The 72,089-nt window shown below is 35.0% G+C and overlaps 5 protein-coding genes across 6 annotated transcripts; 2 read left to right on the forward strand and 3 right to left on the reverse strand.

The window, feature by feature from the left end:
- Positions 1-896: 896 nt before the first annotated feature.
- Positions 897-3,880, reverse strand: LOC110703444 (DNA-directed RNA polymerases I, II, and III subunit RPABC5). The gene is made up of 4 exons (XM_021881253.1): positions 3,731-3,880; positions 3,526-3,584; positions 2,311-2,405; positions 897-1,167 (listed from the first exon to the last, which is right to left on the reverse strand). The coding sequence occupies exons 1-4, from the start codon at positions 3,764-3,766 to the stop codon at positions 1,142-1,144; spliced, it is 216 nt and encodes a 71-aa protein (XP_021736945.1). The 5' UTR covers positions 3,767-3,880; the 3' UTR covers positions 897-1,141.
- Positions 3,881-4,664: 784 nt separating this feature from the next.
- LOC110703445 (dolichol-phosphate mannose synthase subunit 3-like) lies at positions 4,665-8,786 on the reverse strand. The gene is made up of 4 exons (XM_021881254.1): positions 8,565-8,786; positions 5,748-5,874; positions 5,519-5,626; positions 4,665-5,007 (listed from the first exon to the last, which is right to left on the reverse strand). Exons 2-4 carry the CDS (start codon positions 5,847-5,849, stop codon positions 4,948-4,950), a joined length of 270 nt encoding a protein of 89 aa, XP_021736946.1. The 5' UTR covers positions 5,850-5,874; positions 8,565-8,786; the 3' UTR covers positions 4,665-4,947.
- A 1,359-nt stretch (positions 8,787-10,145) lies between these two features.
- LOC110703446 (FHA domain-containing protein FHA2-like) lies at positions 10,146-21,564 on the reverse strand. 2 transcript variants are annotated; one of them, XM_021881256.1, is made up of 3 exons: positions 20,693-21,564; positions 13,028-13,185; positions 10,146-11,023 (listed from the first exon to the last, which is right to left on the reverse strand). In XM_021881256.1, exons 1-3 carry the CDS (start codon positions 21,378-21,380, stop codon positions 10,814-10,816), a joined length of 1,056 nt encoding a protein of 351 aa, XP_021736948.1. In that variant the 5' UTR covers positions 21,381-21,564; the 3' UTR covers positions 10,146-10,813. The 2 variants fall into 2 exon arrangements, with proteins under 2 accessions (XP_021736948.1, XP_021736947.1); XM_021881255.1 differs by having other exon boundaries at positions 20,672-21,562.
- A 30,389-nt stretch (positions 21,565-51,953) lies between these two features.
- On the forward strand, positions 51,954-53,418 carry LOC110703169 (WAT1-related protein At1g25270-like). Its single transcript, XM_021880911.1, has 3 exons — positions 51,954-52,525; positions 52,648-52,799; positions 52,886-53,418. The coding sequence occupies exons 1-3, from the start codon at positions 52,481-52,483 to the stop codon at positions 53,094-53,096; spliced, it is 408 nt and encodes a 135-aa protein (XP_021736603.1). The 5' UTR covers positions 51,954-52,480; the 3' UTR covers positions 53,097-53,418.
- Positions 53,419-54,552: 1,134 nt separating this feature from the next.
- LOC110703140 (uncharacterized mitochondrial protein AtMg00810-like) lies at positions 54,553-55,014 on the forward strand. Its single transcript, XM_021880888.1, has 2 exons — positions 54,553-54,702; positions 54,775-55,014. Exons 1-2 carry the CDS (start codon positions 54,553-54,555, stop codon positions 55,012-55,014), a joined length of 390 nt encoding a protein of 129 aa, XP_021736580.1.
- Positions 55,015-72,089: the final 17,075 nt, after the last annotated feature.

Genomic DNA, 72,089 nt, shown 5'->3' on the forward strand with positions numbered 1-72,089 from the left:
AAAAATAGTTAGGAATTGATGTGCTTTTATGACGATTTGCTATATTTTATGGGAAACTTTTAACAAAATTATAATTCAATTTGTGCCTCTGAAATATTGGTATTTTATTGAAAATAAAACTCTAAACTAACACTTTTATCCTAAAATAAAATCTAAATAGAATTTTAAATTAACTTTTTAATTGTTTATTTAAATCTATCCAATGTGGCACGACACTTGGCGAAAAGTTGAAAAGCCAAGTGTCGATGCCTCGTGACCTAGCTAAAAGTTTAGCTTTATATATTAGTTATATGATGATATGATGATATTATTTATCGAGACGAATTAAACAAGATACCACATGAATATGTATTTGCTTACATGTAATTCACAAAAGATGGTCAAAGGAAGGATGATAAATAGTGTAAAAGTCGAAGAGGGTCAAGTAAAAAAGAATGAAGGAAGTATATAATTAAGAAATTTGTTAACAAAAATACTTGAGAGAGTATAGCATTAGGGTTTAATGGAGAATTACTTGCCATGAAGTAGAGGGGGAGGGGGAAATGTCTATTGTGAGTTCTACGAACTACACAAGGATAAATAGAGTAGTAGGTGAATTTGCACCACACAATGAGAAATTTGGCTATGACATGTAAGGTACGTTTCTCCATTAACAAGAATTAGCACAAATCTTGACTTAACCTTTCTATTCCAACCATAATTTATCCCAACTAAATAAAAGTTGCTTCTATTACCTGTGTTTATTGTCATCCATATGAAAATTTTACAAAGGTATAAGTGAGCACGAGAACGAAGTCAATTATGGGTGTTATAGCATTGGACTTTAAGGCCATTAACCCAAGCAAATGAATAGAGGAAGATAATGCTATCTGATTGCTACCCAAACAAAGAACAGAAGCATCATCAACTTGGTTAGTCGTTAAAATATACTCCTCGAAAATGGAAATCAATCTTTTAAAGAACACAGAGCATGTCAAGCCTTTCTCAATTTAGACCAGAATAATATTCATAGTCGAGTACCATATCATTACAATTTTCGTAGCTCTACTCTAACCCACCAGATTTCACATCGATACTTATATTTAACAAAAGATGAGATGAATATTCTTCATTTATACTTCCACTGCCTCCTTAAGCTCAATCAACTGGTATCAGACTTGTCAAGAGCTGCAAGAAACAATCCAGGTTAGATAGCATGTAAATGAAAATTACCTATAACAAATTACTGATACTCTTAACAGAAGGAAACCCGTTAAAACGACTTCAGGTTGAGTGACACTAATACTCAGTTGATGACAGGTAGAAACAAAATACGGCATTGTGCCACCATAAATGGGGGCAGTCATATCAAGTAATGGAATAAAAAAAGGATGACATTGCTTCTCCAACACAGCCAAGCCTACACTGTCAACTTGTCAAGTCTATTTTTGCACTCTTGAAGCAAGAATTAAAATATGACAGTACTATCAACTATAGGAGATGGGTTTCTGCCAAGGAAGGAAGTTTACACTTTACCCTACTCTAGCTTCAAACAAGCAGATACCCATCAAGCAAATACCTTGTCTAAGATTCTCTATGGCAGATTGTCAATCAAATTTAACAATTGAATCAGCCAAGGAAGGAAGTTTACACTTTACCCTACTCTAGCTTCAAACAAGCAGATACCCATCAAGCAAACACCTTGTCTAAGATTCTCTATGGCAGATTGTCAATCAAATTTAACAATTGAATCAGCCATGCAAACCAATGAGACGATCGAGGATAAGATGACTCTTAAGGTTCTTATACTGCTCAATACAATCAGCCATGCAAACCAATGAGACGATCGAGGATAAGATGACTCTTAAGGTTCTTATACAGTTATACTGCTCAATACAATAAACCACAAATAGAGGCAATTGTACATATAAACCAAAAGGAGGTTTTCTCTATGCTCTAAGACAATAAGCCAATAAATTATTATTCACCACTTGTCATAGATAAAAGCCTGGATGAGGAGCTGTAGGTTAGGATCAAACAAAAAACACGGTCATTCTTCCTTTACAATTCAATGAGGACAATAACAGCAAGAATAAACCATTAGCATGGACAACTATATATTGGGTGAATGGGTGGTACTGATCCAGAATGCATTTACTCAAAAAAAACTGAACACGTAAAAGTCCAAACAATACAACAAAATTGTCCTCTGTGCATTTTAATTAGCATATAAAACAAGCCCTAAAATGTACATGGTATGCAGATACATGCATGAAAGTGGTTTTAGCGTAAATGTATGTGTGAGCAAGGGAAAATAAGGAAGGAAAGTACTGTTGTAGTTCAAGAGCTTCTCGATCAAGTCAACATGGGTCATGAGCATTCGCCTGCAACAATAGCGGACCAGCCCCAATGCATCAAGGGCATCCCTGCGGAAAAGCAATGCATGTCAGCAAACTCTGTTATTTGAAACCAGTACTCTGTACAAATAAAGAGCTATGAATTTCAACCTCTTTGGGAACTTCCTAATGCGCAGGATTTTGTATAAAAAAATAGGACACCTACAAGACGAACCTTTACTTGGTAAACCTACAAGACTATGCTAAAGTACTCTAAACAAAAATTGCATTATCAAGCCTCACGATGTGTTTGGATTGAAGGAAATGGAGGGATAGGGTATCTTTCATTTGGATAACAAATAAGGAAGGAAGGGAATTGGAGGGGAGAGAAATGGAGGGATTAATCTGTAGGAAATTGATCCCTCCAACAATGAAGAGATTTGGAAGGAAAACTCACCATTCTTCCCCACCCTCCCTTTCCCTCGGATCCCTCCCCTAGTCCCCTCCTCTTCTCCTCCCTCCCCTTCTTTTCCTTCCCCTTTCTTTATCCAACCACAATGTCAGTCTCTCCATTCTCCAAAACATATAATACATGCACATTGGGAGAGGAGGGATGTCGACAGAAGAATTTAGGAAAGAATGAACGGAAAGAGTAAAATCACAAACATCAAAAAAAAAAAAAAACAAACCCTAAATGAACATGCAAGCAGAAATTAGAAAGTCAAATAATAGTGGATAACTAGATATATTAGCTTATTAAAAGCAAGAAAACTTCTTGACTTCTTGGTTATTCGCTTATTCTACTGTGAAATTTAAAATCCTAAAAGTACTAGAATTCCACCCCAAAACCCAGTTATTATCCACTAAAACTGGAATCAGCTTCACTAAAATCATACTTTATTAGGTCAATCTAATTCAATCATCCTAACCATTTACCATACGGTTGCATAGCAAAACCCAATACGATTTTGAGAGCCATGAAAACAAGCTAAAAGTATAGTTTACACGCATAATTCAATCAACAAAAGCTCAATTAGTCGAGCAAGTAATCTGAGCTACATTCGACAAAACGCAAAATATGAATAAGTAATTTCAAAACCATTAATAAATACAAAAACCCATTCCAAGCTATAGACAAATTTGCATTAAAAACTCAAAATTAACACAAAATAACATTTTAAGTATTAATCAATCAAAAGTAGAAAGATACCCTTCAGTGTAATCAGCTTGAAGAAGGTCAAGGTAGGTGTCCCATTTATTTCCGATCACCTGAAAAACATTCACATTCAGCCCCAAAAGTAACAAAAAAAATAAAAAAAATTAGGGTTTAAGAAAAACCCTAAATAAAAAATTGATCATCAATGAAAACCCTAGAAAAAGAAGAAGGCGCAAAGATAGGAAGAGAAAGACGTAACCTTGCCGCAAGTGAAGCAACGAACAGGAATAATCATGTTTCTCTCTCTTCTTTCTTCTTTCGCTGCTTCGCCTGTCCCTTCACTCTACGAGTAACTCCTTAAGCTTTATGTTGAGGGAGGCAATAAATTGCGGCTTCTTCGGTATATAAACTTTCTCAAGTAAACCAACCACGGTTAATTGTCAATAATAATACTCGTACGATTTTTAGACGGTCTTTCAAAGTTCCTAAAGTAAAACAAGTTTTTTGATTATTCTAAAATAAAACGATTTTTGTAAATATTTGTTCGAAAAAGAATAAAAAAATCGATGACACATTGCGTGTCACATTGTGATTGGTTAGTATTGAATTATTGGTATTGGTTTTACTTGATAAAGTGCTAATTCAATTACTAAATGCGTGTCACGTTCAGATTTACTAATTACTAGATGCATGTCATGTTGTGATTGGTTAGAATTAAACTCAATAATTACTAATTCAATTGGCAATTTTATCTTGAACATGTTGAAAACATTGAAACCAACCTAATTCAAACCGAGCTAAACAAAACACGATTTAAATTTAAATTCGATATACTGAGTATATATATATATATATATATATATATATATATATATATATATATATATATATATATATATATATATATATATATATATAAACAACACAGTTACTTGCACCTCTACTTGCAAATGTTGACATAGAAAAAGAAAGCAGAGTTATGAAGGAATTTTGAAAGTTTTGCCCATATCTGTGGAATTGCTCAAAAATAGTGAAAAAATTAATACTAGTAGAACTAAAGAATTCGTTCAGTATCATTATCAAGTTTTAGTTAGTTTTTAAAAGCTATATATACACATTCTTCGTATTTGTTTCAAAATTAATGTCGCTACTGATTGACAAATTTGTTAACACACAAACCCAATTCAAAAGGGTTTCAAAAGACAACAAAAAATGAATCGGTATATAACTGAGAGGCTATAAAAAAATACAAAAAGCCCTAAAGTATGTCTAATTAACAAATCAGATATGAGAGGCTATAAAAATTACAAACAGCCCTAAAGTAAGGTTAATTAGCAAATCAGATTTCTCTGCATTTCTCATCAAGCTTGTGTCTAATTATAGTTAGTAATCCGTATTGATTTTGCTACTAGACCCTTTTTCAAAACACACTTTCTTTTTGTTCCCTTCCCAATTGCCGGAATTTGCGCAAACAGATCAATCAGAACCAATGTCAACTCCTTTTTGCCTCAAAAAGTCCTTCGCTTCAATGACATCCTGGAAGAAAAAAAAAGGGAGCAACGTAATTTACAATAACCGCAAGAACAAAATTAAATTTAGATAGGGACTTGACACTTTGGCAGATGCAATACTTAAATACAGACTTAAATTTTCATGGTGAGGTCTACACTACAATTTCAAAGCTGTACAACAGTATGCAGCATTTAGATGTTTTGGAAGAGACGAATTTTGATGTTAAGGTTGGGAGAAGGGAAGAACTGTTAACTAAAAACCATCCCTCCTATCTTGCTATCCAATCAAATTGTTAATTTCCTCCTTAAATAAAAGTAACCATTTCATGTCCAACAAAAAAAACAAATATCTTTTCTCATAAAACGCTATCTAGAAAAATGAGGTACTGCTCAGCAATTTTCAGTTTAGAAACCCATCCCATGTCGTTATTAGATGCATATCGTGTGCCTGAACCAATGAAATAAGGAACGAAAAGCCTTGCTCACTTCTAGGCCCGAATAAAAAAACAAAAAATGAAAGAGGGATTTAAAGATACCTGTTGTAGCAATACTGCTTCTTGGGGGCAGGTTGGAAAGCGCATCAAACCGATGCCAACCATCAATAGGCCATAGCATGCCAGTGATATAATCAAGTATAAAGGCAGCTGCAAAGCAGAAAAAAATGATAATTGAGACAAGTAAACCCTGTAAAAGTGCAAACAGCGAAGGGCAGTCATATAAAAGACAAAAAGTCCACACATAGAACAGGTAAATGTAGAGACGCACCAGCCAAGTCTGGCTTTGTGGAACTATTGATGTATGAAGGAGACCAATCCAGAATGCAGCAATGGCCACCAGTATAGACAAAATCTTCACAATATGCTTCATTTATTTAGAAAGAAAATCCCGAGTCCTGAAGAAATGAATCACCATGCAGGGCTAATTCCACTCAGTAGATGAAACCATTATAATATATCCTTTTTTTAAAAAGGAGGGGGGGGGGGGGGGGGGGAGGGAGGGAGGAGTCAAATGGTTAGCTGATTTCACTCAGTAGATGATAAACCAGTAAAGAAAAAATCCCGAGTCCTGAAGAAATGAATCACCATGCAGGGCTAATTCCACTCAGTAGATGAAACCATTATAATATATCCTTTTTTAAAAAAGGAGGGGGGGGGGGGAGGGAGGAGTCAAATGGTTAGCTGATTTCACTCAGTAGATGATAAACCAGTAAAGAATCATTAATCTGGAATTTCGGCAATGGCCATACAGACAAAACCTTTAAAATACGCTTCATTCAATAGGGAAAAAAAATTTAAAAATTAAAAAAAACCAAGTATTGAACCAAAGAATCACCCACATAAATAAAAACAATCATAAATTCATATTACATATTTTGAGAGAGAGGAGGGCAGTCAAATTAGTAGTTGATCCCCACTCATTAGATTAAGGAATTTGTAAGTCAGATTGATATAGAAGGATATAAGATAAAAAAAGGCATTTAGTCATTCAGATAAGCAAGCCACAGTGCATAAGACAAACAAAGGGATACAGTAAGTGATAAAACACTTGGTGCTTAATATGGACGCAACTTAATGAACTGCTGCCATCAGATCCTAACAAATTTTCACGGTCATTTTAAAAAACTGAACTCAAAGCCCTTGCGCAAATGTTCAGATATCATCATTCGGCAGCTCAAATTGTGTTAAGTTCTAAGAAAAATCAAAGTAGCTTGGACTCCATCCATGAAGGAGAGCAACCCTCTTACAAATTACAATCCCAAATGAGATTCCATCCCAAAGAAAAAGTGCTGATTCTAATCAGTAAATATAGGGTTTCACAAGTTACAGGATGACTAATATAGGACAGAGGGGAAAAGGCATTTAGTCATTAAAATAAGCAAGCCAAAATACATAAGACAAGCAAAGGGATATAGTCGGAAATAAACCACATAATGGCTTGATGCTAATTATTGCCAAAATTCAAATAAACTGCTGCCATCAGATTCTAACAAATTTTCATGCCATTTTAATAAATGAACTCAAAGCCCATGCGCAATGTTCAGATATCATCATTTGGCAGCTCATGATGTTTAAATTATAAAGGGGCCTGGGCTGCATCCATGAAGTAGGAGAGTCAAGCCACCTACAATCCCATATTAGGTCCCATTCCAACACCAATTAGCAAGGGGAGAAGTAACTCTAAGGAAACATCACAATGATCTATACTATTATGCTCAGCCTCGAAGCCTTGCAGCCTGAACTTCAGTATCAAAACTTCAAATTTAGACCAACACAAATCCGAACTCGTGTTATATGAACTCTTCGTGGCAATCATGAATTCAAAGTGGACGATCATTTACTATGCAACAACCGAAACACTTCAAAACTCAAATTAAATCAAATGATCAAGCATATAAATCCATGCAAAATTTTCAAGCAATACAAATTCCAAACCATGCTTTTTATATTCTTCATTTTAACCATATTGTTGATGTCTTGTGCTCAGGTGATGAAATATAATAAAGGTTTTTGTTTTTTTGTTAAGCCCTCATTTGAAATAAATTTATTTGCACAAAAATCCATATTTAAAGGGTTCCAATTAGCCAATTTCAGATATTATCTTAATATTCTTTAAACAGCGATACAGTTATTATTCTCCCGAATCACCCATCAAGTTTCTAGTCTAAACCTTAACAAAGAAAAAAAAAATAGTAGCTTAAATGAAATAAATCCACATGAATCAATAAAGAACACACAATTATAAGTTCATACTGATCAACTTCTTATCACCGTCATTTTGACATAAAATCAGGAAATTTTGTCACTGCCATCAGATAATATAGTCATTTTTCTTTACATAGCCTCATCAATAGACGAGTTCAAAGCCCTTGCGCAGTATGTATATTTCATCATTTGGCAGGTTCTAACAATTGCTCAACGAACATATCATAAAAAAAAAAAATCTCAGACAGGCCGAAAACAAATCAATAGGTGGTCGAGAAGCAAGGACTACAATTATTCATAGAATTAAAAACTTTAAGAAGTAGAATGCAAGACACTGTTGGCCAAGGAATAAGATAACATCAAACCTCCATCGTACCATTAAAAATCGGCAACAAACTTTCGTTCATACGAGTGATACGACCACACACAGATTTGATTCAAAGTCCATAGCAGATCTAGATTATAATATGATCGATAAAACAAAAATCATTGAAAATCAACCAAATCAATCATAAATTTAACATAGAAGTTAATTCAACCATAATGCATCCATTGTTCGATGAACCACTGCACTAAGTATCCTCATACTAAACATAATCAATGCAAGAAATTCTGCATAACACATAAAAATACGGCTAAAGATCCTTGTATATACAACCCATTAACTAGAATAATCACAAATCACTCAAAACAAACATATTAATCATAAGTAAGATTCAAAAATCAAATTGATTCTTGTAGCCTAAGAGTATGAATCAAAAAAATTATAGCATTTCAGTAATCCACCTTAGAAGAACCCTAAATTGAAATTAAATTAACGAGACAAAACCTAGATTGCGAAATTGATGTTAGACGAATAAAAGCAAAAGAAACATCTTACCTTAGAAGATGCAGAGGGTAGAGAATATATGTTAGATTGAAGAAAACAATGAACTGAATGAAGAGAAAACGTTGTTCTGTAATTTTCAGTGTTTATTGCCAAACGGCTTGGCTTGTAAAGGAACGAGGCTGTTCAGTTTTAGGTTAAAGCCGGACTAAAGTTATACCCAACTTTACAACACTGACCGATTAAAGATAATTGGAGATAATTTTATTTGGAGACGAAGAAGTAGAAAGATTAGATCTTACGAGTAGGTGAGTTAAACAAAATAAGTTCCTATGATTTTGGGTGCACTAAGGGTCTGTTTGACTGTTCTCATACGTTGAAATTCAATTCAGTTCAGCTTTTAATTTCCTTCTCTTATAAAATATTTATTTCAGGTTCAGTTCAGCTGAGTTCAGTCAATGAGAATATGCCCTAAGTTTAAATAATTTAAGATAAGATTAGTTTTTTTTCTTGGAAAAATGTAATCTAACCTTTAGTCGATGTTTCATAAACAATCCCATTTTTTGAAATTCCAGAAACAATCCCACCTTTGATATAGTTCTTCCACTAACGATCTCATTGACCTACAACCTGTTAAACAAGTTCAATTTTTCTTTTCTTTTTTAACTACAATTCTTCTCAAGCCACCAGTCCACTACCATGGCCACCCCAACACTCACCCCTCACCAGTGGCGGAGCTATTAAGGGAGCCTGGGTGGCATCGGCCCCTCCATTTTTTTTTTATTAATTTTTTAAGTTAAAGTTGTAAATTAATAGGTTAAATACAAATTTAATGCAATAAATAACATCAAATTAGCTTTGTCATAGTGGTAATTCATTGAGTTTGGTGAAAATTTTAGGGTTCAAGTCTTTATAAAAGCATTTTATTTATTTATTTTTATTTAGTGCCCCTCCCCATCACGTGGTTAGGTTGTTTCCGGGGCTTGGGGGAAGGGAAGAAGTGGTAATCGGGGTTTGGGAAAAGGGAAGGGGGTGGATTTTAAGGGTTGGGGCAATGGAAAGGGGGATAATTGCGGTGGGAGAGCGGGAGAGGATAGGTTTCGTGATGGATGACCAAGAGGGGATTGAAGGTGGGGGAGTTGCCGGAGGTAGTAAAGGGGAGTTGCCGGAGGTGGTGCTAGATTTATATAATTAATTAAGGTTTTTAAAGCTACTAATTACAATTTCATCAAATAATTATGTCATTAAAATCTTAAGTGGCTAATTAGGGAAAAGATAATAGTTACTAAAATTAATCGGTTTTATAGGTAGTAGTTAACAACTTTTTTAAGGGGTAGTAATTCACAAATGCCCTCTGTTTGAGGTAGTAATTCACAAAAATATCGTAAAAATTTGACACCGCCCTTCAATTCTTAAGCAATTACAATTAGAATAATTGGCATGGTCAATTTGAGTAACTTTTGTTTTCGCTTTGCAGCTCCTTCACTAAACACAACAGTTATCTTGTGTTGGACTCGGTAGTTCTTACACCTTCAATCCTCACAAAGTTAAAATCCCCCCACCCACCATTCTGATGTTTATCAAATTGAAGGGGTTTTCCTGCAAATTAGTGAGAATTTCATGATGGCAATCAAGCAAATCAAAGTCGCTAAAGCTGAAATTAATCTTTAAAAAGGTAAACATTCCTTCGCTCATTGTCAAAGAGTATTTTACACACTTACGAGAAGACAGTATGTTTCAACCTTTCAATGAAGCTTCGGACTTTCGATGGATGCTAAAAGAATAATGATAGATGAACTACATCTGTTTTTGAGCAGGATTATACTAGTCCAAATCTAAATGAAGGAAATACAGTGGGATGGATGCTAGAATCAAAATAAGAATGACCGTTTCTTCAAAAATTTAAAAAAAAAAAGAAAAAAAATGTAATTTAGGCCCCCGACCCAAGGGCATTGCTGTACTTCAACACAACCTACAAGTTTACATCATGATAAATTAGCAATCTTAACTGATTAATAGATTAGAGCCAACTGGTAACTTTCAAACTGTATCCCACCATAAGCAGTTGCTTCTGTCAATCAACATTTCCTGCTGAAACTTCTTTATACACTAAGCAAAGTATCTTGGCGGTCATGCTGCAGGTGATGAAAGGCTAGATTCTCAGTTCTCAAACATAGCCAAAGCAGCGAAAGCAGTTTAAACACAAACACTATCAACTTTCGCGTATGGGGTTTATGTATGAGCCAACCAGCTAATTAGGATCTAACTAGGATACACATGGGTTTGCCTAATGCTAAACAATCTCAGGAAAGAAGAGACACGAGAGAAACAAACTCCAATGTTACACGGTTCTTGGATCGCGTATTGATGACAAAATGTTCTGGATATTTTCTCAGCAATGCCAGCAAGCCATCCCATGGTTTTCCTTTAGAATCTTGACTTGAAAAGTCCTCAGATGAGAGATACCTCCTTACACGGGTATGATGCCAAACACTACCATATTGCTCCATTAGCTGCATAGAATAGTACACAACATAAATTTGACAAACAAACAACATATGCCATACGCCCATAACCTACTTCAAAACAAACATATTATATAGGATGGAAATCATATTTACTACACAGTAGTAGATAACTGATACTCCATCCAGCACAACTGTAAAACACTAATTCCTATCATTAGGAAAAGACTGAGGTGGGAGGGAAAGATCATCTGAGTAGAAGACAATATGAGAAGAATCAGATGATGATCAGCAACCCAAAAAAAAAAAAAAAAAAAAAAAAAAACAAATTGCTTGAAACCTAAGTATAGTTGTGCAAATATCCTCCAAAATGTCTAATTGCTGCTTATACACAGATTAAACCTCCCCAAAAGCCCCTCTCTATGCACACCCGCACACAAACACTTGATTCTTTGCTTGCAATGCTTATCAAAGCTGCCAAGTCCCATGTATTATGAGCCATTGAGAATTGTCAAATCCAGCTATGATGCTTATACACAGATTAAACCTCCCCCAAAGACCCTCTCTATGCACACCCGCAAACAAACACTTTATTCTTCTAATCCTTTTTTGCTCCTCTTGTTTGCAAGACTTAAGAATTCTGCAGGCTAATGTTTACTCATACAGTCATAATAATAAAGTAATAAGCCTCACTATGCTTATTTTAGAATTTATGAAGGGTAAAAACATTGTAGAGATTATTATCTTGGTCATAATTGAAACCCTGATGAGACCCATGTCAAAACTAAACAACTGAAGTCAATAGTAGACTTAGTAGTGCTTCAACCAGGGGTGCAACAAGGACAGTCAATGGAAAGACACTGACTTAATTCGTACAGAAATACCCCGTATGAAAATAGATAAATTCTGCCAAGTGCACAGACAAAATAGCTCATCCAAATGACATCAAAAGAAAGAGAGAGAAAGAACTACAAAAATTAGAAAATCAATCAGTATTTAGATAAACTAGTGTTTTTTTTTTTTTTTTTTTTTTTGAGCAATGCACAAGTTCTTTGTAGACTTTTTTTGACTGGTGGTGGCAATTGGCAAATGAAAAAATACTGGATGGTGAGTGGGTTTACTGATCATGAGGTTGAAGGTTAATAAGAATTTATAAAATAAATGTGATATAAGATTGTAACTTAAAATATAGAAATTCATTTTTTTTATTATTGAAGAGAAAGAGGCAAAAAAAGATAGTAATGTTTATGGTTTGTTTTAAAAGTATTAGTGTAAAAACTGCATAATAACAACTCCCCAAAAAAAAAAGGTTTACTGGATTGTGAAAAATAAGATTGGCTCTACCACTTACGAAATACATACTAGCTCAAGTAATCGAATAGACCATATACACACATCTAGACTTGTACACTGCTGACATATGACATCCAAAAAAGTTAATTAGGATGTGATTGCACCATTTACAATTCTGCAGAAATGCACAAACCAAAATGCAAGTAAAGAAAATCATTTATTATCTTAGGCTCCGTTTGTTTTGATGGAAAACATTTTAAAGAGATATTCTAAGGAAAACAGTTTTCAAAGGAAAGCATGATTGTGAAAAAGTTTTTCCTTTTGTATGTTTGATTGTAGGAAAACTATAGAAAAATAAAGAAAATGGAAGTAAAAGGGAGGGGAAGGATAGAGGAGAGAAAATAGTGAAGGGGAGTAAAAGAGGAAAATCTAGCATGCCTTCTTAACAAAATGAAAATGGTTTTCCTATTTTAATAAGCAACTTTCTACCTATGAGAAAATTGTTTTTCACCCTATAACAAAACAAACAAAGGAAAATGGAGATATCATTTTCTAGGAAAAGGTTTTCCGCCAAAACAAACAGAGCCTTAAAATTCTGAATTCCTACATTGGCACATCATATTACTGTGTTGAGTACAAAGCAAGTAAAGAAAAACATTTATCATAAAAGAATCCAATAAGTCCTAAGAATATAAAACACATTCAAACTTAATTATTAATCAAACAATGAGGTATTTCAATATTTGTACAAGAACTGACCTCCGTATGAAGTTTCTCCATGGGCATCCATTCACCTGGACCACACAGATCAGACAACACTGTAGCTACAGATGATACTACATCTTTCTCTTCCAATTGCATTAGTTGTTGATTGTCAGCTTCAGGATTAACTCTTGATCTTCCATCAGATTTCTTTTCTGCATATGAAGACCATCAGTAATAAAACAAACACGTCAAGGAGATAAATAATAGAAACAACATATGGAAGAGAAATCAAATGGAACAATGCCTATGTCCAATAGGTGAAATCAGTTACATATATTTAACACTGAGGATCCATACAATAAGTAACACAAAGTTTCACATGGAATACTAGCTTCCTAAAAAGCAAAGATTCATTGATTGGATGGTAAATGACTTACTAGATATGAAAAAATGGATAGAGTGCAGTGCTGCACAGTAGTGAAACAAGTAAATGTACAACACTCGTATCAGGGAGTCACTCAAAAATGGAAAGTTCAACAAAAAGATACTGCATCCTACTTGCATACGAGATTTATTACAGCCCATCCCACAGCTCATATTAATTTTACATGACCATGGTTTCAGGGTATCCATAGAATAATAACATAAGCATCTTAAGGTTCTTATAAAAAAGACATTATCCAATATATTTTCAGGGACACAACAGCAACATGTATGGTACCAAATTCTGTTGAGTCCAAAGTAGCCTCCTAAGACAAAAGCCTATTTTTATTCATAATCATTTGACAGAACTTATAATATACCAACTAATATGGTAGAGATAACAATGAAACGGTCCTCATTTCAAACTAGGCTCTCTCCTGTTGCTCTGACAGTCTATATGTTACTTTAACATGGGGATAAGGATCCTGTCCAGGTGCTATCCGAGAATCCAATCTTTGGAACAAAAAAGTTCAAGATATAGGGACCCTGTTCTAGACACAACGACACAAGTCCCAGACAGTCTTCCCATATCCATAATCTTTCTCTTTTGGAAGTATGCTTGTTATTTCCTTGTGTGTGGATCCTACAAGAATCTTATTAAGTATGGATTCCAAGTAGGTTAAATACATATTTAAAGGTTAAGCAAGTTTTATTTTCCAAAAGCTGCATCGCAGATCACAATTACTAAACGGATCATATTCACTTCTGTTATTTAAGCTATAACATTTAGGAAGATAAAAACATAATAGGTCAAGTTTTTATTTAAAACATACAATTTGAAGCTGTTTTACCTAAATTGCCCCTACCCCTTGTGAAGTGTGAAACCGGATAAGGTGGATTATGCGTATTGGTAATATTTGGCCCAACTTACCAAAATACGTAGGAAATTGCAATCCAACACTAATTCAGATATTTGTAGGTCAAATTTCAATAGTATAGACTATACTTTCAGTAATATATACTTAAAGAGAGGGGAGGGGGGGGTTATCGTGTGGGATCTTATTAGATATGTTTCAATGTATTTTAATATTTATTGTATTGATAATAACTATCTAATACTTGTTTGATTTTATGACATGAATACTATGAGGTAAAAATACAAAAGATACTATATTAGATTAAAATAATTCGTAAATATGAAAGGGTGAAGGTAGGTAGTTGAGCTTGGTATCCTAACTAACAATATGGTAGTGAGTGATCATGGTTAATATTTTTTGTGCTGATGTATATGAACCTCAATATTAATACTACTTTCTTTATTTAGTTGACATGTTTTGACTATAGCATTATTCACACACTTACCATTTTTTTTTTATTTATACGTAATGAAAAATATATTCAAGTTGGATCTTGTTAGAATTATCACAATATATATTTTCAAAATATCAACTCTTTTTAATTTTTGTTTATTTGTAATTAAAGATATTAATGGTAAAAGTGTCAACGAAAAAGAAACGAAGGAAGTATAAAACAATACCATAACTATTAATATATTGGATAATCATAACTTTAGATAATAGTTTTTGGAAAGAAGACATCATCTTCCTCTTTCCTATATTAGCTATTGAAATCAAATGAGATGATCTTGATTGTATAAATAATAATTGATTAATTGAAAATAAGTATCTTTACATTTATTTATTGATTAATTTTACTAACTTACATAGATTAATAATGTAATTTTTTTTATTTTTGGATTTAATTCAAATAATTAATTTGTTAATTTTCTTTTCTATGATTCTTTGTTGATTAATCAATCTTTCCATTTTTACTTTGTAACTTGATTGACTTAATTAAATTATCACTATTATGTATTTAAAGCAAGTCGGCAGTTTGGTCTTGACAGGGGGACACCACAACCCTATGTCTTGGCTTATATAATAGAGATAAAAAGGGTGGAAGTGGAAGTGGGAGTGGGAGTGGGAGGGGGGGGGGGGGGGGGGGGGATCCTAATAGCCAAATGCTCATGCTCATGCTCCTCTCCTACATTATCCAAAAAGTGCCTGCCATTTGATTGTACAAGCTAATGATCCACAATGTAGTTTCCAACTTCCCATCTTTCCCAAGGCAATCCTTGAAATTTTTTCAATTGCTTATTCTGATTAAAAAATAAGAGTTTTATTTTTTGAAGATAACAATTCTGATCGTACATCTAAACTCTCTTTTAAGGGTCATCAAGCACAGGTGGCCATGATTCATGGTTTAGAGTCATTCTTATAGCTCACATAATCAATTAAACATGTTCACCAGGTTGTACCCAAAATTGGAATAAGTGTGAGATTTTAGACCATTTGTGTTTAATATGACAAGCCAAAAGTCCAACACAGTAAGTGGAGGCCAAAGACATGAGGTGAGTTTCAGGTTTAGGTTGTGAAAGACATTGACCAATAAAAAGCACATTACAGGCTGCACATCCGTGCACTCTTGTACATGTCCATAAAGATAGGAGGTAGAAGCCTGCAGGAAGCTACTAGGAGCATGCTAGCCGATATGCACATATTTGCCTAGTTGTTTCCATATCATCGTAACCCTGGGGCATTAAAGTTCCTGATTAATTATAGCTAGACTGAGATAATATTTAGTTTTCTATTATCCCTATGTTTTCTATATCTACTTTAGAATTTATTTATTTATTATTATTATTATTATTTTATTTTATTTTTTTAATGGAGAAGGGATAGGACTACAAGTGTAGTTTCCTATTATCCTATAGTGTTTCATTTTTGCTAATCCTAACACTTTGAACTTTTGAAGCCAAGCAAAAATATCAAAATCAATAAAAGCATTTGATGAAATAGGTATGGGATTCAGACCTTTAAAGTTAAGTAGGACAGTAGGAGTATCCCAAAAAATATATATATAAAGAATAGACTAGAAAAAAATTGCTGATTCCAATGTCCAAATTTGCTAACAAGAAATCAACTTGAAAATTTTAGATCTTTACATGTAAATGGACTTTAATTCTGCAAACCTATCTCCCCTAGCGTCTTATCCTGAAATGTTTTACAAGTAAGGATGAAGGAGTGTAAGCAATGTTGCTCCACCACATACCTCAGATTGCTTTGGCTCTTTTAAGTATATTCATCTATAATAACGACCACCTAGTGCACTACAGGGTCAAGAACTTGAAGAAATAACTGTAATCAGCATGCTACCCCAGCATGTCTTCTGATCCCCGAAGAGTATATTATGGCATATTTTTGGTACCTATGACACATTGACATGTTAATGCATCATTCTGCATTTCATTTCCAATAAAAATCTATGTTTAAAAACTCAATTAATCAATGATGCAAGTTCATATATTCCCTCTGTGTTTTTTAGTTGCATCACTTTGCAAATTCAACTTTTGGAGATGAGAGAGATAGAGAGAATAAAAAATAGACTCGTGTGATAGCAGAGAAATAGAGAGAGTTTATTAACTAAAACGGAAAGTGATGCATCTATTTTAAGAAAGTGATGCAAATAAAAAGAAACGGAGGAAGTATAGAGTATTGAACTTTTGACATACAAAAAAGTGGATACTTTTGATTTTGTGAAAAAGAAAGAAAAAAAAATAGGTTATATAAATACTTCCTCCATATTTTTTTACTTGCAAAATACCCTCTTGACACATAGTTTATGTAAGGAATTATAGAAGGTCAACGGAAAACTTAATCAATCTAACTTAAAAAGTTAGTGATCCAACCCTTTTTTTTTAATGTGATTTTATAAATTTGTTCATTTTATCACCTCTAATATCTTCATTTAAATATATGCCAAACTGCCAAAGACATATGTTGCAAGTAAAACATCAGAGGAAGTAATGGATTTGTGAAAAAAAAAAAGATTACAAGTAACAGCTGGAACAAATTCATTGTTTAGAAGGACTGTAATTCATGGACCTGAGCAAATCAGTTCAGTATGTTCACTTGTACTTGTTAACAGATACTCTGTGGCTTCTACATAGGTGTGGGCCAAATTATTTGTGCCAATTTCATTTAAAGCTTGTTCTTTCAATTATTTTAAAACCATTTTACAATTTTTTTGCCAAAACCAGATTTGACTAGAACTAAATCTCTGATCACTTATCAAGTTATCAGAGGATATATCTTTTATTGGACCTTCTAATTACTAGTTTCAACCTAAACCAGCAAGTCAAAGTGCAGCTTTTAATCTTCATTATATCACACATCTTCGTGTACGTCAGATTTTTTAGTTCAAGGTTAGGGTAATATTCATTTCCTATACACATAAATGTTAATTAATTTATCCTATACAACAATATAGAGCTAAAAAAATTCCAGCTTATTGTCCATGTTGTAAGAAAATTGTTTAATGTATAAAAGTCGTAAAGATTTAGGCCCTTTTTTGTTCACAATTAATTATTTCAAATCTCATTAGTTCAGTAGGAAAAATAAGTTCTAATAGGGTTGATAAGGGCTACCATTTAACCAAGAACAAATTAAATTCAAATAAGTATCAATAAGGTCTAATACGTTAAACTAAGTTCAAAGTTAATATAATATAAATTAATTTCAGATATATGAAGGCTAAGAAAAATAGGGAAGGACAATAACTTTTTAGACTTTATATCAGGTATAATAAATGATTTTTCTCGAAAACTCAACTCAAAAGCAAAAGTGCACTAGTCAAACAATACCACCCCATTAGTGGTCCATTTAGATTGCAAACTCATAAAGATAAATTCAAACATTTTTTATTTAAAATCCTGAATAATTTGGTAATCATTGACATGAAACTACATAGAACTTTCCAACACACAAGGGTTCAGGTGAAACCAGATTAAGGTTGAATGTTCTAGTTAATAAGCAAAAGATTTCAAGATGTCTAGGTCAACTCAAACCTCAACTTTATATAAAAAGAGTACACCTATAAAAACTTCATAAGCTCTCATAATCAAGCATCACCAATTCACCACTACCTCCTACTGCAGGCAAAGTACATAGCGGGTCTTATATACACTAGAGTCCAGATATACACTTTTTAAAAGGGATAAGAAAAGGATTGACATAAAAAGTCAATGAACCTAGGTGGAGGCATTCCACAGTATGTCTTCTTCAAAAACAAAAGATTGGATAGACTTTAATAAAGAAAAAAGGCGCAGCGCAGTGCCACTGCAATAGATAAGAAATGCAGCTTAAGGGGAAACAAAAATTGTCAATGTCAATGTTTAAAGCAATTTAAACAATGTCGTGGTTCTATGAGAATATACATGATCAGGGAATCAAAAAATGTCAGGATACTAGCTCTGAAAATAAAAATCAAGATACAATGGTTGGGAACACCTAGCCAAACACTCTACAATTTCTTATCTCTAATCTAGTATCAGATGGAATTACAGCCGGAATACACAAAGTCCCATAGACACAAGCTATAACTGGCTGAGGCAATTTCGAGACATGACAAAAGATGCTAAAAACACGGGTGTCATCCGCAATGACAATAAAATACTATAGCAGATTGTTGGTCAAAAAATTACATTGCTTACATCTTATATACCTCATGACTAAATCAGTAAAGCTAGGCAAGTAGGCAACAAGTCAGTCAATCAATCAATCAAAGCCTTAATCCTATAAGCGGGGTTGGCTCATGAACCAAAAGTGATTATTCCGTATAGTCATCCACAAAATTTTTCCTCCTCCCTCCCTTACGATCAAATACTTCATTCTAATGCAAGTCCATGTGCTTCATATCCTTCCTAACTCCTTCCAACCAAGTCATTTTCGGTCTCCCTCTACCTCGTCAACCTCTTTATGATCCCACTCTTCCACTCTTTGTACCAGTGCACCCTAACTCCTTCCAACCAAGTAGGCAACAAATAAATGAAGTCAAATAGCTGACCGAAATTCAGTGGGAAACTGGGAGTCTAAGACACAACTTTAACTACCTAAAATTTGGTGTTTTAATGAGGAATCATGAAAAGGGTTGTCCTAAACCATGATAATAATCCCCACTTTAATAATCAATTCTCCTCTGATTGGACAGGTTGACCCCTAAAGGATTCCTTTTCCACAAGTGTAGACAAGGTTTAAAACTTTTAAATCAAGTCATCTCCATAGTCATATGCCACAATCTAACCCCAAGCACAAACTCTCACATCTAAAGCAAGCACTAGACTTTTATTGATAACCTCAACATGGAAGATGGAGTATAGATCCAATGCTACCAGCCAAAGAAAGAAGAAAGGAGAGAAAAAACTCAAAGAAGCATATGCTACCTAAGAGAGACCAAGAACAGAGGAAAGGGGATAAAAGAACCTAAATAAGAAGCGGGAAACAGTTGAAACACAATTGACACAAAAGGAATACAGGAGAGAGATGCTGCTTGAAGATTTGTCAACAGTATACAACGAAAGAGAATGAGAAGGGAAGGGCGAAAGAGAGAAAATAGTCAGACATGGTGACAAGGTAGAGCTTAACAAAGTCAACCATAACACAAGGTAGAGAAAATGAGAAGTGATTCTAGGCACAATTGGCACATAATTAATGAGCCACACAGCAAAATTAAATCCAAGGAATTCTAAATCTAGTGATCATCAACAAATTGTACACAACCGAAGATATGAAATGTGGTCAATTACTAGACACAATGCCTCCTACATACATAAAAGAGAAACATAGATCTCTCAAATATATACCATCACAGCAGCATAAGACCCAACATCCACGACTTAGACCAGCCTTAAAACAAATAAGACACAAGATGACTTGTATAGGGATTACTAAATCATTCCATTCAATGCCTTCATCATTACTTCTTCTCCACTTAGTAACTCTGACCCACCAACCCAATATCCAGTTAAATAAACTCCTACTCTTGTTTGCAAGAGACACTCCATACCCTTCCTAGTCAAAGCCCAATACAACACTTAATTAGACCCTTCCTCGACTTCCTAGACTCACAAGTCACAACCTTTACACTCTCACACTGCAACGAAACCCATTCATCCTTAAATTATCAGTAATTCAGCATACATTCTCCATAGAAGAAACCTTAGCAACTACATAAACATAATCATTCAACTAAAAATTAAATTAAATCATACAACACCAATAACATCCCATCATTAGCAATTCCATCAATTTCAATTTCATAAAATCACATACAAAATAACCAATTGTTTAAACAATCAAGTCCAATAAACCTTGCAATCAATTTGCACAATCAATCATTCATAATCAAATACAAAGGAAAGGGGAACAAATTACTGACCAAGGGTTCCAGAAAGCCCACCTTTGCCACCACTACCACCACCATACCCATAATTATCATGCCCACCCCCGCCCCCGCCCCCGCCTCCGCTACCATCACCATACCTCCTCATCTTCTTCGACAACCCAACAGCCTCCTCTCTCCCTCCACCATCTTCCTCCTCATACTCATCCGCCGCCGCGCCCGCTGCAAAATACTCCTTCATCCTCCCCTTCCTACTTCCCCCACCTCCACCACCAGCAGCACCAAACCCAGAATTCCTCGCCGGAACAGCCGGTGGCGGAAGAGGGCTGTTATACACATGATGACGTGGAGCAGCGGACCCACCAAGAATATTCCTAACAGGCAACAAAAAGTAGAATTCCTTATCACCGATCTGAAGAAGATCCTGCGAGTCAAGCTTCACCGGAGCATTACCAGGAAGATGAAGCACCCCTTCAACAAGACACCCATTTTTGCCGAGAACTTCTAGGGCAAAACGACGTCGTTGGAAGTCATAGAAGATTCTGGCGTGGTGGCGAGAGATGTTCATTCCGCCGCCTAAGGAGGCTAAATCGACGTCGACGGTGGATTTCTTCGAGTTTCTGCCGAGGATGATGGAGTAGGTTTGCATATAGTACTCGAAATCTTCGCCTTGGAGCTTTGCGAAGCCTGCTTCGACGTCGCTTCCTCCGCCGCCGCCGGCGGTGGCTACGGCGGTGTGCGCCATTGATGAGATGAGTGAGGTGTCTGGGAGTGATGGGGGAAAGAGAGAATTAGGATCGATTAATGGAAATTTTTTGACAAAGGTATCTCAATTGATTTACTTTCACTTTTATAACATCGGAAAAAATAAATAAATAAAAAAATTAAAAATTAAAAATCATAAACTCTCAGAATTGATCACTACGGGGCGTTTGGCAAAAGGGACTAGGAATTTGGGGAATAATCACTTTTTTAGATTGCTTTAAAAAAATCACTTTTTTTAGTTGATATAATTATCTTTTTGTGAGTCATATTTTGAATTATATAATCTCATATTGAACCATTTAATGAGATTATATAATTATCTTTAGGATGATAAAATTTAAAAATCATGGTTTGAATGATGTAATTTACTATTTGATACTTTTTATAATGATAAATTTACTTTTTGAGTTATACATTTACATAACAGTTTCAAAATGATATAATCACTTTTGTAGTAATATAATCACATCTCGTATGATATAATCACATTCGTATGGTATACAAGAAAGTTGGGTCTACAATAAGTTATTGTAGACCGGGTCTAATCTAGTCTTATAGGGTGGGAGTGGGAATTCGAATTAATAGGTGGGAATTCATGAAATAATCTCAATCCCTTGTTTGGCATATTTTGGAAATAAGATTGAGAAATTTTAAATCCTATTTTTGGTATGTGGGAATAATGGAGGGATTAAAAGCAAAATTTACAAAATTGCCCTTTTATTATCATATGCCACAAATATATATGCCACAAAACAAGGGTAGTATTGCCTTTTTAACAATTTAGTGAATTCCCCCCAAAATATTACTTGCCACCCCCAAGTAATAAAATGTAGGGAATACAAGCTAATTATTCCCAAGCACATTCCCATTTTATGTTATAATTCCCACCAACCAAACATGGGTTTACAAAGACTAGGGATTATTATTCTTATTCCCAACCCATAATCCCACTTACCAAACAGCCCGTACGAGTAATAATTTTGGCCTTTTGGGTTCAATTAATCGGTCGGTTTTAAGTTGGGTTAATTATGGGTTCGATTATTCTAGTGCTTAAACATTAACCAGAATGTTGGATTATAAGTGAGTTGACAGCCATGTAAATTTTCCCATCAAAAAATAATTAAAAAAAAAAAAACAATGTAAATTTTTTATTTTATTTAAGGAAAATTTGTCAAACAAATCTTTTAAAAGCTAGTTTTTACGAGAAACAATTTTGTAAAAATTTTCTGGCAAATTCAAACCTTAAACAATTTTTTTCCCTTGCGAGATGAAACCTTAACTTGTATTTTGGGCTTTGACCAACAACGTGTTTCAACTTTGATTATAACATGCAAATTCCATGCTTCTTCTTTATGCTTTGTACACAACCTCTTATCTGTATTTACATGTTCTTCTTTCCTAATTTAATTAACAAATTCAATCAACAATGAACTTTAAAGAAGAAATGAAATAAAGCAAAGAAGAAATAAGAGAAACAAGAAGAAGCATATGACCCGCACATTTCAATCAACGGCAGAAAATTGGTTAATGGTCAGAATACAAGTTAAGGATTCATCTCGCAAAAAAAAAAAAAAAAAAAAAGTTCAATGTATGAATTTGCCGCCAGAAAAATTTAAAAGGTTGTTTCCTACAAAAACCGACTGAAGGTATATTTAACAAATTTTCCTTTCTTTAATTTCCTTAAACAAGTTTGTAATTACTAAATCTTATTAAAAAGGGGTTTGGGGGTGATGGGGAAAAAGAGAATTAGGATCGATCAAGGGGAAATTTTGTCAAAGATATCTCAATTGATTTATTACTTTCAATTTTATAACACCACCAAAAAATTAATAAATAATTCATAAAGTCTTTGAATTGACATTTGATCATTAGTTTTAAGTTATGTTAATTTCAGGTTTCAATAACACCACAAAAAAAAAACATTCATAAAGTCTTCGAATCTATATATTATTATAAAGTAAGGGTCTGTTCACATTTACTGAACTGAACTGGACTGATTGGAGCTGAATTGAACTGAACTGAGCTGAAATAAATATTTTATGAGAGATGAAATTAGGAGCTGAACTGAACTGAACTGAACTGAAATTAAGTAAATGTGAACAGGCCATAATCCCCAGAAATATTCTTAGATTACACATATCAACACCACATAAAAAAATTTCCCGCGTAAAACTTTTTTTTTTTTTGGTTTTTTCATTAAAAAATAAATAATTTCAAGTTAGTTATAAAGCTTGAAATTTAAAAGCAATCAATAATTAACGTTAATTTTATTAGGGTAAAAGATAGGCTAGAAATTTTCACTTTTAACATATATAATCCTATGTTAAATTTGACCGAATAAAACAAAAGAACTAAGTAAATCAACATACAAAATGTATTTACCATATTATGCATAAAAATAATCCAACTATGTATTTTGAAAAATTGCATTAATAAGTTGATCACTAATTTTAAGTTGGGTTAGTTTCGGACTTTCGAGTTTGAATATTCATAATCATAAAGTCTAATTGATCACTATATATATATATATATATATATATATATATATATATATATATATATATATATATATATATATTTTGAGGTAAGTTAGGCTAGTTTCGATTTTGAGTATTTAGTTTTGGGTTTGTCAAAAAAAAAAAAAAAATCATAAAGTCTCCGCATTGAGTATTAGTTTTAAAGGGAAGTTTTGACAAAGATATCTCAACTGATAGCTATTTTTAAGTTTGGTTAGTTTCAGGTTTGAGTATAACACCACCAAAAAAAAAAAAAAAAAACATTCATAAAATCTCCGGTCGATTTTAAGTTGGGTTGGTTTCGAATTTGAGTATTTAAGTGCTTGACCATTAGCCCGAATGTTGGGTTGTGATGTGAGTGAGTCGATGGCTAGGTGCAGGTCACCTATGTTTTTACTATTTCAAAATTTGGCAAATTTATGGTGCTCTAATTAATGTAAATTTTAATTTTTATTTAAGGTAAATTTGGTAAAATTAGTTTGTAGGAGAAACAATCTTGTAAAAATTTCTAGCAAATTTAAACCTTAAACAATTTTTTTTTAAAAGATGAAACCTTAAATTAACTTGTATTTTGGCCTTTGACCAACGCGTTTCGGCGTTGACTTTAGCGTGCAATTCACATGCTTCTTTTTTTTATTATTTTGCTCTATACACACCTTCTTTATTTATTTAAATATTTTTCGTCCCTTATCTGATTCGCAAATTCAATAATCAACAATGAAATTCAAAGAAGAAATGGAAGAAAGCAAAGAAGAAATAGGAGAAACAAGAAGAAGCATGTGACCTGCACATTCCAATCACGCCGGAAAATTTGTTAATGGTCGGAACACAAGTTAAGGATTCATCTCGCAAAATAAAATTACTAGTTAAAGGTATGAATTTGACTGAAATTTTTTAAAAGATTGTTTCTTACAAAAATGGAGTTATAAAATGCCTAATAGGTCAGTTCCCGTGCCATGCACAGTAATTTTAATAGCCATTAATAAATCATCATTATAATTAGTTTTTATAAACAAAAAAAAATATCTAAAAATATTATTGACAAATTTTGAGCATAATAATAATGGATTACAAAAGATTTGTTAGATATAAAATGTTGTAAGTATATAATGATCGATGTGTTATGAACATATGATAATTGTAAAATAATACTGTATTTAAAGATTGAAATGTATGGGAAATAAATTTTATTAATTTGTGTAAGACAAATTTGTAGTATTAGTTAATAAGGAAGATTTGTAAAATTATATTTTGAAGATTTTTTTCCCTGTAAGGCCCTGTTCTTTTTACCTTAAAAAAATAATATTAAGTAAAAATGAGTTCAGTTCAGTAAAAATAAGTTCAGTTTTGCAAAATTAATTTCAGTTCAGTAAAAATAAGTTCAGTTCAGTAAAATTCAGTTTTCTTAAAGCAGAATTATAATAGAAAATCGGTAAAAATAATTTCAGTTCAGTAAAAAATAAGTTCAGTTCAGTAAAAATAAGTTCAGTTCAGTAAAAATAATTTCAGTTCAGCAAAATTAAGGTGAATCAAACAGGGCCTAAGAAACATTAGAAGAAAAGAAAAATATTAATAATTTCGAATTGTTAAATTTTACAAAATAGTGATTTGTTATTTTGATAGTTTTGCATTTATATGTTTGGAGCTATGTCCATTCTCATTTGTAACATAATAATATTTTAGTATTTTAATAGTTTTGAATATAATAAATTTAAATGTAATATTAGGAATAGAGAAGAAGTGATAATATTTTATTGACATATGTGACCAATATATATACTATTACAATGCTAGTGATTAGCAACTAAGAAAGGTAATAAAAGATTACAAGGCTAGGAATAGGGAGGAAATTAAGAGAGAATAATGTGGAAATTATATACCGCAATAATCATGGATAGAATCAAGGAGCTAGTTAGTAGGAGATCATAGTCCATCCTTATCATGCCCCCTCAAAATGGTCGGCCATATAATGAGAGACCAATTTTGTTAACCAAGGCATTGAATTGCGTACGTGGTAGAGGCTTTGTAAGAACATCTGCTAGCTGATCTTGGGTTGAAATGTATGAAACTCGTAGCTTTCCGGCTTGAACATTTTCTCGCACAAAATGGTAGTCTAAGGCAAGATGTTTCATTTTGGAATGGAAAACGGGATTCGCACTATCATAAGTTGCTCCGGCATTATCACAATAAATTACTGGAGTTGTAGTAGTTGAAAGGCCTAAGTTTTGTAGCCATAAGTTTTGTAGTAGAATAATTATGGATTCTTTTTGTATAATGTATTGCAAATTATGTAAAGAATGTTTTTTTTTTTTTTTTTTTTTTTTTGCCCGTTTTTTATCCTAATTTTTTTTTAAAATCAACCTAACTTAGCCAAGTGCAATTAGATTCGAAGGGTTTAGTAAAGCAAATGCACTTTAGTAAAGTTACCCAAATAAAATAAGATTGGAAGGGTTTAATAATACACTACTTTGTGAATTGTGATCAAGTTACCAGCCAATTTCAAGATTATTGAAGTTTTATCAGCATGCATATATAATTACTAACAACTCGTGAAGGGATTTTTACGACATGGGAAAGGAGCATCTAATTCCTCAAACTAGAAAAATAGAAATGAATGTTTAGGCTTTAAAATCATGATCGATGATCCAGCAGCATACATGGATCAAATATGAGCTCAGTAACTTAATCAGCGACATTGTCTTTCTTGTGTTGGAGGGATTGGTCACCAAACATAGTTCTAACCTCTACCCCCAACGTACTGATTGTAATCCCCCGTATTTTTAAATATTTTATAAATGAAAATATATTTTTTTATAATATTTATTTGTTATTTTTCATAATTTAATTTCAAAAGTTTCAAATTATTAATCTGGGTCGAAAATTATTTGAACAAATTATTTTATTCACCTTTAATCTACAATTTATGTCCAATCACACAAGCCTAACCCATTTGTTTACTTAATTGACCCATTATTTTTATGAGGCCCAATCTTCCTATTTACCCTACAATTCTCTCCTATAAATACCCCATAAATCCCCGAAAATTTCCCACACAAAAAGGTTAGTCTTATTTTCTTTCTCCTTTGTTTTATTAATTTGTATAATTATATATTGATTTATGGGTTTTGATTTTATTGTTTGAAATTAGTATCAAATTGTATTTTGATGAATAAAATTTATAATTTCAGATTTTATAAGTGTCATAATTTTCAAATTTTGTAAATTTTATAACCTAGGGTTTTTAATTATTGATCATGATTTTAGGGTTTTTATGAACAATTGATTTAGGGCTTTTATAGTAATGATGTTTTGAAATTTTGGTGATTATAACTAATGATTAGTTTAACTTAATTCCAGATTATTTTGAACACGTAAATTCGTGTTTTAATTTTCAGATTTCCGTTCGTTAATATTAATCCCGTTTTAATCCCGATCAGGTTCTGAACTCATCCGATTTGACAAAAAAGTAGTGTTTTTCATGTGAAAACAACGTTTTAAGAAAGATTCACTATTGACTTTGGCCTCATTATTGAAGATATTTATGGTTTATGTAATGGTTTTGATAGTGTTAGTTGGTCTTTCGTTAAAAGGGGAGGGAATAAGCTAGCTCTTTTTATTGCTCACTTTCAGCCTTGAGAGGTGGGGCAACGTTTGTGGTCAGACGGTATCCCGTCGTTTGTTCTTGATGTAGCTTTGGCTGATTTATCTAATTGAGTTCCCCTTAGTGGGCTTCTCAAAAAAAAAAAAAAAAAAAAAAAAAAAAAAAAGGATTCACTACCTATGGTAGTGAGCACCACCCTCTCATGGCCAAATTTAGCCTCTAAATATGATTTTCGGGCAGTTTTTTATTTTAACGAAGTTTTTTTATACTTAAAATATTATCCTTGAGTTTGATCAATAAAATTAATTATGTTTAAAGTTAATTAAGCATAAATATATGTTTTTATTGAAGTTTTAAGTGTTGGAAATAGTTTCTAAGTACTACTTTTGATGTTTTATAAAGAGGGTTTAATCACCCATTAAAAAGGGAGATTATTAGGGGTTTTTAAATAATTTTCATATTTTTATTAGACTTTGAACTTGCTGTAATTTCATGTATAAGAGTGTATTTTAAGGTTTTTATGAAGAAAATTTAAAGAACTATATATAAGTCTTTAATTTTAACTAAAAGGAAGGTTTTAAAGTGTTGTTTGATTTGGATTTTGAAGGTTTTAAAAGTAAGTTAGTATTGGTGTAACTTTGATTGATTGAGTATTGATTGAGATGTTATTATTTGGTTTAGGAGAGGAGTTTATTGAAGGTGATTTCTAGTTAGTAAAGTGACATACTGATGAGTCTATTTTATATATATATTTATTCCCTATCCCAAGGTCATATTTGTGCTTATTTGAGCTCTATAGAGCTATTTTTATTACTAATATACGTTTTCTAGTGTTTTTGTAGAGTTGGTATTATTTTGTAGGAATTTGCAGATTTATGATAATTCCGGATCTTATTGAGCTACTATAAAGATATTAGAGTAAGATCGTATTTTATGACCGAAATATTCAAAGCCCAATAACAAATTGAAGAAATTTAGTTCGGTGATTAAGGGCTCGATAAATGAGAAAGTCAAAGATTATACAAGTTATACTTGTATATTATTATTACAAACCAACAAACACAAGGAAGGAACGAAGCTTGGGCCCAGGAGAAAATAGCCCGGCATCTCAACTGGAAATAAAGAACTACCCGGGCCCGATCAAGCAAAGACGTCTTCAGCTAAAACTACAGTTGTCGGCGTTTAGTTTAGAGCTTAGATATATCTGGGCTTTTAAGGAGGAGTTAGGCGGTGATTAAGTTTGTTAGAATTAGGATTTCTAAGATATGTTGTCAGACTTTTTTGGTAGGAATCTTAGGATTTGCTTTATGCTTAGTTATCTTTTGTTAGGATTTTATTATTATAATTTTATCTTAGTTTATAGTAGTTTGAGTCTTAGTGGGAAAGTCTTCCTTAATGATAAAAAGGAGATAGTAGTAGTACGTGAGGTTAGGCAAGTTTTTCTTAGTTTTAGTTTTTAGATTAATTTAGTTTCTTTTAGTTTTTCTTTCTATCTCTACTCTCTATATCAATTTTATTATTTTGTTTCCTTGTTACTTAATACTACTATTCTCTTTCTCTTAATTCTTGCTCTTTATCATGTCTCCTTTAATTGCTTAGTTTAGTTTCTATTATGTGTGAGTAGTTTTATTTCTAGGATTTTTGGGGATCCATTAATAATAATATGAAGGGGTAATTTATTGTTGTTAATTATCAATGCTAGATTAATTTCCTATTGATTGATTTAATGCTCTGTGACTAGATTAGGCCTGATCTTTTATGCATGAGTTTGAAAATATTGATTCGAGATTCGACAGATGAGAATTGATGTTTAGGACTAGTTTCAATAGGCAGGTTAATTTATAAATGGTTAAGTCGAGATTCGAAAGATGAGATTTAATACCGGTAAATTAATTCTGTGATTATAATACGTAGCGAAAGTCCTTTATGATCTGATTAATTTATGCATTGATGATTGATTATTATGTTTTACCCTGAAATATTATTTATTGGTGAACCTATGCCCTAGGCCTTTTATTCATTGTTTCTCCTCCTACTTTTATTCTTTCCCACTTTTACTCTTAGTAGTTTAGTTTCCTTCGATTATTATATTTTGGTTACTTTATAATCTAGATTATATTAATTAATTAGGAATAGAAATACTCGTTTCTCTGTGGATTCGACCCTACTTCCCTATCTACATTAGTTAGAGGATTTAGGAATTACTTTTGATTAGGGGATACGACTTTACCCTGTCAAAATTTGGGCCCGTTGCCGGGGAAACAGTTTTATTTTTATTTCTAGTTATTATTAGAGTCTAGATTATTTTTATTTTTATTTTTAATTTTTAATTTTATTTTTTTTATGAGTTGAAAATATCCATGGTTACGTCACTACAAGAATTATATAATTTTTATGCAGCACCTAACTACTATAGTTGTCAACGTCTTTGTCATGAAAATCCTGAATGCCCTTATAGTGAGTTTTTTGTGCGTGCTCCGGATGATTTTAGAGTCTTTCCATATACATATGATCATATTCGGAAACGATTAGTCGCTAATGAAAGTTATTGGAAGGCTCTTGATGAAAAAGTCTATGGACACTATAATAATATGAATGCTATTGAGGATGAAGAACCACCCGTTATAGAATTTGTGGTTGAAAAATCATTGGTTGACGAATTGGTGATTGAAAAATCATTAGTTGTAGAAACGGTGGTTGAAAATTCCTTTGTTGATGATGAGGTTATTCGTAAGGGTGAAATTTTCAAGTCATTACACTACTAGAAAACATGTTAATTGCGACGGAAAATTTTCGTCGGAAACACCTTGTTTTCCGTCGGAAAACCCATTTACGACGGAATTCCATCGTAACCGGTTGTCGGAAAAGTTGTTGTCGGAAAAAACACCCTTTTCAGACGGAATTTCCGTCGTAAATGGGTTTTCCGACGGAATTTCCGACGGATTTTAGTCCGCCGAGAGTATTTTCAAGCCCGGCAAAGTCCCTCGGAAAATTTCGACGGAATTGAATTCCGTCGTAAATTCTCGACGGAATTTCCGTCGGAAAATGCTTTAAAAAAACAAAAAAAAAGGCCACCGCCACGCTGTACCACCGCAAGCCGTCACCCCACACCACCTCACACAACCAGCCAACCACACCAGAACCTTACCCACCAACCACCTACACCAGATCCACCACCCCACTACCCACCTACAACCTAGCCCTAGCAAACCACCACCGTCATCCATAACCACCACATCTACCACCGATAACCACCAGATCAACCACCCACCGACAACCTCCAACCACCCAAAACACCCCTGTCAACCCCAACCACACCCACTTCCTAACCCTAACCTATCCACAACACCACCCCCACCCGTACCCAGATCCACAGCACCACCACCACAACCACCCTAACCTATCCACAACACCACCACCACTTTACCCTCACCCTGACCGAACTCTAACCAAAACACCCATACCCCACCCTCACTCATACCCAGATCCACCCACCTAAACACCCAAACCCTAACCCGGACCCGACCGAACCCGACCCTTCCTAAGCCAAGATCTCACAGCCACCACAAACCACTGCAAATGCTAAACGCACGCACATCAGCCACACCCACCACCACCACCGAAATCCATATTTAAAAAAAAAATAAACGGAAACAAAAATCGAAAAATTAAAACAAGTTGGTTGATGCCGTTTGTGTGTTGGTCATTGATGACGGTGGTGTTTGATGACGGTGGTTGTGTTGTTGTTGATGCCGTGGTGTTTGATGACGGTGGTTGTGTTGTTGTTGATGCCGTGGTGTGGTGGTCGAAAGGAGAACGAGAGGAGGGAGAACGAGAGGAGAGAGAACAGAGAAAAACAGAGGAAAGGAGAACGAGAGGAGAGAGAAGAAGATAAGAGGGAGAAGTAGAGAGGAGAACGAGAGGAGAGAGAAGCAGAGGAATGGAGAAGAGACAGAGTGGAGAGGAGAAGAGAAAAGAGGCGCTTCTTGAAGTTTGTTTAGGGTTTTGTAGCGGAAATGGTTTTTTTTTTAAAAAATAAATTATGTTCCGACGGAATATTCCGTCGGAAACTTACGACGGACTATAAATCCGTCGGAAAAGGTAATTTCCGACGGAAAATTCCGTTGGAACATACAAAAATTACGACGGACTTTTATTCCGTCGGAATTCGACGAAATCGATATATTCGTCAGAAATTTCCGACGAAAAAAAAATCCGTCGTAAATTTCCCTTTTTCCGACGGAATATTGGGTTCGTCGGAAGCAGTCCGTCGGAATTAAGCTATTTTCTAGTAGTGTTATTGGATGATAAAGACAATGACTACCTCCATGTTCGTTCTATTAATTCTAAATTTTTAACGGAGGAAGTAGAAGGTTGTAGTGTATTTTCATCTCCCTCTTTTGATTTTTCCTTCTATCTTGAGTTCTCTTTATGCGCTCCTAACCTTTCTTTGTAGGGATTAATGTGCTTGCAATTAAGCCCTATATAGTGTTTAATGAAATGTTTGCAGGAGCGTTTGATAAGTTACTCAAGGCGTTGAATTCTTCCGATTGAGTGAAGGAGTATGGTCGAGCGGGACCTTGATAAACTAGCGCTTTGCGGGAGGCAACCCGTACTTTAATTTTCTTTTTAGTTTAGTTTTTTCTTATTTTGTGTGTGTGTTTTATTTTATTTTATTTTTTTTTCTTTTAGAGAGATAAGGAGATTGTAACTTATGCTTGTGGGAGTTTGTTTTTGTGCAGATTTTGAGCTAGAGAAGGCTTCATTCACGCTAGAACTGTACTCGTATTCGATCGGGCAGAGCTCGCCCGATCGGGCGTGAGTAGCGTCAGCAAACTATGTCAACTTCGACAGGCCATAACTTTTGCGTTTCTTATCAAATTTTTGCGTGTGACTGTCGTTGGGAAACTCTTAAAGTCTAGTTTCCAATGCAATTGGAATCACTGTATTATCATTTATATATAAAAAGTTATGATCAGAATAGTGCACCTGACTCAAATTTGAACTTTTTCCCACTAACACTTTGTTTCTTTCTTGCCCAATTTTGTTCCAAAGAGATGCATTGCAATCCTCGAGGCTTTAGTGACATTGATGTGGTGATGATGAAGAGTGTCACCTTGAATACTAGCTTCCCTTTAAGACAATGAGGACATTGTCTGATTTAGCTTGGGGGGAGGTTTTCGTGTTCATATGGTACATCTTTCACTCTCTCTCTTCTCTTTTTACTTTTATTTTTCTTAGTATAGATTTTATTGCTTTCTTAGGTTAGTTTTATTCCAATGAATTATGAATCATGCTTCCATGTGCCCTTTTTTTTGAAATTTTTCGAAATTTGTTTTGATTCTTGGTATATGATGATAAATATTGTGGATTTGTTGATCATGATTTGATGTTTGATTGCCTTGAAACCTTAACATGCGTCAATTTTGTCCAACTACTTGTGAATATAGTGCTTGACTAGTTGATTTGGTTAGTTTTATTCCAATGAATTATGAATCATGCTTCCATGCGTTTATTCAAGGTACATACAAGTTACGAAACCTTGCTTGTAGATGCATGTTTAAGGACGGATCGAGAACTTAGTATCATGTATAGGATTGATTGGGTTAAATTGTCTGGTTATACATTGTGAATTTCAAATGATGTGCACTAGTTTATAATGCAAGTATTATTTGTGCTCTAATTATGCAATGTGGGCTTAAAGACAAAGGTATGTGATTGGTGTACAGATTAAATTATTACTCATTCATGATTGTGCAAACAGGATGAGTAAGGGAGGAGTTCAAGTCTTATAAGACGAGGTTAAGGTTTTGGGGTGCCTTATTGTCACGGTCCGGGAGTTTGGACCCCGAAACGTGCGGCGCGCTCTAGCCTTTTGGCGGCAAGAACGCTAGCCTTGAGCGGAAGAGGGGCTTGTGAGCACAAAGCAACACAAGCGGGCAATAGAATCTCAGGAGCACTCACGTCTATCTGGGCGACGGAGTGCGGGTGGTCGGGGCTTGTGACGGCCGATACTTCAAAGCGGGCACAAGCGGGTCCGAACCACGAGTCCTTAGCGCATCAAGTTGGATTGGAGGGGAGCTAATATGCAAGTAAGACACAATATCTATAAAGGTCTAACAACAAACAAGCATAAAAGCAAGGCAACACTTGGTAGAAGGCTTTAAGATTTCATTAATCATTCGCCCTCTAAAGAGCTTTAAATGACATACAAGGAGAATCCCTAGTGAACACTGATCTGACAGTAACACAATAATGGGACCTTAAGCTAAGAAAACATAACCTAAACTCTAGGAAAGCACTTAAATGGAATCTAATACATCAAAAGGAGTTGGATTCTAACATCCTCCCCCACTTAAGTTGTCGACGACCTCGTCGACTTACAAAAGTTACAATCAAAATTAGAAAACCCTAAACTATCTCAAGTTTCGGATGCGCCGTTGGTGCGGCTATCTTCTGGAATCTTATCTGACTCTTGAGCTGGATCTTCTTTGTTGACGAGGAGCTTGTCTCTGGAGTCGCTCAGCTCGAACATCTTGTTGAGAGCTTCATCTCTAAATTTCCTCCTGGGAGTGGAATCTGTTGAATTAAGGGGGACAGCTGCTTCCACCATCATCTGTTGGGGAGCTGCTTCCTTGAGACTGTGGTGGAGAGCTTCAAGTTGTGGCTGGTGCCTCTTGGGTGACCATTTTCTTTGTAATCCCTTGCACGCGCCCTGCGTTGTTTGCTCAACCACTGTTTTTCCTCCCTCTTGGGAGGTTCTTCTTTGGTGTCTCTTTGGTGTCTCTGGGCTCGTCGCTCTTTGCTTCAAACCTTGTGACTGATTTTGGTTTTGGCGGGTGTGTATCTGGGATGTTGCCAACTCCATGGGCTTCATCTCCCGCTTCTCTAAGTTTCTGGTGCGAGCTTGTTTCTTCGATGTTGCCTTCTTCTCAGGCTCCATCACTCGCATTGCCGAAAGATATCGAACTTCTGGTTCTTCTTGAGGTGCTATCATTCTCATAGCACTCAGGCGTCGTATGGAACCCATCCTATATGTGGGCTCCTCATCGTTGCTAGTCTCTTTTGTGGCCTCCTGAACGGACATGGATGACAATCTCTTTTGGATCTTGTCAAGTTCTTCTTTATGCTCGCAATCCCACCATTTGTGTGGACCTCGACAAAGTATGCAGTTTATTGCCCTTGTGTTTGCCGAGGATGCGCCGGCCCTCGAGTTTCCTGAGTTGTGGGAGGGGGTAGATGTTTGTCTCTGGGCATCACCTCCTCCACTTCTTCTATGATATGTATTAATGGTGTTGGACGATACTCGTGAGCCGTTCTCTGTACCCTTTGGAGAGCTTGGAGACGGACTGTTAGAGCGTGTTGACGTCCCACTTGAATCCTTCTCGGATTGACGACCCTTCTCGACTGAGTAGTCCATCAATCTCTCAGCAGCACACATAGCAGCAGCGAGGGTATCAATATTCTGCCTCAAAATCTCTCGCTGTGCCCATTCCTTTAGCCCGTTGACAAAGTTGAACACACGATCTTTCTCATTCATGTCTGTGATGTCCAACATTATCGCCGAGTATTCCTTAACATAGTTGCGAAGAGAACCCTTCTGGCGGCACTCTTGCAACTTCATCCGTGCAACAAACGCTGTGTTGACGGGGTAGAATTGTTCTTTGAGTTCCTCTTTGAACTCCGCCCATGTATCAATCTTGATCCTTCCTGCTTCGATGTCTGCGTGCTTGGTGCGCCACCACAGCTTAGCATCTTCGGACAAGTACATGATGGCAGTATCCACCTTCTGATCGTCACTTAGTTGACATATTCAGAAGTACTGCTCCATGTCGAAGAGGAAGTTATCAACTTCTTTCGCATCTCTAGCGCCACTGTAGTCGCGAGGTTTGGGCGGCTTTATCTTTGCCGCACCAACACCCAGTGCGTCTCTGCCCACAACGCGCGTTAAGGTAGCACATTTCTCAAGTGCTTCGTCGGCTATTCCTTGAAAAAATTGCAATTGTTCGCGGAGGGCATCTCTGTCAGCCATCAATTTCACAATTTGCTCGGCTTGCTCGTGTACAATGACTTGGAGCTCGGCCCATTTGTCCGCCTTCTCCTCGAGCCAAGCGAGCCTTTCTTCTACGAATTCCATCTTCGTGTAGCCCTCCTTGGTGCCTACACGGGTTGCTTGCGACGAGGTTTGAGCCTCGGCTCTGATACCAACTGTCACGGTCCCGGAGTTTGGACCCCGAAACGTGCGGCGCGCTCTAGCCTTTTGGCGGCAAGAACGCTAGCCTTGAGCGGAAGAGGGGCTTGTGAGCACAAAGCAACACAAGCGGGCAATAGAATCTCAGGAGCACTCACGTCTATCTGGGCGACGGAGTGCGGGTGGTCGGGGCTTGTGACGGCCGATACTTCAAAGCGGGCACAAGCGGGTCCGAACCACGAGTCCTTAGCGCATCAAGTTGGGTTGGAGGGGAGCTAATATGCAAGTAAGACACAATATCTATAAAGGTCTAACAACAAACAAGCATAAAAGCAAGGCAACACTTGGTAGAAGGCTTTAAGATTTCATTAATCATTCGCCCTCTAAAGAGCTTTAAATGACATACAAGGAGAATCCCTAGTGAACACTGATCTGACAGTAACACAATAATGGGACCTTAAGCTAAGAAAACATAACCTAAACTCTAGGAAAGCACTTAAATGGAATCTAATACATCAAAAGGAGTTGGATTCTAACACTTATGCACTCAAGGTGTTTGTACACCGAGGTAGTAAAGGAATAATTAATAAATGTTGGTTGTCACTAATAAATCAAGAATTTAAATTGGGAATTTGCCATGTTTGATTGAATTGCGTTTGGAATGGTTGTATTGTAATGTATATGAGTCATCACCAAATCTAAACCTGTAAATCACGTAAAGTGCAAGATGGATGAGCAATAAAACTCTGGATTGGTGCACATCTGGAGTAATGACAATCAGGGGTTGGGGTACATGGGGTTTTAGCCGTGTACTTTTATCGAGGCTGTCTGATCTACGAGTCTCCTATTTCAAATATTATTTTTTTTAAAACTAGGAGTTAGGTGAGATCTCATACTAACTACGGTCATGGAGTCGTGCCCGTGGTCGTTGGATGTTTATTGATGTTTCCGAAAGGAGGCATGGGGTTTTTCTTTTATTGATGTTCCAAATGGAGTATGGGTTGGACAACCTTGTCTATTGCGTAATCCAATGAATAAAAATAATGATTTACCTATTATTAATTAATGGAGTCTTAGTAATATAAATAGTTGAGTCGTGTGTTGAGTCTATAACTTAATGATGCATGATGATTGATTATTAGTAGCATGTTATGGATTTCTTATTTGTTTCGCAGCTTGTATGTACTCAGCTTTGCTGATTGCGTGCTTTTGTATGTGTCTTTCTTTGGTCATGGCCTTCTCCTTTCAATGACCCTGTGACGATCTAATTTTTACACTTGTAATATTGGGGAGCAGATTAACCACAGGTTCTTACACATGCAGCTTTCATCAGGGTTGTGGGATCTTGAGTAGAGAGTTGGTTGTTTGCAGTTTATTTCTTTTGCAAGTTTGAATTTATTTTAATTCGATTTTATTCGACACTTTTTCTTTTGGTTTGAATTTATTTGAACTTTGAATTTAATCACTTACTACTTTTATTGGGTTTTGAATAAGGGCCTTAATGGTTCCAACTTGTAACACTTATTTTGATTTAATCCTTTTGTTTTGAAGTTTATTTATACTTGAGTTAGTTTTTCCGCTGCTATTTTTTGATAAAGCCTTAACGTTTGAACACGTGACGGTAGCACGCCAGTAATTCTCTTGAATATTGTTCAGGGTCCTCACAGGTTTAAAAAGAGAATTATTGGGGTGTTACACTGATTTTAAAGAAATCTACACCAAGGATCAACATTGCTCGGAAGACTGCAATGTTCTGATATCCTGTACATTAGCCTAGCTACCCTAGTAGCTTAGAACCATCAATCACTTACAACATAATAATTCAAATTACAATATGAAATTAATATACTATATAGTATATAATACACAATGGTGGATCTTAAACTAAATGGTAAGGGGGCTAAGTTTCGAAAATAAACAAGCTAAAATATTAACTTAAAAGGCAATATATCCATTTCAAACGTATCTAAGATACTATCCTTTTTAAAGTAATACTTTTAAGCTTTAGATTTAGAAACTCTTTAAAATATCCTAGAAAATTTATCATTTAAACCAAGATCTATCTTTCGTGAAATAATAGTACTCATACATTATAACATTAGTAGATTTTAATAAACATGTACACAATTATAATATGTAGTAGTGCATTTTAAGATTGTTATTTAAGCCATATATGTTGGACACATAGAATTATCATTAGTATCAACTACAATTATTATACACAATAGTCTACACATGAAAATTATTAAAACCTTTAAATTTATTCTAGCTAGTAAACTTACCCAAGCCAAATGCAATTTGATTCGAGGGAAAACTTAATGTTAAAGCAATCGAACTTGTATGTATCACCCCCTACCAAGCTCGAGATATCAGGGAAAAAATGACGGCCCAAGGTGCTTCAAATTAAGGTGACCAGTGGTAATTACATGCCACGGTGATGAATTTATTATAAACAGTATACATTATAATGAAAGGTTAAGAACCAAACAATGACAAATTTATTATTTTTTAAAACAAAAAAAAATTATATTAAAATTATTTATAAATTAACAAATTACGTGAAATATATATTATATTGTATATAAAAAAAATTATGTGAATTGATATACATAAAAATATAATATATATTGTATACATAAATCAAATTAATTATAACATAATTATTGATTTAATGACATTTTACATCTTGTGTGAAATGATGAGCTTGTCTATGATTTTGCTCGTGTGGGTATGTAGAAGGGAAAATGAGGTGGTTCATTCTTTAGCTCATATTAGCAAAATGTTAATTTGAGTAGATTCCTCATGATGCCTCTGCTGGGATTAATTCATCTTTGAGCTTATTTGTTAAAGTTGGTCTCGGCTTTGTGTAAAAAAAAAGGCTATTTAATTAACATGTTATACGTACTAGTTATTAATGAAATTAAATATGATGTTAGCTACCTGTAAAAAAGTACACACAATAAGGCTCAGACCCCTTATCCAACGCTCACCCTGGCCCGTCGTCAGGATAGTCTTTCTTCGCAATTCATTTGCGTTATTTCTAAATAACTCTTTTATGTCTAATTAAATTTCTTTTTATCATCAAAATTACAAGAATAATTCTTTAAATTGACATTTTTGTATTATTTATATATTTTATAAAGGAGTGTGGTTAGTTAATTATAATCTACGATTTTTTCACCTCATACCCCTGATTTTTTTATTTATTCAGCATATACCCATGAATATTGTCAAATTCACCATATACTCTTGAGTTGTTACAAAAATTCACCATATACCCCTGATGACAACAAAATGAGTGGAATTTGATTAATTATGCATCTTCATCACCTTATATTTCTCCTTTCATCCCTGAAACCACTCATCTTCTTTGTCCAATCTCTAAAAACACTTCAAATCTCAATAATCACATCCGTATAATCGATTTTGAGATAGAAAAAAAAAAAAGAAATTTGGCGTGGTTTTGAAGGTGAGAAAAAGAAATGTGGGTGATTTCGAAGGTGGAGGAATGTATTAAGGGTAGTTTTGGGTCATAAGTAACCCTAATAATTGACAAAGTTAACAATCATTAGTCATCAAGGGTATATGATGTATTTCTGTGAAAACCTGAGGGTATATGATGGATTTTATAAACTTCATGGGTATATGGTAAATAAACAAAAAACTCAGGGGTATATGGTGAAAAACCCGTATAATCTATATGTAGTGGGTTTGGAGCTTTTTTCAAGTACAACAGTAGCGGCCATATCAACAGTAATCAAAACCTTCGCCTTGTAGCTTTGCGAATCTTGCTTTGACGTCGCTTCCATCGCCGCTGTCAGTGGCTACGGTGGTGTGTGCCATTGATGAGGTAAGTGAGGGGTTTGGGGGTTATTAGGTGTGTTTTAAGTTGGATTAATTGATCACTAGTTTTGGGTCCAATTATTAGGTGTGTTTTAAGTTGGGTTAATTTCGGGTTCTAGTATTTGGCTGCTTGACCATTAATTAAAAGTATGTGGCTATGTGCAGCCATACAAGTCATACTTTTTCCGTTTTTTAATAGTTGCAACAGTTTAACTTTTATACTATTCATATGGCACCGGAAAAATGTGTCGGAAATTTCCAACGGATAAAAATTCTGTAGTCGAAAATTTCCGACAGAATTTCTGTTGGAAATTTCTTTTAAAAAAATAAAAAAAAACACGCCGCACCACCACTGGTGTCACCACCTCAACTAACCCTAACCACCGCCACTATCCCCTACATCAGGGCACCACTAGCACGAACGACCACCACCAACTAGTCCCTAACCCTAAGCCTAGACCACCATCAACACGAACAACCACCACCACCACCGAACCCAAAACCAGACTCACCTAACCCAAACCCTGACCAAACCCAACCAAACCCAGATGTACTCACCTTAAACACCTAAATCCTGACCAAACGAACCTACACTCAAATCCACCCACCTAATGACCCTCAACATGAAAGACCACTACCACCGAACCCAAACCCGACCAAACCTCCACCAAACGCAGATCTACCCACCTAAAACACCCAAACCTTGACCGACCCACACTCAAACCCACCCACTTAAACCCTCAATACAAAAGACCACCACCACCGAATCCAAACTCAGATCCACATCCCAAAAATTAAATAAAAACATTAAAACATACCTTAAACATCAAAAATCTTTGAATTTCACCTCGAACTTGGTTTAATAAGGCCATATTCAACCATGAAAACCCTATATCTAGCATTTGTCGAATTCGACCCATTTTTATGGTCGAATTTGACCTTAAAAAATATTAATTTGTTTTAAAGCATCACTATAAACAACTTTAACCCACCATCAGAAAAGAGGAGAGGAGAAGATAAGGGGCGTGAGAAGAGAAGGGGGAGGAGGAGAGGAGAGAGAAAGAGAAAATGAGAGGAAGGGAGGAGATAGAAAGAGAAGATGAGAGGAATAAGCAGAAGACAGGCGGAGGAGAGAGAAATGTGAAATGAAAGAGTGAGGGGGAGGGGCGCTGTTTTAGTTAGGGTTTTGGGTTTTTTTTAACTAAATTCCGTCGAAACTTCCGACGGAATTAATTTTGGTCGAAAATTTTCGACAGATTTAATTTCTAACGGAAAATATAACATTTTCGACGGATTATAATTCCGTCGGAAATTTCTGACGGATTTGATGGAAATAAAATCCGTTGGAAATTTTGTACTTTTCGACGGATTTTCTTGTCCGTTAAAACGGTTCCGTTGGAAATGGCCTGTTTTCTAGTAGTCTATGTTTCACTTTAATTAAATACTATTTTAATACCAAACGTTTAAATTTTTTACATATTGGTAGTTAAAGATATCAACGATTGAAATCTCATGTATTGGCAAGCGTGAAAAGAGATGTGTTGCAATTATAAAAAAACGAAGTAAATATTTATGTTGGCTTTTAAATTGGATTTAGTAATTACAAACTTGTTTTAAAAATTAAATAAAAATGTAAATTTACATTAATTTGAACACCAAAAATCTGCGTATGATAATATTATAGCTCTAAGACTATTTATAGCATAGTATACATTTCTTACGCAAATAAGATTAGCTACAAAATACACCAGAATTTTGTTATAACATAATTCTGAGCTGGCATTCTATTGTAGCAGAATGTTGAGCTGGCTATACAACCCATAACAAACTTTACAAGAATCTAGAACTATCGAGACCTTTCCAGACGCTTGAGAAAAGTAATGCAGATAAACATTGAGCTAGATCCTCATGATTGGAGGCTCGTGTGAAAGCAATGTTGTAAATACCTGATTGTGTCTCCCCAAAAACCAAACCCAGTGACAAGTACCTTTCATGTTATGATTTACGAGTTCAGTAAAGAGTTGAAGAATCTAGAGAAGTTTCATTAAGTTTTGACTAGATTCCTAACCTTATCTAAAATGTTTTAATCCAAAATCATTCATATTGTGTTGTCGTTAAACCCAAAATCATTCATTTCGTGTCCTTAAAAGCATTCATTTCGTCTCCAAACCTTAAAAACGTCCAAATCAGATTATTTTAGTCCATATTCTCTGTCCAATTAATGTTTAGATGGATGGGGTTTGAAAAGAGATTTCCAACGATATATTATAAACCCAAATCCGACTTATAATGAATAAGTTATGGCCAAAATACCAAACCAAGCCCAAATTGAGCCTAGGTCCACCTATATATATTAAAACTCAATGGGAATGCATGAACCCGCCACGTGTCATCATGACTAGGTAGATGATGTGGCGCCATGTCATATCTTGAGTAATTCTTAGAACCCCCAATTTAAGAGGGTGTTTGAAAGTCTAACTGGCTAATACAAGAGGGGGGGTGAATTGTATTTGAGGTGAAATCTAAAAACTTTTTGCGGAATTTAACTAAATGAAATAATGACGAGAGAAGATATAGGCTTTTCTAAATTTCCACTATGTAATCAAACTCTGTACAAGTGAAGATTCAAACCCGTTAACAAGTTCCCCAAATTAGGAACTTGTTCCCAACTCTCACAGAAGACTTCAGCAACGAAGCTTCCTTAACCTCACCTTACAAACTCACAATCCCAACCCCAAAGTACTTGTATACAATCTGTGATTACAAATACCTATTGCACTCAAGAATATATGAAGGAAAATAACTCTCTTTATGTTATTAGATGGCTACTGGAATTTTTATGCTTAAGAGTTATGTTTTTCTGAGATAGTTTGCACGAGTATTTATAGAGAAGGCTTAGTCATTAACCTCCACCATAATCACGTCCACATGTCAACAACCCACTAACAACTTGTGGAGTTATCTTGACAGATTGTGATCATGAAGAGGTTTCCTAGCCTTATCTAATTAAACCACTATCCTAACAACTTGATAACCATTAGCCGTATAAAAGATTTTCTCACAGAAAAACCACTTGCTAACTTTATCAAATATTTTATTTAAAAGATTATCAAAAGTTTGTTTAAAAAGATTTTATTTGAAAAGATAAATTTATTATTTATTAAAACAACTAGATAATTATCTTCGATAATTATCTTTATTAAAACTTTTACAAATTATCTTTTCTTTAAGAAATTATCTTTTAAAACTAACTTTTATTCCAGTAGTCTTTAACATAAGTCATTGAGTTCCTTTCCGACTTTATATTATTGAGTGCTCACAATTAAAACTAGAACGTGAGATTTGCACGAGGCTTTTTAAAGAATGCTACTCCGCATCCAAGTTCCTACTCCGGAACGAACTTTGCTTGAATCCTTTATTCACCAAAGACTCAAAACATTCATTAGTCGAGTTTGTCAATTTGTCCATCAAAACCAAAAGGCTCAACAAATTCCCCCTTTTTGATGATGACAAACATTGACAAACTTAGGTAAATAAAATCATCCAGGCATGCAACAAAAATTTAAAGTAAGGCATGAAAACAAAAAAACAATTAAAGAACTTAGAAAAATATTAAAAAGTATTTTTTTTTTTTTTTTTTTTTTTTTATTATTATTATTTTTTTTTTTTTTTTTTTTTTTTTTAAAAAAACTGAGCAAAAGAAAAATTAACAAAGACTTTAAAAACTGAACTTAGCAAAAGTTTGTACCTTCGATGTGTGAGTTCCTTGGTAAACACCTTAGCCGCCATGAAGTTTGTCTTTTTCCCCCTTTTGGCATTATCAAAAGATTGAAAAAAACATTTTGCTATACTCCCACTAGACTACGTAGGGAATAGTGAGCTCAAATAATGCAAGGCAAAAATAAGTTAGGTACTAAATCATCAGCAAACACACACAATCATATGAAAAATACGAGCCAAGTTCCCATAGACGAAAATCAAAAGCAGGAAAGAGTAGCAAAAGTTATGAGTTACAAACTGAAATCCGAATGGAACAAGCAAAAACAAAAGAAGTAAAAGTGACAAGTTTGAAATTGCAATTATGGTGAGTAAGTAGGTTCATCAGCTGGGGTTTTGGGGTCATTGGAAGCTTCCTCCACCTCTTCAAAAGCCACCCTGTTAATCGTCTCCAATATCTCCTGAGTGCTGTGCAGTATGTTCTTCTCAGCAGCATCAACTTTGTTCTCCATCCCAGTAAAACTGGTTGCCTGAGCATCTGCCACAGCCTGCACTTGGCGTTGAAGAGAAGCCAGCTGCTTTGCCATGTCCTCCAGCTTTGTGCACACCATCTTTACCAGCTTCTCCATTTCTGCTTTCACCTGTTGAATATCAAAAACAGAAGCATTTGTTCCAGAGAAGGCAGCAAAGCCTGTAGGCTGTGATGTAGGAAAAGCTGGGGAGGGAGAGGGAGAAGTCTGTTTTGGTGAAACAGGAGGGGAAGAGGGTTTAGCTTGGTTTGTGGGAGAGGCAGGAACAGGAGATGGCTCGGAGGCAAAAGGAACTTGTGTAGGGGTGAAATCAGGGTCTGAGTGATCAGAAGAGCTAATGTCTTCAATGATCACAGGCTTTAGAGTAGAAGTAGCAGGTTTGACAATTTTCCTCTTACTCCGCCTTAGTCCTCCTGTATAAGGGAGGTCGAGACTCTCACTTTCTGAGCTAGATTCCCCCTCACTCTGAGTCTCCTCTTCTTCCACAGAAACTGCCTCCTGAGGTTCCCCCTCAGAAATTGCTTCCTCTCCTTTTTCTTCCTCTCCTTTTTCTTTATTTTCCTCTTTTTCAGACTCACTTTCCTCCTCTTCTGACTCACTTGTATCTCCCTCTACAACCTGTGTTTTCCCTTTTCCACGATTTTTCTCCTCACTTCCTCTCGTCAAGAAAGTAAGTGTCCCACTCTCAAGTTTAAGGCTCAGGCGAAGCAAAGATTGCTCCGAGAGAATGTTCTCAGGTTTAATATAAGTGGGTGACTCACTTTCAACATCAATCCCAAAAGACTTAAACAACACAGTGAGGAGAGATCCATATGGAATAGTAGATTTAATAACACAGCTCCGATAAATTTAATAACCCTATTCTCATCATAATGCCCAATTTGCACAATTTGCTTGTGTTTTAGGTATGAACTATAGCCAGAGGTGGGGACTTGAAACAAGTTCCCTAAATATGCAATATCAAAATGAATGTGAGTATCTTTGACCGTAGCCGTGCAAACACCATTGTTGTGTTTGAAAGTATTTTTGAATTCAAACAAAAGCTTAGGGTAAATTGGATAGTGAGAACAATTTTGGAACAAATGCACCCATTCTTGATAATCAATTAAGGAGATGAATTCGGAGAACTTACTTGCCGTACACCAGTCATAATTGATGTGATAACCGTGAGTGTAATTCCAAGATGGAGACTTTTGAGAGCTTTGCCTCTTTCTGTCACCTCCTTTCACGGTTGTAGCCTTTCTCTTTGTCGAAGCTTGAGGGTGAACAACGGCAAGTGGGACTGGTTCAGGGGAGCCGCCAACAGAGGAAGGCTTCCGGGTTTTTGGTTGTTTCGGGGTTGAGGTTAGGTTGGTTTTCATGGTTATGAGAATGAATTGAAAGGAAGGAGAAGATGAATAGTGCGAATAGGGAGGAGAGAGAGTGAGGCCGGTTATGGAAGTTTATGGGGAGTTTAATTGATTTGATGGGTGAAGGTGGAGTGTTAAAGAAAAAAATTTAATTGGGAAGGGTGAGAAAAAGTGACGGTTTGTATGGTAAGGTAGTAGGGTAGTTTTAGGGGTAGTATGGGTTTAATAGGATGTAATAATTGCATCTTTCAAACGTATCACAATAATAAGATAGATAAAAATACGGAAGTTAAGGAGTAGTGAATATGTTAGCTCCTTATCTTACGTGAAAAAAAAAAAAAAAAAAAAATCTTTTTGTATTTTTGAATGTTATGAGGAATAGAAAAATTGATCATGAAAAAATAAGGAAGGAAAAAGATAAGAATAAAAAATAAGATAGAAATAAAAGATAAGAAAGAAAATAACAAGAAGAAAAACAGATAAAAAATGAAAAAGATAAATAAGAGCAAATTGATTGTAAATTATGATGATAATTTACGTGATCATGATACAGAGAGTAAAGAATGATGAAAAGGGAACTTGAAACAACATGGCTCAATATTTTTAACATATTCAGAGTATGTATACGTGACTTTTCAATACTTCACAAATCTTTCCCCTGGGTAATTTCAGCTGTGTTATGCACACAAGATTGAGCATAGCATCGTTAGTTACATCCGATTTTACCTTAGGGGTTCCAAACAAAAATCACTTTAGCCGTAGCATCCCCAATTCCACACGCATCTTTTCAAACTTGTCTCTGCTTAAAGGCTTAGTTAAAATGTCAGCAATTTGAAATTCAGTAGAAATAAAATCTAGCTTAATTAAGCCCTTTTCAACATTATCTTTCAAAAAGTGATGCCTTACATGTATATGCTTAACTTTAGAGTGTTGTACTGGATCTTTAGAAATGCAAATGGCACTTGTGTTATCACAATGAATAGGAACGCACTCTAAAATAATGCCATAGTCACGCAACTGTTGTTTTATCCATAGCAATTGAGAGCAGCATGCAGCAGCAGCCACATATTCTGCTTCGGCAGTGGATAGAGCAACAGTGTTTTGTTTCTTGGAACTCCAAGAGACCATGCAAGAGCCTAAGAATTGGACCATACCTGACGTGCTTTTACGATTTACCAAATCTCCTGCATAGTCAGCATCAGCATATCCTCTTAGGTCAAACGAGTCACTTTTTGGATAGAACAGACACAAGTCTTCCGTCCCTTTTAAGTATCGTAGAATCCTTTTGACGGCTGTTAGATGCGATTCCTTTGGATCCGATTGAAATCTTGCACAAAGACCTACACTAAACGAAATGTCAGGTCTGCTAGCAGTTAGATATAACAAGGAACCAATCATACCTCTGTATTTTGTTTGATCCACACGAGTTCCCTTGGGGTCTTGGTCCAACCTTGTGGTTGTTCCCATGGGAGTGTGGTTTATCTTTGTGCTTTCCATACTGTATTTTTTTAATAACTCCTTCACATATTTCTGCTGATGGATCATTATTCCTTCGTTAGTTTGCTTAATTTGGAGCCCAAGGAAGAAGTTGAGTTCCCCCATCATGCTCATCTCAAACTCACTGCTCATTAAATCAGCAAAGTACTTGCACAAGGATTCATTAGTTGCACCAAAAATAATATCATCAACATAAATTTGTACAATTAATAAATGAGTTCCTTTTGATTTTAAGAACAAAGTTTTGTCAACTTTTCCTCTTTTAAAATCATTTTGTAAAAGGAATTTTGAAAGTCTTTCATACCATGCTCTTGGAGCTTGTTTTAATCCATACAGTGCTTTATCGAGCTTAAAAACATGGTTAGGAAAGTTTGGATCCTCAAATCCAGGTGGTTGTTCAACATAGACGTCTTCCTTTAAAAAACCATTTAAAAAAGCACATTTGACGTCCATTTGATAAAGTTTAAAACCCATAAATGCAGCAAATGCAATTAAAATACGAATTGCTTCTAATCTAGCTACAGGAGCAAAAGTCTCCTCAAAATCGATACCTTCCTGCTGATTGTAGCCTTTAACAACCAATCTTGCCTTGTTCCTTACAATTGTGCCATGTTCATCTAGCTTATTCCTGTATACCCATTTGAGACCAATAACCTTTTGATTCTTTGGTTTAGGTTCAAGGTGCCACACTTTGTTTCTTTCGAATTCATTTAATTCCTCTTGCATGGCAACAATCCAATCAGCATCTTCCAAAGCTTCTTTGTGATTTCGAGGTTCCAGTGTTGATAGGAAGGCATTGAATGCACAAAAGTTTTTCAGTTGGGATCTCGTCTGAGTTCCCTTGCTTAGGTCACTTATAATTTTATCCAGGGGGTGTGACCTTTGATGTTTCCATGGCTTTGGTTGGAATGATTGAGCTGGTATAAAAGTGTTATTTTGAGTTGCTCTTTCTTCCATTTCTTCATGGTGTTCTGCTTCTGCATTTGCTTCGCCTTCTGTATTTTCTGTTTCTTCTGTATTTTGATCAGAGGCTTCAGTATTGTTTGGAACTTCAGTAGGTTCCTTATCAGCATTTTCAGTAATTCGAACAGGCTGCTTTTTGGGAGTTAATTCTTCATCTTGGTCTGTTGAACGAGTGAGACCAATTTCGAAATCTCCATCTTCATATTCCTGTACACATTCATAATTATTAGTTTCATCAAAAATCACATGTATACTTTCTTCTACACACATAGTCCTCTTATTGTAAACTCTATAAGCTTTACTATTAGATGCATATCCTAAAAAGACTGCTTCATCACTCCTTTCATCAAATTTTCCAAGATTTCTTTTATCATTATTGTGAACAAAACACTTGCATCCAAAAGCTCTTAAATGAGCAATATTAGGTTTTCTCCCTTTTAACAATTCATAAGGTGTCTTGTCCAACATTGGTCTGAGCATGGCTCGGTTGACGATATAGCATGCTGTGTTGACGGCTTCTGCCCAAAAATTCCTTGGAAGCCCACTTGCTATTAGCATTGTTCTTGCCATGTCTTCCAATGTTCGGTTCTTCCTCTCAACCACACCATTTTGTTGTGGTGTTCTTGGCGCTGAGAAATTGTGACTTATTCCCTGTTCTCTGCAAAATTCATCAAACTTGGAATTTTCGAATTCCGTACCATGGTCAGTTCTCATATGAATAAGTTGATTACCTATTGATTTTTGTGTCTTTTTCAAGAAAGTCATAAACATATCAAAAGTTTCATCTTTACTATGTAAGAATATGACCCATGTAAATCTAGAATAATCATCCACAAGAACTAAGACATATCTTTTTCCACTTCTACTTTGAATTCTAACGGGGCCACACAAATCCATATGAATGAGTTCCAATGGTTTTGTGGTGCTTACCATTTTCTTTGATTTAAATGATGATCGAACATGCTTTCCTTTGATGCAGGCTTCACAAATTTTGTCATTTAGGAATTTGATAGAAGGTAATCCGATTACCAAGTCCTTTGACCTTAATTTGTCAAGCAATGAAAGACTAGCATGTCCAAAACGTTTATGCCATAGAAGTGGATCATCCTCAATAACACTTAAACAAGATAGATTGTATTTTGGAACTTTGTTAAGGTCCACGGTATATGTGTTCCCTTTACGAGTTCCTTCCAAAACGATTTTACCAGTGTTATTGTTGATGATTTTGCATTTTTCAGAAGAAAAGCTTACAGAGTTTCCTTTATCACAAAACTGAGAAATACTGAGTAGATTATGCTTCAAACCCTTGACTAAAAATACATTGTCAATTGCATGGGAACTTGACCTTCCTACTTTGCCAACAGCAACAATGTTGCCTTTCTTATTGTCTCCAAAGGTCACTGTTCCCCCTGTATAGGCCGTCAGTGAGAGAAATCTGGATTCATCTCCTGTCATGTGCTTAGAACAACCGCTATCGAGGTACCACTGGTTGTTCCCCCTCACTGCGACCTCATCATCATGCTTTGCCATTAGACAGAGATTGGCTACTTCATCGTCTGTGTGTTCCTGTTCCTCTTCTTCGGAACTTGATTCTCCCCACGTGGAAATCATTGCTTTCCTGAAATTTGTTTTAGAAAAGTTAGGCTTGGAATTTCTGCTTTGATCAGCTTCTTTTCCCTTGCCTTTCTCAGATTCCCATAATGGACACTCTTTGATGAAGTGGTTGGTGCTTCCACATTTGTGACAAGAAGACTTGGCTTTGGGTTCCTGATTTCTTTTACTGTATCCTTTCTTCTTGTCTAAAAACTTGTTGTTACGGTAGAATTTTTTCAGCCTTCTCACCAACATTGCAGCTTCTTCTTCATCGATGTCAGACTTCTCTTCGGATTCTTCATTAGCTCTTAATGCTAGCCCTTGACTTTTGACAGTCTCCTGAGTCCGATTGTTCGACTGGATCTCGTGAGTAATGAGGGAACCCGCAAGTTGTTCCAGATTGAACTTGGTGAAGTCTTTTGATTCCTGCACCGCTGCAACCTTTGCTCTCCATCTGTCATTGTCTGGAAGACTTCTTAAGACTTTTCTGACCTGCTCATCTATAGGAATTATCTTGCCAAGACACGTTAGTTCGTTAGTAATACTTTTAAATCGAGTAAACATGTCTTTAATGGATTCTTTGTTTCCCATTTCAAAGCGCTCATACTGAGACAAAAGAATGTCTATTTTGGAACGTTTAACATCTGACGTTCCTTCATGTGTAACTTCCAGAAGATCCCAAATTTCCTTTGCGGACTTGCACCCTTTGACACGAGTATGTTCATCGGGTCCAAGTCCCCAAATTAAAAATTTTTTGGCAGTAGCATTCATTTCAAGTTTTTCAAAATCAGTTTTTTCATACTCATCCATAGGTTTAGGGATTACCTCATTATTAGCATTTGTTTTCGTAATTTCGTAATCTCCTACTTGTAAAATCCGCCATACCTGATAATTCTCTGCTTGGATAAAGATTTCCATCTTATCCTTCCAATAAGGATAAAATTTGCCATTGAAGTATGGAGGCCTTTGAATGGATGTACTCCCGAATTCCTTTTCCTCTGTGTAAGCCATTTTCCAGGAACTTACTCAACAGGGTTGCCTGCGTGTTCTGAGTTCCCGCTCTGATACCAACTGAAATTCTAACTGGCTAATACAAGAGGGGGGGTGAATTGTATTTGAGGTGAAATCTAAAAACTTTTTGCGGAATTTAACTAAATGAAATAATGACGAGAGAAGATATAGGCTTTTCTAAATTTCCACTATGTAATCAAACTCTGTACAAGTGAAGATTCAAACCCGTTAACAAGTTCCCCAAATTAGGAACTTGTTCCCAACTCTCACAGAAGACTTCAGCAACGAAGCTTCCTTAACCTCACCTTACAAACTCACAATCCCAACCCCAAAGTACTTGTATACAATCTGTGATTACAAATACCTATTGCACTCAAGAATATATGAAGGAAAATAACTCTCTTTATGTTATTAGATGGCTACTGGAATTTTTATGCTTAAGAGTTATGTTTTTCTGAGATAGTTTGCACGAGTATTTATAGAGAAGGCTTAGTCATTAACCTCCACCATAATCACGTCCACATGTCAACAACCCACTAACAACTTGTGGAGTTATCTTGACAGATTGTGATCATGAAGAGGTTTCCTAGCCTTATCTAATTAAACCACTATCCTAACAACTTGATAACCATTAGCCGTATAAAAGATTTTCTCACAGAAAAACCACTTGCTAACTTTATCAAATATTTTATTTAAAAGATTATCAAAAGTTTGTTTAAAAAGATTTTATTTGAAAAGATAAATTTATTATTTATTAAAACAACTAGATAATTATCTTCGATAATTATCTTTATTAAAACTTTTACAAATTATCTTTTCTTTAAGAAATTATCTTTTAAAACTAACTTTTATTCCAGTAGTCTTTAACATAAGTCATTGAGTTCCTTTCCGACTTTATATTATTGAGTGCTCACAATTAAAACTAGAACGTGAGATTTGCACGAGGCTTTTTAAAGAATGCTACTCCGCATCCAAGTTCCTACTCCGGAACGAACTTTGCTTGAATCCTTTATTCACCAAAGACTCAAAACATTCATTAGTCGAGTTTGTCAATTTGTCCATCAAAACCAAAAGGCTCAACAAATAAGGTGATTAATCACCACCATGATTCTCTTGATAAGTAACTTTCATAACCCCCCATTTAAGATGATTTTTAAGATATAACCCCCCATTTAATAGGATGTTTAAAGTGATTATTCACCTCGCTCCCTTGATGCTTGGGATTCTTCTTTTATGTTCTTTCATGTTTCTCTATAAATAGAAGAAGCCTTTTTTCTGATTCTTACACTTGAAAAATACTCCGTACATCAAGCACAATAGTCTAAACACATTCTCTATTGGACATAAATTACTTGACTCAAGCCTTCCACCCAAAAGTGTCTTTGAATGCAAGTGATGTGTTAACCATAGGGTTCGTGTCGGCGAATATAATTGAGCACCTTGGTTACGCCGGAAATTAGTTTTCAAGTCAGTAATTTGCATTAACATCAAGCGGACGGGGCACCAACTCCCACATATTTTTTTTAATAAGAGCATTAAATTAATCATCCGTTGCCATTTTCTAATTCGGGTCACGAAGAGCAGAAATTGGGTTATAAGGTAAAGGAGATTTCGTAACTATAGTAACCGTGAAATTTTTATATTTCGGATTAGGCTTGACTATACCATTTCTACTTCGTGTCATTATAGGAGAAGAAATGGGAATTGGATGTTGAACTTGTGGGTTAGTAGGAGCGGTGGACTGCTGGATTTGAGGTGTGCTTGGGCCAGCTATATGGGTAGGACTCATCTGGACCGTGGCTGATTGAACAGGCCTACAGACCAAGGGAGTCCTATTCTTCCCAACAGTGGCTTGCACGCATGGGCTAGGAGGAGGGGAGGAATTGGAAGAGTGCGCTGCTTGGTGTAGGTGAATTTGGCGGCTCAGTTGGAGGAGGGGAGTGAGATATGGGCTGGTTCGGTTGGTTTGCCGAATTGGGCTGCCCAAAAGAGTGGAATTGATGAATGACATAAGGACTAAGTCCATCATTCAAGAAGTCATATGCATGGGAAGGGGGGTATACAACTTAGCAAAAGGAAAAACACTCTCACCAAATATAAATGGTAATCGTATATCTCACATAATTCAACATGTATTTTTCGATGAATATCGTAGGGAAAGTTATTGGAACGCTACCCAGATTCTTTGAGAGCTTCAGGACTAATTTTGGGAATCGGGGCGATTCAATTTACTGTATATGCTGCGATTATAGATCAGAAGATTGAATATATGCATATCGATTTCACCATTAAGAGCACTATGATGTTCAACCTAGTAAGATTTTAAATTTGATTCCTTTTTAATTTAAGTTACTAAATATGTTAATTTGATTTCTTCAAAAAAAAAAGTTTTTTTTATGATTAATAATCTAATTTAATTGTTTTATACTTTTTCAGGCGATTACCTCTTCCGGTTTGATGATGATTCTGACTACATGGTGCATTGCGGAAAATAGCTCTTTTTTTACCGCAATGTTATATCCGATTGCACGCATCATAATCGCTATAGTTAGCCCATTTATGTTGAACGAGGACCTACACTTAGGAAGGTACAAAGATTTATAGCGTTTTTAGGTATATAAATTAAAAATAGAAAAAGCAAATTTCTCATAATATTACGTTTATGTTTTTGCAGCTTGATAGGACTCATTGTAATCAACATCGGATTCTATCTTGTGATTTGGGGTAAGAAAGTTGATAGCAAGGATACTTCCCCACAAGATGAAGATGAGGAGAGGGCGTTAAGAAAACATCCTCCTAATTTGTTTCGTGATATTTCAAGTCATTCTGAGTGTTGTGGGTGGCAAATAGGTTGTAGTACTCTTTTCATGCTTTGCAATATTTAAAACATGGTAGAAGACTAGTAGTTCGACTATGTATGTGATCTACCCTAGCTCTACTATAAGCATATGAATTGTATTTGGTGGTTTGTTGGTTGATCAAATATATATCACTTTTATTAAAAAAATTTGTACTGGACTTTGTAGGTAGTAGTGACGTAGTGTAGTACTTTGTATGAAACGCAAGATACCTAGATAATTGTTACTTACACAAACATTGAGATCTGTTGATCTATCTATGCATTATTATTAAGCTCGGCTATTACATACTTTAAACATTTTCCTACCAAATTATATACTCTACTTCATATTTAATCTTCTTAGCAAATAATAAAAGAAAAAATTGTCAAAAATAATATAACCTTTTTGCGGTCTGCCAAAAACAAGTCAATGTTTCCTCAAAAAAAAAAAAAAAAAAAAAAAACAAGTCAATGTTTTAATTATTTCTAAATAATACAACCTTTTAAGGGTGTCCACTTTAAACAAGTTATTTTACTTGAAACCTGAATGATCGGTCAATTTTTTTTAAAATATATTTATTTAACATTTTAATTAACACTTAATAACAACTTTAATTATGGTTAAAATATTTATAATTTCACAAAAAAAAAACAATTAAATTTTTAAGAAAAAAAATCATCTCCTCCATGGCTCCACCGGCCACTGCACCACCGTTGCTACAGCCTCCTCCCCTGCTCTCAGGCGCCGGCGATGCCCAGATTCCTTTTACCCCGTCGCCAACCCCCCTCCCCACGCGTAACCCCATTCTCTCTTTCCCTTCTCTATTCCATTGATTTTTGAACCTTCGAACCCTCTTCCCCAATACCCTCCCTCCCTGCAAAACCACCTAAAACCCATCCCCCACCCTCGAAAACCCTATCGAACTTCCCCCGCCATCAAAGGGAGTACGATTAGGGTTTTTTAAGGGTGGGGGGGTGGGTTTCAGGTGGTTTTGCAGGGGAGAGAGGGTTTCGGGGAAGGTAGTTCAATTCGGTGGTTCAGGGCTTCAAGTATAAAATATACATAATTTATTGTGGCAAATTCATATGTAATTTCAATTAAATAGCCATGTATTGGTGATATACAAGCTGCTGCTGATACTTGTAGGGAATTTTTCAACTCGAGCCTTACTGTGGGTCATGTTATTTAACCATGGCGGCGCTTCAAGAAAAAGAAGTTAGAGAAAAAGAGTCGCCAACAAGTTTAAGGAACTTAACTAGTTTTTGGCCCGAGCAATAATGCCTAGAGTCATTATATGTAAATTATAAATGTGATTTTATGATAAAAATTATGTAATAAAATACAAATGTATATTAAATTTGTTACAATTATTATTGTAAATGAAGGAATAGTCTAGTATAAATTAAACAGTATATAAATATTTAAGTAAGATAAAAAAGATAATCTCACAAACAATAGAACAATATCGGTGCGTCATGAGGAGATTATCGACCGGGCTGGGATGACATCGTGCAAACCTTCGGCCACTCCGGTTGAGGTTAAGCCGAAGGTCAGTTCACCTTTTGCAGATCCGACATTGTATCGTAGTATTGCTGGGGCACTACATTACCTCACTTTTACAAGATCGGATATTTCATACACCATGCAACGGGTATGCTTACACATGCATGATCCGAAAGATTGTCATATGTCTGCTCTTAAGCGGATAATTCGGTATGTATAGAGTACTATTGATCATGGCTTGCATCTTTATCCATCTTCTATTTCTTCAATAATATCCTATACTGATGCTGATTGGGGTGGATGCCTCGATACGAGACGGTCTACTTCTGGATATTGTGTATTTTTAGGGGAAAATTTGATATCTTGGTCATTTAAACGCCATGCTACTCTTTCCAAGTCTAGTGCAGAGGCAGAGTACCGGGGTGTTGCCAATGTGGTTTCCGAGTCTTGTTGGATTTGAAATCTTTTGTTAGAGTTACATTGACCGATAAAAAAGGTGACTTTGGTGTATTGTGACAATGTGAGTGCTAATTACCTTTCGGGTAACCCGGTACAACATTAACGTACCAAACATATTGAGATGGACATACTTTTTGTTCGTGAAAAGGTGGCTAGGGGTGAAGTTCGAGTCTTACATGTTCCATCTAAGGATGGCAATTTAATCCGAGTTCGATTTGAATCCGATCCGATTCGAAGGAAAAAATCCGATCCGAATCCGTTTAAAATTAGTCTGAATCTGAATCCGATAAAATAGATCCAAATCCGAATAGGAGGCGGATCGGACTTGGACCCTACACAAAGTCCGATGGAGTCCGATCCGAGTCTGAATTTGAGAGTATGAGCATATGCTTTATAGCTTAAGACAATTGTTTGCTTGTTTTGTAGCAAAATTTTGTTATGTAACTAAGTTCATAATTTAAATATGTTTTGTTTATACTTTATTTGGCATGACAATATAAAAAATCATAGGTATATGACATTACAAAAAAGAAAAAAAATTAAAAAATTATTCAGATCATTTCGGAGGTCCGTATAAACGGAGCGGATTTGCATTGGATCCGAAAATTACGAGTCGGATCGGATTCAGACTCGGATTTGGATTCGAGTCCAGGGTCCGTTTACCAAACAGATCGGGTTTGGATTTAGCTACATTCGACCCGAATCTGATCCGTTGCCATTCTTAGTTCCATCTAGGCACCAAATTGCGGACATTTTCACGAAGGGACGGACTACCGCGTGTGCTCTTTGAAGATTTTAAGATAGTCTAATCGTCCGTCCTCCTTATGCTTTGACTAACGGGGTGTGTTAAGATATATTAGCATAATATATCTTTTGGTCAATGTAAATAATACGTAATTCGGTTACCTTAGTTATAGCCTAGAATAATTTGTAATTAGCTTTTGCCTATTTTGTAGCATAATTATAGGCTGGAGATAGGCTTTGTATTTTGTATATATTAGCTGTGAAATACAATGGAAAGCTCACGGATTGAATTCCTTTAATTTTTATATTCATAGGTTTTGAGTTATTTCATTATAGATTATTTTAATCATCTCCTAAGTATACAGCTTCTGGTATATACTTAGAAGTTATTAAGAACAAGACAACCCACTAACCCCGTCCAATCCAGCCCGCTAAATGAATTGGCTTGGACAACCTTTTTTAAAATAAATATATGGGCGGGATTATTTCAAAAAATACACCCCTTTACAAGCCCCAAAAACCCCCACGTTACCCTCCTCGAGCTCCGATCCTACCCCCTTCCCCATTATTGAAGCCCCTTCATGAAAACCACCCGAGCAACTCAAAACCCACCTCTTCCCTTTTCTAGCCCCTAAGAGCAACTCCAACGGCAATTTAATTGCCAAATTAGCTTGCCATACCATCTAGGATTGCAAAGCTATTCTTCTTTCTAGCTAATTTATGCCACAATGTACGGTCAAGCTAATTAGCATTTAGATTTTTCAGCTTTATTTTTTAAATAAATAGTATTTTATTAGAGACAATTAATTTCTAAGCTAATTTGCTTGGCATTAGCTTGGCCAAGCTAATTATTAAACTATCCTTCAATAGTTTGGCTATTAGCTTGAAAATTATTAAAATTGCAAGCTAGTCCCTAAAAGCAACCATTGGATTTGCTCTTAACCTCCCATCTTTCGATCCCTTGCCTTAAAAAATGCCCCTATCGCTACGTCGTGGTGGGGCTCACATCGTCAGGGGAGGGGGGCTCGCGTCATGGTGTTCACCGGGGAGGGGGTTGGATGAGTGGGATTCGGCGAGGGAGGGGGGTTCGCTAGGGAAGAGGGTTCGGTGCGTGGTGGTCATCGGAGTTAAGGGGGCTGGGAATTAATTATTAAAAAAAGAAAATTAATATTAGACCAATTACATTATGACATGTGTCAGGATAAACGGTTTAGTAGGTTACATGTCTTTTATCTTGTTTAAAGTTAACACCTCCAAAGGTTGGAATATTCAGAAATAATTAAAAAGTTGTCTTGTTTTAAAAAATCTCTCGAGTTGTATTATTAATGACAATTTTTCCTACAAATTATTGGAGTCTAATATCCTATTGGTTATAAGTTACAACATTTTAATTTTATCATTTATTTTCACTAAAAGCTTATTACTAAATACTAATGTATATCTATTAAAAAAAATAATAATAATAAAATAATAATAATAACAATAATAATAATGTATATGGTTTCACTCTCTCGCATTTTTTCACTAACTTATGTCTATGATCAATAATGTTTCAATATCTGTCTATATATTATACTAAAAGATAAGCGCCTCAATGTGAGGATGACAAATGTCACTCTCTCATTGGCTTATCTTATGTATAAAATATATCTATATAATTACTGTTTACATATTCAAGCATAGTTATTTTTGTTAAACTTCAAACAATAAAAGCAAGTTTCTGTACATGCATAAGATTTTCATGATTTCCTAACATAAATATTGATTTAATTTTTTTTTATAATAAATTAGTTAAAGAATAATAACTAATTTGAAGCAATATGATTAAAGTGGCATAATTAAGGAAACAAATATTTCGTATTTTGAAAGGCTAATATTGTTTTTTTTTTATGAAAATTAAATAAAATCGATAGAATTTAGTTTGACGTCAATTATGAAATCAATACAAACATTTTTAAAAAATCAAATGTACAATAAAATATTGTGCACCTATTATAAAAGCTGCCCTGTAATGAATGAAAGTTATTTATGCTTTATTGATAAAAGTTACCCAAAATAGTCTAGAAGTTATCCTAAATTCAATTCAAGTAATTGGATGAATACAAAAGTTTTTGATAAAGATACAAAATAGTGTAAAAATTACTTTTATCGTTTGTTGTACTCCTTGACAAATACTGAATGCTGAGCCGAAATGTTGTCTTGGAAAAAAAATACATAATCTTGAACATAATTTTACTTTTAATCGGCCTTTCATTTTCTATACAATGTCTTTTACAATGACCTTTTGTTTTTCTAGCATAAAAAAAAAATAAATAAATAAATTTCAATTAAAAAAAACATAAACAAAACCGAACTAATAACCAATCTAACACAAGAAGAATAAAAGTTAAATTGAATTAGTCATTTGACGGAAAAGGGATAGATATAAAATGTATTATAACTATTACTTGTGTTTTAAATTGTAATATTCGTATTAACAATGCTATTACTTATGAATTTTTTTTTAGAACAACTAACATTTTGATTTAAAAATCGTGCATTGCTCATGTACTATACTAGATATACAACAATCATGTGCAATAATTTATGTTGTTTTATACATAATAATACTTTTAACTATAATAGTATGTGTATATAATATAATATTTTTTATTATATAAAAAATTATATGTATATAATATAATATTTTATAACACGTGTCTTCCATACCAAGTGTAGTCTCAATCACCACTACACCAATTGGTTGTTGGTGTAGTGGTGATTGAGACTACGTACACTAGGTAGGGAGGACCTGTGTTCGTTTCCCTGCAACAACAATCGGAGGGGGAATGAAACCTAATAACCTTAAACTGATCCGATCCTCAAATCAGCTGTTGGTTATATATGTGACTATTATATAATATATAGTTTTTGGCACAGTGGTTAACTTAGGAAAATATATGTTCTGGTAGGTCAAATATAAGGTTATTATTGTGTCTATAGATTTAATGAGTGCGACGGGTAAATAAAACATGTATATATTAGATTGATTGTAGCTACTGATGCGGTTTGTATGATAAGAAAATTTCAGTTTTTTCTCAACGGGAGATATATATAAATTAGTCCACTTCTTATATAGCTATGTGGAGTATTATTCAATTATTTTTCAATTAATAAAATAACATTATAAAAAATTAAAAGAAATTCAAATAACATAAAATACTATTCAAATAACGTTCCTTTAATTTTTTTTTATTGACCATTAGTAACCAAGTCCTTTTATAGTAAATGAATTACCTTTGTTTTTATTTTTATTTTTCCTACGGGTTTAAGAATTTGATTTATAAATCGTGCATCGCACGAGCACTATGCTAGTAACTAAACTATATAGTTAGTACTAAAGGTCTAAAGGGGAATAATACATGACACGTGTCAACTCCCTAATAAAAGATTTCCCGTCAAAACTCTTTAGTGATTTTTTTTTTTTTTTTGCCAAATAGTTTTAGAAAATAAATATATATTTATTTTACTATCATATTTTTTTGTCCTACTTTACCATTATATATTTTTCTTTAATATAAACTAGTGAGTAGTCCGGGCGTTGCCCCGGGTTGCTACTATTGTAAATGTGCAATCGATAAAATTTTTTAAAGGCTTTTTAAAATTGTAATTGTCATTGTCAAACTAAAATTTAGTTTTTTTTAGTATCTTTTTAATTGAACCTTGTGGTTTGCACTTATATAAATTTTTTTACATATAAATAACATACTTGATAATTGGCTTTGATGGTGAAATAGTCATCTTTGTTATAAGAGGTTGAGGTTTCGATCCTCCTTACATTTTTATATGGAGTAATGATGTGATGTCATGAGATGTTGAGAAGATGACATGACAACAAAAACAAGGACTACGTGGCACATCGACGTTCTTGGTAACGTCTTTTAATATATAGTATAGATATAGATTTTACTCCTATCTTTATATATTTATTTATATTTAGAAAAAAAATAATTTGAATGTAATGCAATTCTGGATCTCTACCAAATTCAGTAAAACGTTTTTGCAATTACTTACGAGAATCAAGCAATTAATCATGTATTATTATTATTATTAGGAAAAATTAGAAAATAACACCACTAAAAAGATGAAAATTTATTTATAACACCACAAATTCTCAAACTTTTATTATAACACCACAAAAAACACTAAATTTTGATTTCACCACCACTTAACGTCTGTCATCCAAAAAACCTCTAGTGGGACCCACAATGCACACGTGTCAATTATGTATTGGATTAAAAAAAAGAAAAAAAAACCACACCCCAAACCCAGACAAGGAACTCGAAATGGAGGAAAGTTAGGCATTTACAAATACATAACAAGGGATATTCATGTAATTATACATATGTACAAACGAATGCATATTCTGGTATCATTGGATGATCAAATGGTACTACTGAATATACAGTGATACTATATATGCACATAATGGTATTATATATGCATTCAGTTGTACAAAATTTATACATAAATAGTACCACTGAGGATTCAATTGCGCAATGGTATCATATAAACTTTTAGTGGAACAATTAACATGTGGTCCCCCATCACGTGATACAATCCGACCAAAAAATAGGTGGGGTCTACCTATAGACCTCTCTCTTCCTATCTCTCCCTCTTTTCTCTCTCTATCATGTGTTTTAATAATATTTTAATCAATGTTATGCATTAACAAATGCCTAACTTTCCTCCCCTTAAAATTCCTCTAACCCAGACACCACCACCACCGGCACTGCCACTGCCGAGAAGCCCACCCTGCCGCTGGAAACACTGCCGATACCACAACCTATCCCCTCCCCTAACACCAGAACGCGCCAAAACCTAGAACTACATCCCAAAACCCACTCCCCTTGGCATCGACAACGCCTGAAACCCCCTCCTCGAATACCAACGACGGCCGAAAACCAACCCAATAGCACACGCGGTGGCATTAAGCACGACACTGCTCAACGATAGATCTCTCATACTTAAACCCACAAACCGCCCTACTCCTCTCACTTTTACCCTCACCTAAACCAAAACCCGTATGTACCCAGAAACCAAATCGATTTTTGAGCGTTCGACTTCTGGTGTTCGATTTCTAGGCGGCGGATTTCATGGTGGATTTCATATTCACGGCTATTGAAAAGAATAGGGTGGTTGTCACCGGTTATGAGGGTGGTGGTTAGGCTGATCTCGCTGGTTTTGGTGGAAAGGGGTGTCGGTGGCTAAGGATTAACGTCCGGCGGCTAGGATAGGGCTGCCAGTGGTGGCTAGTAGCTGGTTAGGGTTGTTTTATTTATTTATTTTATTTATCTTTCTTTATTAAACCAATACTTAATTGACACGTGTCCATAGTGGTCCCACTAACGGATTTCATCCAAAAATCCGTTAGTGGGTGGTAAAATCAAATTTTTCGGTTTTTTAGTGGCGTTATAATAAAAGTTATAAAATATGTGGTGGTATAATCAAATTTCTGTGATTTTTGTGGTGTTATTTTCTAAAAAATCATAATAATAATAATAATAATAATAATAATAATAATTATTATTATTATTATTATTATTATTATTATTATTATTATTAACATAAAACCTACAAAGTCAATCAATTTACAAGAAATTGGTGGGAAGCCGAGATACAATCTGGGCCCCCACCCCTCTAGCTATAGCAATCCCGATCCTTCTGAATTTGTGAGCAGCTACACGAGCACCAATTATTATTATTATTATTATTATTATTATTATTATTATTATTATTATTATTATGAAATTCATAATTTTACTTTCAAAATACATAAGTACATGCATACATTGTACGGTACAACCTTAAATTTACTATAAAAAAAATGTATAGAATATGAATATCTTATCGTATATTTTATAAAGAGAATAAATTTTGTAAGCAAATTTTGCACTACATCAGATAGTATAAATCTTAATAATATTTGGTTAAATCATGCGCTGTACGGGGTTTAATCTAGTTTTAACTAAACTATTTCGTAGAAAATAAAATAAAGTGCAAAAATGAAATAATTATTTAAGTAGTAAGAAGAGCCCAATAAACATCGTGCCTTTTTCATTTTTTTATTCATAAAATAGCATACTTTGTGATAAATAAGAATACATCGTATATACTTCATCCGTCCTTAAATTACATTCCTACTTCTAGCATTTATTCCTCATGCAATGATTACTCACATAATAGAGAGAAGTAAGAATGTAATTTAGGGTCGGTGGGAGTAGTAAATTAGTAACTAGATTAATCCTCGTGTAATGCACGTTCGCTAAATATTTATAACAACAATAAATTTGACCAAATAATGGTACATTATAAAAATTATGTATAGATTCACCTAATACTTAAAGGTATGAAATATATTTTTAAAAATTAGATATATGCGAAAGAATATAATTAAATACAGGTAATATTTATAATGGGTTATTTTATTTAAGGAAGTTTAATTTATTTTGTACAAAGTAATTGTCATAATTTAGGTACAATTGTAGAAACCTTTTTTTTTTTTTTTCTGAAACAATGAATTTTTATAATAATATGTTGACAAGTGTTCCTCTAAATTTCGCCTTTAGTATTATGTAATTGATTGATGTAATTGATGATTATTATGACAACTGATATTTAAAAACTAATAATTGGTTTTGAGCACTTTAGACAATGTGGTTTAAATAGTTTTTTTTAGTAACAATTAATTAAATATATTGATAATAGTATGCTAACAAATGTCATTTTTCCTAATTATAGACATTTATCATTATTACAATACATGAATGAAATAGAAGAATGATAGGTACACACCTGAGTATACCTGGGCACGGGCCGGGTTGTCCCGCGTGCCGCCCGGCACGGCCCGAATTCAAGCACGGCACGACACGAAGTTCAACTCCCGTGCCACGGACAGGGTTGAGAATTCCCAGGCACGGCCCGACACAAGCACGGCCATGGCCCGCCGTGCTGGCCCGTCGTGCCGGCCCGCAGGCACGGCCCGGAACGGCCCGCGGGCCAACGGTAATGTTACCGTTTATTCTAACTCCTTAATAGGCCAAAAAAACGGCTAAAAAACGGCTAGTTTTTTGCCAATTTGCTCCCCAAAAATTCTATAAATACTCACCTCCATTTCATTCCCAAATCACAAAATCACAATCTCTTCTTCTTATCTCTTATATTCTCTAAATCTCTAATAATCCTTATTTTCTTAAATTCTCTAATTATTCTCTTAAATTCTCTAATTATTTTCCTAATATCGGAAAAAATTAAAAAGTTCGTAATCGTAATTAGTGGAGCGTTGAAGCACGGTTGTAAGATCTAAACTAATCTTAAATTTATTATTGTTTTATTGTTATTATTAGAATAATCTTGTTTAATTATTATTTTTGTTAATTGTTATTGTTGTTGTTATAATTGTTGTTATTAATTATTATTATTGTTACAATTGTTGTTATTATTTATTTTTGTTGTTATTGTTATTGTTATAGTTGTTGTTATTAATTATTATTATTGATATTTTTATTGTTAAAATTGTTGTTATTAATTATTATTATTATAGTTAACCACTTTTTATTAAAAAATTAATTGTTAATTATGGCATCGAACAACCCATCATCTAGATCTAGGGGGAAAGGCCGACTTATCCGTAGTAGTAGTTCTAGGGAACCACCAAATACAACGAGCCCCCAAATTACGAGTCAAACCAATGACCCCATTTACTTCCCCCGGGCTATGAGCCATATAATACGTCGGGATTTCCAGCACCACCACTAAACCAATTTCCACTACCACCATATCAATTTCCACCTAATTATATCGGTGATCAACAAAACTATTGTTCTAGCCAAGGTAGCCAAGAAAGTACCCGAATTCCCTCCGGTTCTACCCCTTCTACTGCCACTCCCACTAGTCCCACTACTAACCATCACACACATCATGAATGGTTAACCGAAACTGAGATGCTACTTTTGAAAAACCGAAGGAGTGAGGTATGGCGTTATTTTGTCCTAAATAAAGATGGTGAACAATGGGCAAAATGTAAAACATGTAATAGTGTATTCACGGCAGTTACCAAAAACGGGACGGTACACTTATCTAGACACATGAAAGCTTGTGCAAAACCAGCTAGTGATCAAACCCAGCCCAAAATTTCCCAATTCCATCCATACGGCTTTACATACAACTATGAGAGGGATAGGGATGAACTAGGAAAAATGATAGTACACGCCGAACAACCTTTTCTTTTCTCGGAAAGTGACGCATTCAACACCTACATTAACAAAGCACTACAACCCCAACATAAAAGAATCTCTAGGAAAACCGTTCGTTCCGCCGCAATGAAAAATTTCCTAGAGTACAAAGTCCGGTTACAAGCCGAATTGAGTAACCTTAACTGTAGAGTATCTTTAACAGCCGATTCTTGGGATAGTGGTTATAAATATCACTATTTATGTGTGACTTGCCATTGGGTAGATGATCAATGGATGTTACAAAAAAGAATAATACATTTCAAAATGCTGGAATACCCACACACCGGCATTAACATTGCTCACCATTTAATGCAAGCAATAGACGAATACAACCTTCGAGATAAAATGATGTCTATGACTTTTGATAATGCAACCTCTATGACATACACAACTAATCTTATCAAACAAAACTTAACCGATGTACTATTAGACGGTGAAGCTCTTCATACTAGATGTGTTTGCCATGTACTTAATTTATGTGTACAGGATGGAGTTCGGGCAATTGGCCCATACTACAGCAAAATCAGAGATGCTATTATGTCTATTAATAGCTCTAACATGAGATACCAAGAATGGAAGAGTTTTCTAAAACAACAAAAGATAAGGGTAATAAAAATTAGAACCGATTGCCCAACTAGGTGGAATTCCACCTATGACATGTTAACAAAGGCAATTGAGTACAAGGGCCCGTTAACATTATTTTACAACCAAAAATTTCCACAAAATGCTTTGTATGATGATGATTGGAATAACTGTGAAAGATATATGCAATTTTTACAGTTATTATATAACATGACGTATTGTTTTTCTACTGTTTACAATCCTTGTGCTCAAAACTTTCTTTCTAATGCATGCTTACTCGCCCAACTTTTCGCTGATCATCGCCATCAAAGTGATTATGATCAGTATCTTCCAGCAATGGAAAAAAAGTGGCGTAAATATTATAGTGAGATTCCTTTGATTTATATTTTTGCTTCCATATTAGATCCTAGGCAAAAGTATGAAAACACATTTATGTTAGTTGACATTTACTTTCAATGCATGTTTCTTGACGATGATATAGAAAACTATAAGACTAATGTGAAGGATCAGTTTTTTGCTTTATATAGAGTCTATGAAGCCAAATATGGCACCGTTCCTCGCTCAGGGCCTTCCTAACCATCCAAAAAAGTAAGTAAGAAGGCCAAACATTTATTTTCACAAGCTACTAACTTGATTTCAAGGTTTTCAGGTGATTCATCAATCAGGAGAACGCAAAGCGACGTCTCGGAGTTGCAGATGTACCTGATTTACGACTTCACCAAAGGCATGGACGACGATGAGATAAACAGCCTCGACCTCCTTGCATGGTGGAAACAACAAAGCTCGAAGCATCCAACTTTGGCGGCAATGGCACGAGACATTCTTGCTATCCAAGTTTCCTCCGTCGCCTCCGAACGAGCTTTCAGCGCATCCGGAAGGGTTTTAGACGATAGAAGAACAAGTCTAAAACCCGAAACACTAGAAATGTGCGTGTGTTTCAAAGATTGGTTGGATGCGGAAAATCGCTCACAAGACCGTTCTTACGACCACAACGACAACGAAGAAGGAACCTCCGCTTCCGGTTCGGGTTCGGCTAGTTCCCAATCTATGCAACTAGCCGATGACCTTGAAGGCGAAGGCGAAGACGAAGACGAAGACGAAGACGAAGACGAGCAAGAAGAAGGAGAAGAAGAATAGACAATTATTGTATATTGTACGATTTTAAAAATATCAATTTTATCATTTTCCAATTTTTGTTTAATACCATCATTGTATGATTTTTATCATTGTTATCATTGTACAATTTTCTCAACTCAAGTAATAATAATATAAACTACGCATTATTCACATCCAAAGTCCAATTTGCCTTTTTTCCCCGTTTTGTTACAATTTGTAAATTCATATTAAAAAAAAATAAAATTATACCAATTACTAATAAATCATAAACATTAAATTTTAAAGTAATAGTATAAAGTAAATATATAAATATAAATATTGAATATACAAATTATAAAACATAAATATTCAACTTATAATTATAAAATTCATAACTTAATAACTTATAACTTATAAGTTATAACCTTATAAGTTATAAACTTATAAGTTATAACCTTATAAAACTTATAATTATAATTTTATAACTTATATACATTATAAACTTATTAATTTATAATGTTGTCATATATAAAAAAAAAAAAATATTATTTGAAAACTGCACCAGCCCGCTGCCAGCCCGCAGGCCGGCACGTGGCCGGCACGGCACGATCCCGCCAGGCACGAGGGCCGTGCCGTGCCGTGGGCTGGCCTGTGAAAATGGCCGGCACGGCACGACACGAAATCCTGGGCCCGCCGGCACGACCGGCACGGCACGAACCAACCCGTGGCCCGCGGCGGCACGGCTCGCGGCGGCACGGCCCGGCACGGTGCCCAGGTCTGCACCTGAGTATAATGGAAAATATAAATGTCATCGCTGGAAATAAGTTTGAAATTGCTGCAATTTTTGTTGCCGAAGATAGTAGTAAATCCACCACTATTAAGTTCTGGCTAACTGCTACGCTGCAAATTAAAATAAGTAATAATATTAATCTATCGATCATAATAAAGTTGTGGACCATTTTGGTTTAACTAAGGGTAAGGGAATGAGCTTAAGAAATGGAAACAAGGTGAATGCATGGAATAAAAACCCCTCACACTAGCCTATGTTTCAAAGGAAAACAATTATTTATTTTAAATAACAAAGGGAATAACTGCCACCATACAACCAACCACTTTGGCCACCTACCTCGCTGCCACCCCTCCCCTTCCTCCTTGGGGGTTTTCTTGTGGTTTGAGGGGAAGGGGAGAGGGAGGCGGTGGGGCAGGTGGGAGGGTGGTGGACTAGTGGGTTGTATGGTAGCGGAGGAGGGTAAATGGAATGGGAAAAATGTCTAACAGACACCATCAAAGGAAATAAGGTATGAATAATTCAATTTGTTACCTTTTATGAATAGCCCCAACAAACAGCCCCTTTGGTTTCCAATATACATTACATTAGTAACATTACACTTATCTACTTGACACAACTACCCATTAATTATCATCACTACCCTCAACTAATTTATATACATATAACAATCCAAATATCACTAAATAATTAAGCTTGTACGCAACAATCAATACACATGAGGATATTATTCACAATTTTCATTTGAAAGGAACAAAAAAAAAAAAATTTGTGGTAAAAATAAAAAAAAAAATCTTTAGTTTTTGGGAAAAGAAAGAATTTAAAGTACAAAATAAAGCAACATATAGCTAGGTAGTTATAAAAAATTTAATAAAATATGTCCTATAATCATGTTCGATGCTCTAAATACCGCCATCCAAAATTATCAAAACTGCCAACATTTAGTGTGAATGGACAATCATGTCCTTAGTACTTCACTACTATCTTCCCTCTTGCCATCAATCACTAACACCTTGACACCACCACCCTAATTGACGACTAACACCACCACCACCCCCACCACACTGAACGGTGACGATCACCACCGCACTAGCGACCCACCACCTTCCCTCCTTTTTTATTTTTATTTTTAAATTTCAGATTTTCAGGCAATCGCGGTAATCAAAGCCCAAAATCAATTACCGTGTATGGTAACCGGAGCCCAAAACCGGTTACCGTGCATAGTAACCGATTTTGGGCTCCGGTTACCATAGCATCGATTAAGGTGCACGGTAACCGGAGCCCAAAACCGGTTACCACGGTTGCCTAAAATAAAAAAACCACCACCTTCACGCTGACCAGGGAAGGTGGTGGGTTGTCATAGAGGGGGGTGTGGTGGGTCATCGGTCAAAAGGGGTTGTGATCGCCGGTTGGAAGGGGTTGTGGGTTGCCGGAAGGATGAAGGGATGGTGAAATAGTAAGGGTATAATTTTCCATTCACACCAAATGTTGGCGGAGGTGATCATTTTTGTTGGCGGTGTTTGCAATCCACCTTTTAATTTGCATATACTTGGTATGTATTTCAGTAATATGTAGAGCTGTCAGTTTCTGACCCGAACCGTTAAACCCGACTGTTTCGAACCGATCCGAAAAGGAACTGAACTGTTTAAAACCCGTTTTTTGGAAATCGAAAACTGACCCGACCCAATTTTTTCCAAACCGAAACTGAACTAAACCGAATTTGTGCAAACCGTTACTAACCCGACCCGTTATCAAGCCAAACAGTTACAACCCGAAACTGAAAGCAACCCAAACCGATTACGTTTAAACCCGATAGTAACCCGACCCGTTTTAAACCGAAAACCGTTAAAACCCGATAAAAATCCGATAAACCTAAATCGTTCCAACCCGTAACCCGTTGTGACCAAACCGGTTATAATCCGTAACCCATTGTGACCGAACCGTTTACGACCCGTAGCCCGTTATGACCAAACCGTTTAAAACCCATAACCCGTTATGACTGAGTCATTTACAACCTGTTACCCAATATGTTTATGATCTAATCTGTTTCAACCCACTACTCGATAAACCCAACTTATTTATGACTTGACTTGATTATAACATGACTCGTTCCTACCCATTATCTGACTAATTCGAATCGATAATCATTCGACTCGATAATCATCCGACTCAATTTTAACCCGATATGATTTTGATTAGAAACCCGTTTCAAATTGGGTAAACTCGTTTTCAAACCAACCAAGTTCAATCTAAACCGATTATAACCGAAACAATAATGGTTGGACCCGATTTCACACGATCTATTTTGAACCGAAACCCATTTTCGAACCGACCCAGTTAAACCCAAACTGATTATGACCCGAACCAATTACGACCCGTCCTGATTAAGACCCGAACTGTTTTTAACCGAAACCCACATTAAATGGGCTAAACCCGTTTTCAAACCAACCCAGTTCAACCCAAATTGATTATGACCCGAACCGACTAGAACCCGACCCGATAAGGACCCGATCCGAATAGAAACTGCAATTAAAAAACCAAATCGAACTGGCCCGATAATTTTCAAAACCGTCCCAAACCGACCCGCTTATTATTTCAATCCGTTATAAACCGACCCGTTATAACCCGAAACTGATAAACCCAACCCAAACCCAAACTGTTTAACCGAATTGACACCCCTAGTAATATGTCAACAATACATCATATTTGCCGTCAAAAAAAAAAAAAAAAACAATACTACATCACATTCTTGACTTCTCGAGTGTATGTGGGAATGTGGGATCCAATAACTTAATAAGCATCGTGTGACTATTTAGTCTTTATCAACTGCATTGTTATAATTATATACCCCCCAAAAAAAGGTGTAGTACATAGCATTTAATTTGATCTGTAGTCAAAGTTTCCTAAAATGTTTTGGCATGCATTTTTTATAAGATAAGATAAAAACATTAGTGTTTCAAAAAAAAAAATAAAAAAATAAAAAGATAAGATAAAAACATTAGGTGCAATTTAATTTGTTCAGGAGAGGTAATCCTAATGTAATTACTATTGCAAGTACATACAAAAGTTAATGGGTGATTGGTGATATATACAATAAAGTAGAAATACATTTCCAATTGTTTTTATCATCAGAACTTTTTTTTTTTTTTTACACAATTTATCATCCCAACTTTAATGAAGTATCAGTCATTCACATGATCACATCTTCCTCTTAAATAGTCTTAATATACAATATTTAATGTTTAAACACAATTCCTCTTAATTTATTTTCTGTAACAATGATTAACAAGTAACAACAAATGATTACAGAAATTAGATAAGTCCTACGTACATACACACATTATGCATGGCCTAAATTTACTAGAAGTACTCTGTGTATAAAACTAACAAACCATACAACTGAAGTTCAATTTCATTTAAGATTAATGATAAACATACCCAAAAAATCCACATAGGAAGGCTAGTCCGGCAACCATCCATGTAAGAGAAGGACGGTTGTTCTCATTACCCGGAGTTGCAGTCTTTATAAACCTGGAATCATATATAATTACAAATTAATACATAAACAAATAAATAAATACTAGCTAAAAAATTTATTTTATATATGTAAAAGAATTTTGATGATATTTATAATTCCTCTAAATTGGAACTTACTATTATATAATCTAGTTTGGCTCTAAATTGGCAAATTTATATACTAGGAAGTCCACTTTTAAATAGAACTTTAGCGTAAGGAAACATTTAATAAAGATATTAAATTAATAATATCTAATATTACTACTTGTATTAATTAAATAGATAAGCTAGGGTGTACACCTTTCGTAAAATAATGTACGGTTGGTGCACCATGCACATGGTGCACCCGGAAAGAACATTAGGTATATTTAAAAGAACATGGGCGAAAAAAGAACATTATAGATATTTATAAAGAACGTGAGCATAATATGTTCTTTATATTTGATTAATATGTTCTTTGAGTTTGAACTATATGTTCTTTACATTATACAATATGTTCTTTAATGTATGTACATTAAAAAAAAAAAAAAAAAAAACAATCACCCAAGTAACTAGAAAAAAGAACATGTTCTTTACTGTATTATCATGTTCTTTTTGTAAAGACTTTATGTTATTTGGTTAGAGGTGATCAAAGTTAGACCGACCCGGCTTGATTTTGGACGGGTTTTGGGCAAAAAAATTTCACCCCCTAATTCGGTCGGACCCGACCCGTAAATTTAAATTTTTGGGCGGATTTGGGATTGCGTTATTATGCATTTTAGTTGATTTTTTATACTCAACACGAAAAGCCCGCACGGCCGGACCATTTTGGGCAGGTTTGGGCACAAAAACTTCAACCCAAAATTTGGCCCGACTCGAGAAGTGAGCTGATTTTTTAACCTTGGCCCGGTCCGCCCAATGATCACCTATATCTTTGTCAAACACGAACATGTTCTTTTTTGTCAAGTATAATGTTCTTTTTCAAACACGTTTAACCACCCAAATAACCATGAAAAATAACATGTCTTTTTGTAAAGACTTTATGTTCTTTGTAATGTCATGTTCTTGTCAAACACAAACATGTTCTTTTGTCAAACACAGGTATTTTCTTTTTCAAAGACTAGCATGTTCTTTTTTTTGCCCATGTTCTTTAAAATATGTCTAATGTTCTTTCCGGGTGCACCATGCGCATGGTGCACCCGGGTGCACTATACTATTTTCATTCGTAAACAAAGAGACCAGGCAGATAGAGTATGGTTGCCAAAATTAGGCGATAGGCAACCATAACTCTAAGTTTGCTTCCTCTTTGAGCTTCGTATTTGAGCATCAGTATAACCATGCTTGCCAATATCTGCGAAATTATCATTATCGTCGTGCTGATGATAGTTTTACGAGTCATTATTGTCATTGATCTGTATTGAAAAATACGAAGAAAAATAATTGTCATATTAGAGCTTGCATGATTAAATTAGCTTAACCTTGCAAAATTTAGATAAACTGAAAAACATTATAATAACGAAGTTCAGATTGATTATATCATATATTTATCAAAATAAACTTTAGCATATAATTTCACATCAAGCATTTTTATCCTATTTGATAGGAAATTTTGACAATTACCATCTTCTGTTATGTCCATTTTAGCAATTACCACCTTCTATTTTTTTTTGAAAATTACCACCTTGTATTTTCAAAAACATAAAAAATTACCACCTTCTTGCCTCCCAACTACCACATGACGTCATTTGGGGCTCATTAAATCCCTTTCCTCCCTATTTCCTTCACATTTCTCATTCTTAACTCGATTCTCATCCCCCCTTTCACTTTTTTTCCCCCAAACAATCAAAAACACTTCAATTCACTCCTCCAAATCAAAATTGACGAACAATTATTGGTGGTTTGGGGGAAAAAAAGTGAAAGGGGAGGCGAGAATTCAAATAGAAATGAGAAATGTGAGGGAAATAGGGATGGAAGGGAAAGAATGGGTCCAAAATGACGTCACGTGGTAGTTGGGGGGTAAGAAAGTGGTAACTTTTCATTTTTTGAAAATAGAAGGTGGTAATTTTCAAAATAAAAAATAGAAAGTGGTAATTGTTAAAA

Source organism: Chenopodium quinoa, unplaced genomic scaffold (genome assembly GCF_001683475.1).
Source record: "Chenopodium quinoa cultivar QQ74 unplaced genomic scaffold, ASM168347v1, whole genome shotgun sequence".
Lineage (NCBI taxonomy): Eukaryota > Viridiplantae > Streptophyta > Magnoliopsida > Caryophyllales > Amaranthaceae > Chenopodium > Chenopodium quinoa.

Excerpts from the sequence above, each read along its gene's own strand:
- LOC110703444 (XM_021881253.1), bottom strand. The coding sequence starts at position 3,766 with ATGATTATTCCTGTTCGTTGCTTCACTTGCGGCAAG. Across the intron at positions 3,585-3,730 it reads GTTGCTTCACTTGCGGCAAG|GTGATCGGAAATAAATGGGA; the intron begins GTTACGTCTTTC and ends AATGTTTTTCAG. Across the intron at positions 2,406-3,525 it reads CAAGCTGATTACACTGAAGG|GGATGCCCTTGATGCATTGG; the intron begins GTATCTTTCTAC and ends GCTTTTCCGCAG.
- LOC110703140 (XM_021880888.1), top strand. The coding sequence starts at position 54,553 with ATGACATCGTGCAAACCTTCGGCCACTCCGGTTGAGGTTAAGCCGAAG. Across the intron at positions 54,703-54,774 it reads TTTCATACACCATGCAACGG|AGTACTATTGATCATGGCTT; the intron begins GTATGCTTACAC and ends CGGTATGTATAG.
- LOC110703445 (XM_021881254.1), bottom strand. The coding sequence starts at position 5,849 with ATGAAGCATATTGTGAAGATTTTGTCTATACTGGTGGCCATTGCTGCA. Across the intron at positions 5,627-5,747 it reads CACAAAGCCAGACTTGGCTG|CTGCCTTTATACTTGATTAT; the intron begins GTGCGTCTCTAC and ends TCTGCTTTGCAG. Across the intron at positions 5,008-5,518 it reads AAGCAGTATTGCTACAACAG|GATGTCATTGAAGCGAAGGA; the intron begins GTATCTTTAAAT and ends TTTTTCTTCCAG.
- LOC110703446 (XM_021881255.1), bottom strand. The coding sequence starts at position 21,380 with ATGGCGCACACCGCCGTAGCCACCGCCGGCGGCGGCGGAGGAAGCGAC. Across the intron at positions 13,186-20,671 it reads TGGGCTTTCTGGAACCCTTG|AAAAGAAATCTGATGGAAGA; the intron begins GTCAGTAATTTG and ends CTTCATATGCAG. Across the intron at positions 11,024-13,027 it reads TGGAGAAACTTCATACGGAG|CTAATGGAGCAATATGGTAG; the intron begins GTCAGTTCTTGT and ends TATTCTATGCAG.
- LOC110703169 (XM_021880911.1), top strand. The coding sequence starts at position 52,481 with ATGCATATCGATTTCACCATTAAGAGCACTATGATGTTCAACCTA. Across the intron at positions 52,526-52,647 it reads GCACTATGATGTTCAACCTA|GCGATTACCTCTTCCGGTTT; the intron begins GTAAGATTTTAA and ends ATACTTTTTCAG. Across the intron at positions 52,800-52,885 it reads GAGGACCTACACTTAGGAAG|CTTGATAGGACTCATTGTAA; the intron begins GTACAAAGATTT and ends ATGTTTTTGCAG.